This window comes from Mixophyes fleayi, chromosome 3 (genome assembly GCF_038048845.1).
Source record: "Mixophyes fleayi isolate aMixFle1 chromosome 3, aMixFle1.hap1, whole genome shotgun sequence".
In the NCBI taxonomy this organism is placed as follows: domain Eukaryota; kingdom Metazoa; phylum Chordata; class Amphibia; order Anura; family Limnodynastidae; genus Mixophyes; species Mixophyes fleayi.
The window spans coordinates 27,083,438-27,148,261 of record NC_134404.1 but is presented as its reverse complement, the minus strand read 5'-3'; the positions used below and the strand labels follow the sequence as shown (position 1 = coordinate 27,148,261).

Sequence of the window (64,824 nt, the reverse complement as noted above, 5' to 3'; positions counted from 1 at the left end):
AAGAGTAAAGCAGAAGGCAGTGTCAAGGGTGATGGCAAGGCAGCAGGCTTGGTAGACTGAGGAAATTATTGTGATATGGGTGTGATATGATGGAAAGTGGTGACTCTCTAAGGAGTTAATATAAATCTGTTTTGGACATGTTGAGCTCTAATTAACATTGGGACATCCAAGTTAAATACCTCCACCGGTATTTAGAGTTGTATTACAGTTACACTCTAATATATACAGATCTATCCTATGTGCCAGTTAGTTCTTGCAAGTCAAGGATAAATCTTGCACTAACTTTGTATAGGTGTAAAAACCCAAACTCACATTTAGATGTTATCCTAAGCCTAAAAAGAAAGAAACAGTTTTAATGCAAGTCATTTAAAAGTAAATTTATCTGAAAGAAAGTTATTGTGATTCTCATATTGTTATTGCCCAAATAACTTTTGTATGATAAATACCTGTACCCCCCTTCTGAACATATTTCATTACAAATAAACAAGTATATTATTATTATTATTATTATTATTATTATTATTATTATTATTATTCTGATTAATAGGTAAAGTGCCACATAATGTATGTTGTTCTAGCCAGATTGCAAGTGAAAAAACTATTTTATAGGGCTAAGTGATCCATTCACACAGTAATGTAGACCTGGGGGTCAGAGGGTTGCTTGTGCAAGAGAAAAGACAAGTCAGAGTAGCTTAGAAAGGTTAGGAGGGTAATTTGCAGAATTCAATAAGCTTGCCAGAAAATATGAGTTTTGGGCAGTGTTTTAAGGTTTAGAGGCTAGAATCAAGTCTTGTTCTGCGAGGGACAGTATTCCACAGTTTGGGTACAGCCAAAAATAGAATATAGCTAACAGTGGGAGCAAGTGAGTGTGTTTGAGAGACGAAGATATTTTGGGAGGTATTTTGTAACAAATGACGAGATTTGTGTTGGTGCAGTGTTGTTTGTGGTTTTGTAAGTTAGTAGAAGTATTTTATATATAAAATTATAAACAAGAGATAAGACATCCTTCACACCACTTTAAATACCTATATCCAGATCCTGAGAAGATTTCCTGAAACTGGACCTGAAGCAATATATTGATAAGTATCCTTTAGTTTTATTATACTTCCTGTTTTGCTACAAAGACTGAGCCAAACGTACATATTAGTTTAGTTAGTCAGGGACCAGGTGGGAAGTCCCAAAGATTAGTGACATATACGCTTGTTCTGGGACTGAGCTTCATTTTCAAGAATAAGTTTAGGGATAGTTAGTCAAACTTATGGACTGAGTCATATAGGAACTTAGTTATAAGAGTCCAGTATTGTTATGAAAATCACTCAAGAGATGCTGGATTTTTGCTACATGTGACAAGCATTGGAGAAATCTGTGTTTATTACTATTTTATTATTGCTTGCTGGAAGGATTTCTACCATAGTTGTATTGCAGTTACCAGTTTATTTCTACTGATAACTCATACAGTATTACTGAAAAGTAACAAACGGAGCCTGTAGACATAAATACCAACTGCACTTTATGATGTGTGCTACTTATTGATATATATTGGACAGTCATATTTATTTGTGAAAGTTATATTAGTTTCAACTGTCGTGTTTTTGCATGTCCCTGTTCAGTGTGAACTCCTCGCTAGAATAATGTTCAGATGCAGAGGTACCTCTGAAGGTAGTCTTTAGAGTATTAAGAACTGAGTGTTATTATGTGTTAAGCTATAGGATAATATGCTGTTTAGTTTACCTGTGAGCTGATAAACTGTTTTTAAAGGTGCACTCGTTATGCAAACTTAAAAAAAAGAAACCTGCTTGCGGAAGCACTCTAGAAATAAACGTGCCAATGTGGTTTCTAAAGCTAGCTACAGAGTGGTGTGTGTTTTCTGTATTCAAGCCTGGTGTTTAGATTAAGGGTGAGGAGGGTTCCTTGGTCTCCCTCTGGTGTCACTGAACAAAAGCATTATACCATGAATAGCTTACTGTCCGAAGACCATGGTGCAGGCAATGCACAGTCTGGTACTGAATTAATTTGTAGACCGCACACACAAATTGATATACACACCCTAACAGGGAAAAGGGTTGTTACAATTGTATATCTGGTCTCGCCTCTCTTTAAACTGGTAGGCAAGATTAACTTTATAAAAAGGACATTTCTACCATTCCCTTAGATTGTACGCTCCTCTGAGCAGGGCCATCTCTCCTCCTGTTTCCACCACTTCTAACTCTGCTCTCCAGCTACTTAGCCCTCCTCCTCGAGGGTCCTCCAACCCACGTCCACTCTCGCTCCCTCCTCCCCCCTGGGGGTCTCCCTGTCTTCCGCGCCCTCCTTCCTGGGCCCCGTCGTTTGCGGATCCTCCCTCCCCCTTCCCCGCCCTCTCTAGCTGTGCATTGAGCTTATTGAGTTGCTGTGTTTACTGTACTGTGCTGTCTCCCATTGTATTGTAATTTTGTTTGTCTCTGTACGGCGCTGCGGACGCCTTTGTGGCGCCTTATAAATAAATATTAATAATAATAACATTCGTCAACTAATTGTTCAAGAAATCCCCTATATACTTTCCCTGAATCTTTCATTTAAAAAAAAAAATTATATGAGCTCCTTTGTTCAGTAAAAGAACACTGAGATTACTATTTCAGTGACTTACTTTTTCTTTTGGACGTGTCACAACTGGTTATGGGGAACTGGAATTTAAATCTGGAGAGAGACAACCCTTCTAAAGTTTACATGGCTACCATTCTGGAAAAAATTGTTTCATTAAGGCATTTGATCCATCTAGTTATTCTAAAGATTATCAGGTCAAAACAGCAATGTTTATGTTGATCAGGGACAATTGTGGTCTTCTTTGTTTAGACTCCATTCGGTCTCTCTATTTACTTCCTTTTTGAGAATCCTGAAAACTTTAATTTCTGCACCAATCCAGAACTGCAAATATGGGGCAACGGTTGTTACCAATATTGTCTGATATTGTGACATGGGGCACACTCTCCTCCAGTGAATTGATTCAATTCTGGTATGACATTGCTTGGGTACTCAAATCAAGTCTTCCCAAGCCTCTTTCCTCTAAATAGACCCACATTCTTTCTTCATTATGGAAGGCTCTAGGCTAAGTACAGACAGAGATAACAATAATTTTCGCTCAGTGGAGGATGAATACTGGGCTTGTACTTGGTTTGCAGTCTTATGAATTCTGATATCTGCTAGGAAAATACTGGAAACACTGAAAGTATTGCATCATATTTATGATTTATCACAGAGGCTATAAAATGCATTGAAACAGCCTAGAAACATGTGGCAAATGTATTTAATTTGAGGTATTTTTCCATTAAATACGGACCCGGTAAACACTTAGATCTTTTAATAATTTTGAAATTCCAATTATTTTCTTTACAAGGAGCTAAGTCTTCTAAAATAAAGACAAAAAGTACGTATGGAGTGGTAAGGCATTTTAAATCCAGATATGCTTCAATTTAACTGATTAAATTGTTCAATGTGTGTAATCCAAAGTACAAACTGCATTATTAAAATATCTAGGATTTTTTTCATCACTATTTACCTGATTGGGATAAAAGGAACAAACTAGCAGACCTGCACAACCTTTATGAAGGACTTGGAGAAAGGCGACCCTCTTCAGTCTATCCTAAATGCTGCTGCCAGCCTTATATTTCTCTTAATCTGCTGTCCCTCTACACCCAATCACTACATTGACTCTTCATGGCCAGCAGAATTGAATTTAAGCTCATCACCCTTACCTACAAAGCATTAAACCAATCCTCTCCCTGACATCTCCAATCTCATCTTTACCCACACTTCTCTCTGCCCCCTCTGCTTTGTCAATGACCACCACCTCACTGCCATACTGATTTCCTGTTCTCACTCCATCTCCAGGATTTCACCATGGCTGTTCTCCAAAAGTGGGACATTCTCCCACACCTTACCAAGTTAGTTTTCACTCTCCAAGGCTTCAAGCATATCCTTAAAACTAATTTATTTATTCAAGTTTATCAACTCTCCTTCTAACTCCTTTGACTCAGCTATCAACTCAACTTCCTGACTCAGTGCCACGCTATTTGTGTCTTCCCCTTTCTTTTAAGATGTAAGATCTCATGAGCAGGGACCTCTTTCCTTGCATTCTCCTTGTACTATACCATCACCCTCTGAACCTCTGAACCTCTGCGCCTCCTTTGATAGCTCTATTTTCTTGAGTCCAGGCCTACTTTCAATTGGACATTACCAGGGGCGGGCTGGGCCGCGGGGCATCGCCCCCCCGGGCCACTCAGTCTAATTGCTGTTTGGGCCAGCTGGCACCCCCTTGGATGCAATATTACCAGCGGCGCAAAGACGACCACATCACATGACACATGATGCGGCCGCATCAGCGCACAGGCGGCTGCATCACATGACACGCGCTGTGGCCGCGTTATCAATGACGTGGCCGCACCAAGTGTCATGTGATGCGGCCGCCTGTGCACCCCCCAGACTGAAATTTGCCAGCCCACGCCTGGACATTACCACTCTTGGACATTATCACTCTCACTCACTGTCACATAACTAACTTGATATGCATTACCAAGATATCTAAGTATATTATTTTGTGTTTCATGTATTATGCAATGTGTTGTGGATTGTTGCAGTCTCTTTATTTCATACTACTGTAAATTTCATGTGCGGTGTTGCAAACCTTTTGTGGGGAATTATAAATAAAAGATAATAATAATCTTTTCTAATTAAAGGTCATATTTTTTCTGGTCAAATGGATCCTTGGGTTATCAACATAATTGGATAGTTTTGAACATTGGTCAATTTAAATAATTCCATAGCGAACTAATCCGAAGCGGTGTGATATCAGATCTGATAGGTAGGGATTACAGAATCATTAGAATGTTAAAAAGCTAGGTACGCTCCCACCCACCCACCATTCATCCATCCATCCCTCTCTACCACCTTTTTCTTTTCCTTTCTTAAGACACTTTTTGGTTTGTTCTTTTATATTGTTTCTATTTTATGTATGTAGTTAACCATGATTTGTTTACTTTCTTTTAAAAATAATAACTGAAAATTGGCATCTAGGAAAAAAAAGTTATATTTACTATAATTTAAATAAATATGTTAGTATTTCTTTTATATTATATTACTATTATATTATTAAAATCAATTTAATTTCAAAGCTTTAGTTAAAAGAACTTGACTGGGTAATTTAATTGTTATACTTGTAGCACTAAAATCATAGTGTTCCATCGATTTATTGATTACAAAAAAACAGATAAATTGGCACTCCTGCTAAAAGTGATACAAATCTTCTATGTATCAATTGTACAATGATAAAGTAGTATGCATCAAGATCCACAGACTGGCATTCACACTCACCAATTCAGAGTAGTACAAATCAGTCTTTATTCTTTTAGTGTTTTTTTTTATCTGATGAAAAATCAAAATCTTGCTCTCCAAGTTGACTACATAGAGTAGATAATAAAAGCATTTTCCATGTGAAACATTTTGTTGATACAAATCAAAACAATTATGACATTTTTTAGAAATCATCTTGGCTAAAAACATGCCTAGTTGCGAGGTATAGCGCAAATTTCATGAGGTAATGGTGCATTTGTGGCCCCTAATCCAGGGGTGAGGTCCAGTTTAGCTCCAGGTGGAGCCTGGAATGTGAAGTTCTGTAGCAGGGTCGTGAAGAACACAAACAGCTCCATCTTGGCTAGGTTCTCACCAGCACAACTTCTTTTGCCTAGTTAAAACATAAATAGGAAACATTAAAACTTACTGACTGCTAGTATATATGTGATTAAAAGCAACATCTAAGACATTTTTAATAAAGTATTAATTAGTAATGCTGAATGTGTTGTTTTTTTTTACCAGTTTGGGGCAAGTCAGACTAATAAATAAAATCCTGGTATCTTTGAGCTTCTTATTTTTCCCAGTTGGACATATGGGGGAGAGCAAATGAGATCATTATCATCATCATTTATTTACATAGCGCCAGCAAATTCCGTAGCGCTTTACAATTGGGAACAAACATTAATAAAACAATACTGGGTAATACATACAGACAGAGAGGTAAGAGAACCCTGCTCACAAGCTTACAATCTATGGGACAATGGGAGTTTGAAACACAAGGACATGTGCTACATCATATTGCACACTGGACCAGCTAGAACGCAAAGATGAACAATTACTGACATAAAGCATTTTTACTCATAGGCAGGGCCGCCGAGAGGGGGGGGAGCGGGTACAGTTTACCCGGGCCCGGCCATGCCAGGGGGCCCGGGCCGGGCCCTCGCTGCTAATTAAATTTATTTTTATTTTTTTATTATTTTTCTCTGTTGCGCTATTTTTTTTAAAACTTTTTTTATTTTTTTTTCCCGCGGGGGGGTGGGGGGTGGGGGGGGTGGGGGTTCATGGGAGCTGGAAGAAAAAAAAATAAAAATAAAAAATACTCACGTGATCGCGCGGCGCCGTGTCCCTCCTCTCCTCCATTCACAATGACTGCTGGGCGTGACGTCATCAAGTCACGCCTGTCAGTCAGTGAGGAGCGCCGCAGCCAGCAGGAAGAAAGAAGACAGAAGAGGAGACAGAAGAGCAGAAAAGAAAAGAAAGAAGTTGACAATAGGTAAGTAAAGAAACGGAGAGGCAAGGGGAGGAAAACAGGGAGGGACAGTACTATAAAGAAAGGGGACAGAGAAACAGAGGAGGAAAAAAAGGAGAGAGCCACAGAGTAATAAAAAAAAAAAGTGGGAGAGAGGAACAGAGGAGGAAAAAAAGGAGAGAGCCACAGGGGAATAAAAAAAAATTGGGGAGAGAGGAACAGAGGAGGGAAAAAAAGTGGGAGAGAGGAACAGAGGAGGAAAAAAAAGTGGGAGAGAGGAACAGAGGAGGAAAAAAAAGTGGGAGAGAGGAACAGAGGAGGAAAAAAAAGTGGGAGAGAGGAACAGAGGAGGAAAAAAAGGAGAGAGCCACAGGGGAATAAAAAAAAATTGGGGAGAGAGGAACAGAGGAGGGAAAAAAAGTGGGAGAGAGGAACAGAGGAGGAAAAAAAAGTGGGAGAGAGGAACAGAGGAGGAAAAAAAGGAGAGAGCCACAGGGGAATAAAAAAAAATTGGGGAGAGAGGAACAGAGGAGGGAAAAAAAGTGGGAGAGAGGAACAGAGGAGGAAAAAAAAGTGGGAGAGAGGAACAGAGGAGGAAAAAAAAGTGGGAGAGAGGAACAGAGGAGGAAAAGAAGGAGAGAGCCACAGGGGAATAAAAAAAAATTGGGGAGAGAGGAACAGAGGAGGGAAAAAAAGTGGGAGAGAGGAACAGAGGAGGAAAAAAAAGTGGGAGAGAGGAACAGAGGAGGAAAAAAAGGAGAGAGCCACAGGGGAATAAAAAAAAATTGGGGAGAGAGGAACAGAGGAGGGAAAAAAAGTGGGAGAGAGGAACAGAGGAGGAAAAAAAGGAAAGAGCCACAGAGGAATAAAAAAAATTGGGGAGAGAGGAACAGAGGAGGGAAAAAAAGTGGGAGAGAGGAACAGAGGAGGGAAAAAAAGTGGGAGAGAGGAACAGAGGAGGAAAAAAAAGTGGGAGAGAGGAACAGAGGAGGAAAAAAAAGTGGGAGAGAGGAACAGAGGAGGAAAAAAGTGGGAGAGAGGAACAGAGGAATAAAAAAAGTGGGAGAGAGGCACAAAGTAAAAAAGAAGGGGAAAAGCAGCATGGAGGTCGCAGTGTGAGCATAAGGGGGTACAGTGTAGTTGTGATGAAGGGGCACAGTATTGTGTGTGTGATGGCACAGGGGGCTTGTTGCAATGTAGTGTGTGTGAGGTAGGTGGCGGCTAATTAATGGGCGCTATTTTGTTTGTAGGGTGATGGTGAGGCAATTTAATAGTAGGGACTATTAATTTAAGATGGGGTGGTTTGGGGGCTATTGAATCTTGGGGTGAGTTTAGGGAGAATGAGGTCTATTTATTAAATGTGACTATGAATTATTTAATGGCAGTGATGGTTGCGGGAAATAGGTATTGCTGGGGCTGTTTGCAGGAAGTGAAATAGGTTTATTTATTAAATGTAAATAGTATTATTTTAATGTTGGGGCTGGAGGAAGGCCTAATTATTAATCGTGGGTGCTATTGATTTAACGCCGGGGCTGGCTGTAATTTTCTAAATGTAGCCATTTTTTTTTCAAAATAGGTCCTTCAACATTTCTGGATCCGGACAAGCCACAACTAAAGAAACCAGCAGCCACAGGTGGAGAAAGTGAGAAGAACAGGTAGGAGAGAGCAGCACAGTGTGTGAAATGTTGTGATTCTAGTAGGGACAATACCAATTTTTGGTGAATGTTGTGCCCAATGTAAGGTGTAGGCCAAGACTGAACTGTTTGTGTACACACTGCATTGTTTGTATACTACACTGTGGTGGTAGATGTCCTGAAAGTCAGGAGTGCTTGAACATATGTGACGCTCCGGCGAATTGAGAGCCTAGTGGTTTTTATGTTAGCCACGCCCCAATGGCACGTTTGCCACGCCCCAAAATGCATGACCACACCTCCCAAAATTTTTGCACCGCCGTTTGGCTAGCTACGCCCCTGAATGCATGACCATACCTCTAAATTTTTTTGCGCCGCCGTAAGGAGGCGCAAAAAAATTTTGGGGCTTATTTGACTATGAGGGGGGCCCCATGAATTTGTTGTACCCGGGCCCTGAATTCTTCTTGGCAGCCCTGCTCATAGGCCACATAAATATTGATCAGCTATATCCATGAAGTGTTTTGTGGTTTATTAACATGCAAACTTTGAACTGTTGAATGGTGAAGGAGCATGAACAATTATGCAAATATTTTTCATGTTCATACCTGCTCTATTCGGCTCCATCAGACATCAAACAGCCACACATACCTTGCAGTTCTCACCTCCAAACTGCAGGATTTAGTATCCAGTAGTGCGGAGGGTGAAAACTCAAACTGCCAGCAATTTGTGGTGGTTTGAAAAGTGCATTTGGCTTAGACAAAAGCATCAGAAAAAAGAGGTGGCAAGCTTATGAATATATTAATGGGGGCCAAATTAATGTAGGATTATATTGAGGGCAATATTAATTTATTAATATATTATGGGGTCCATTGTATTTTATAATTATATTATTGAAGCAGTACTTTATGATTGCTACCTGGAGAAATAATAATTTATTTATGATGGGATAACACTTACTATTTCATGATAAGGTCACCATTTACAGTGCATACTTTGTCAAGCTGCAGACTTGATAAATTCCACACATTGCGTACTGAACATGTTTAAAATCAGGAAGGTGATGTCTAATGGGGCAGTTTGAAAACCATCAGTCCTTAAGCAGTTTGTCCTTTTGTAAATCAGGTGTTTTGAAAGCCGCTAAAAATTGCCAGATGCCATTTTTTTGGGGTATTGAACCAGTCTACTTGAGAAAGCAGTAAATCAATTCACTATAACCTACTGACAGTATTAAATTTTACATTTATAAGTGCCTTATGGCCAGCAATCAGACCCTACTAAATTGTCACTTTTAAGAATATTGGTTCATGACACAAGATGGCAGATTCCACTGTGTGCTTGTAACAAGTGAATTTGCATAATTTATATTGTGTTGATGTTTTAGTATAATGATGCTTAAAACTGTAATGTTTATATCCATCCATGTTAAAAACAGATATAATTTATATTTTTGTACTCTTAAGAATGCAACTATAGCCACAGCAGGCACTAGGGCCATGTCCCATAGAAAAAAATATGTCTGAAAGTTCAAACTTAATATAATGAATGTTTCCATGCAGTTATATGATTTGGAATAAAATGAGGATCAAATGACTGCAAATTAAAAGTAATGGGACAGTTTCTTCTTCTCATTATTATTATCATTATTATTATTGTTTATTTATGAGGCGTCACAAAGGGTCCACAGCGCCGTACATAGAGCATGAGACAACAGTAAAGGGTAACAGTACATGGCATACAGGCAGAAGTGACTACCAGTGCACAGAGAGTGTGGATGGAGAAAGGAGGGGAGATAATAGGAGGCTGAACCTGGGCACCACTAACAGGGTCAGAGCAAAGTTGGAGATGCAGAGGCAAGGGAAAAGTGGAGAGACCACGGCAGGAGTCGAGTGGCATAGAAAAGAAAAGAAAGGGCGGAGCCGGGGGCAAAGGTAAATGGTAAATAGGTGGAAGAGGACATGAGGATAGAGGGTCCTGCTCAAGGGAGCTTACAATCTAAAGGTGAGGGGGAGACCGACAGGAGAACATGGAGAGGGTAGATAGGAAGAGGGGACAAGTACTCCGAGGGGAGAAATGAAGGGAGAAAAAAGGAGAGAAAAGAGAGTGAGGGGGAGTTAAAGTAAAGTGATTGAAGAAGGATGGCAACGAGGGTTAAAGGAGGGCAATTAATACTCTGCCCTATTGGATACAGAATGTGGATGGAGCAGACATCATAGTTGGTATGGGTTTATAATGGAGCATAGAGAGCACCATCACAATTCTGCTATAGGGCACAGACATTTGTAGTTACGTCTATGTACAGTCTCACATTTTTCTGCCCCTCAGGAAAGAATTGATAAATATACATATTATTCAACTTTAATGTTTATATTGATGTTAAAGTTATAGTATTTCCAAGATTATTCCACTTTCATACTTTAGACACAGTGTAAATATTATTTTTAATGAGCCGTAGTATTAGAAAAAGATGTTCAGAATGCATGTTACCTAATGAGAAAGGAATGAATGCTTCACTCTTCTTGAAATGTCCATCTGAGTCGAGGAAATGTTCTGGGTAGAACTCTTCTGGTTTCTCAAAGTATGTTTTATCTTTCAGTACAGAGGACAGTATTGGGAGAACGATGGTGCCCTCGGGAGAAATATAAAAGTATATGTAAAGATGGATTATCAGAGCAGTGCAGTAACACCCAAACTGGATATCCCAATGTGGGTCAACTACCCTTTGGACATAAAACAGCATGGGTAACGTTTTCACCCAGGTGCACATATCATCCTTTTAAGAAACTCCACTCACTTTGGGAATAAAATAGCCTCTGAACGTGACGTCTTGAGAAGTGGCATGTGGGACATTACCCGGTACAATATCACCAAATCGTTGAATTTCATGAATGACGGCGTCAGTGTACGGCATTTCTTTCCTATGCTCTGTTTGTGGTTGAGCTGATCCAATCACACTTTCAATTTCATTTTGCACTTTTTCTATAAGGTAAAAAGGAGATGTCTCTTGAATTATGACACATAAAGACATTGACACCAAATCATGATCATTCAGAAATAAATACATCACAGTACATAAAACTGACTAGCATAAAGATACTACAGACACAGTCAGCTATGAAGCCAAATGACATTTATAAAACATTTCATACTTATTTCTTACTTTGGATTTCAGGGTATTTCATCATTAGCAGGAGGCCCCATCGCAGAGTAGTCGATGTTGTCTCCATTCCAGCAACAAACAGATTGCTGACCAGCATGACTAGGTTGTCATTGTGGAAATACAAAGTAGATTCTTGATTTCCCTGTATAATATAAATGAGAAAATCTTTGTTACCAATACAATATTTTTGAGATGCATTAAGTGCAGGAGAAAGTAAAGTTTTTCTGACCAACCATTGTGTAACAGTTATTTTACAAGTCAGGTTATTGGTCCAAGCCACAGTGATTCATTAAGGAACATAAATGCTGATACTTACTGTATTTTGCTTTAAATTGCACTGTGCATGCCCAGAAATGATCTATACGACAGTGAACACAAGAACATTCAATTCATCTTTGAACATATAGGACACGGCCCATTCAGTTGCCTACAATTTCATTGGTGGAACGGGTAAGGGAAGGGGCTTATGCACGTAGTCGATGTACAGTAAGGACGTGCCAAGGTTGATTCAAGCTTTGAGCATCTCTAATGTATGAGTCTGATCATCATCATCATCATTTATTTATATGATCACTTGCAGCAGCTACAGGTTAGGTGTAAGTGGCAGGTGATAGTGATGACGGTCACGTATACATGCTAGAACATGTGCTTGCAATCAAGAGCAACTGTGAAAATGCATTTTATGTACAGAAGACATTAATAACCTGCTGAAAAATGTATTTCACGGGGGAAAAATTTAAACAAAAATCTTTTTTTTTGATGTAGGTGACATTAATTGTTTTTTTTTTCTCTGTGAGTTTTCCCAGGACTTTATATTACACATATTTATTGTACGTATCCTGCAGTGTGTTATATCTGTCTCAATATGGTAATCGCCGTATATGTAGGGTGTACTAAGACCCATATTAAACAAGAGATGTTTCTTCAGATCCGCTTGTAGTTGAATACAGACGTGTGTGCCCAATTTTCTTACCTTTATTTTTTTTTTAAACGCATAACAAATTCATTTTCATAGAAGCTTAATGAATAAGATACCCTGGTATCACAGAAGAAGAAAGCAATCAACATTTGTTTATAGCTCAGTAAAGAGATCAACAGTTCCTAAATTTTGGGACATTCCTTTTGCTAGAAGGAACCATACATGGGGCTAGATTTACTAAGCTGCAAGTATGAAAAAGTGGAGAGATGTTGCCTATAGCAACCAGTCAGATTCTAGCTGTCATTTTGTAGAATGTACTAAATAAATGAAAGCTAGAATCTGATTGGTTGCTATAGGCAACATTCCCACTTTTTCAAACCTGCAGCTTAGTAAATCTAGTCCTTATGGTCATGATTTGTCTTAGTGTCAGAATTACAGCAACTCTGCTGTTAGTAGATTGCGATTTAATTTTATAATCCATCAGGAAGTAACTGAATACTTCCTAACATCGTCAGAAATAAATTATAGCGGAAGTGTGAGATATATTTTTGGGGGATTTTAGTTATTTTTAAACAGATCAAGGGTTTTTTATTTTGATTAACCTTTCATCCCCACATGCCACGCATGCCCAGGTGGGTCTTGCTTTGGCACAGTTGAACAAATGAGGTCGAATATAATACACTAAGTAATTTTAAACATGCTTGGGAGAGATATAATGCTATACTAAAAAAAGGTAAGGATCAAATAAGGTTTGTAAATATCATGTATCTTGGGCAAAGAATTTACAAAACTTTTGTACCTATATCTCCCAATATTTGCATGAGAAGAGAGTATTATAAAAATGAGATGGGACACAGATATGGTGGATTTAGGGAAAAAATGGGGATATAATTTTAAGCATAATTGTATCATTTGTGTCATTTAAGACATAAATAAGGGTGAACTGTGAAGACTGCAAGTCCTGTTGGGTACTTTAAAATCACTTAGATTGTTGCAACCATAATGCAGTTTATTCCGTAGGTGACAATACAGACATGTGGATATACAATCAAGAGACAGATGTGATTCTTGATGATAAGACTTAACTCTGAGTGTCCTCCCCTATAGTGTTTGGGGACCGTTGGCTCCCTGTGGAGAAGGTGTTTTGAACTTGCCCTTAGAATATCCCTCATCCAAGATGGCCATGACTGATTCATGAAGATTCCATCTTGGATCTCATTTCCTGTTTGGGCCTATAAAAGACATTTCCTGACTGAAGTCTTTGCTTGTGTATTGTGTTTGAATCTGAACAAAAAACTTCCACAGAACCTCGCTCCCTTTTGTGATTTGGATTGCAATTGTCTGATGCTTTCAACGGCCCTTTCTCTGGCTTGGGATTATTCACATTACTTGTTAGATACTTTAGATATATATTAAAATAAACTATGTTTATAGTTGAACTACACGGCTATTGGACTTCGATCTGTTATACCAGAAGTGTGACAAAATGCACTAGCCCAAAATTGTGGAGTGCACCGGTACTGAACCAACTGCTTTACAGCAGCTTTCAGATCTGAGTTTCCACATGCATTCTACCTAAAGACATCTACAGGAATTTCACACAAAACTTCTAGGGCTTGTGACCAAGTTTATGGATAATTTTCAACTACAAAACCAAAAGGTAACCAAGTTGAAAATAAATGTTCATGAAATTAAATATTAGGCAACTTACAAAATGAAGTTATTGCAGAACTACAGACTCAGTTTCAACAAGTTCCTGCAGCAGTACCTTCAGCTACAGTACATCATCCTGCTCTCCCATTACCACCAGTTTGATTTTCAGGTCATCATAATAGATATAAAGGTTTTATTAATCATTGCAATATGCATTTTGACCTACATCCTACTTATTTTCTGACAGATGAACAAACGTTGTATTCTGGTACTGTTGAAAGATAATGCTTTGACATGGGCTTCTGCATTGATAAAAGGAAAATATTCCAATATTACAAGATCTTTCTAATTTCATGGATGCAATGAATCAGATATGTGATGATCCAAATAGAAGTGCTACTAACACCTCTGTTCTATTAACAGCAAAGACGTTCAGCAGCAGAAAACACGTCTGATTTTCTCACATGGATCTTGGACACAGATTGGAATCCTCCAGCCCAGCTATATGTTTATTGAAAGGGCTGAGTTTATTAAAGATCATCATCATCGTCATAATTTATTTATATAGCGCCAACATATTCCATACCGCTTTACAACTGGGGACAAACATAGTAAACTAATAAACAAACTGGGTAAAACAGATAAAGAGGTGAGAAGGCCCTGCTCGCAAGCTTACAATCTATGGGACAATGGGAGTTTGACATATGAGGTTAAGTCTACATTTTGCATTTCAGCCCAGCCAGTCTGCAAAGGTAAAAGTGACTCATAAGCTAAATGATCCTGTCACACAACAATGTTGGTCAGAGGGTAGTTGTCTTCTGTGAAATTGTGTAACGGGTGGTAATAGGGTAATGTAGTGAGGTTGAGAGGGTGGTTGAGGAATATTAAAATGGACAAAAATTGAGCGAAATAATTAAAAAGAATAGTTAAAAGGTGTGAATAGTGATTAAAATGCAAAAAAATTATTTTGCAAAGTCTCACCTTAATCCTATTATATATATATATGAGATAACAGGCTTGAATGGCACTAATTAACAGCTACGTAACACTTATTTTTATAAGCAAGGTAATGGGATTTGGCTAAATGTATTGTTATCCAAACACCTATGATGATAATGGTTAGGTAAGATTATTCTAACTATAATGTCACTCGATCTTGGGCTAAGGATAAACTTACAATAGCATCACAAATAAACTTCTCTTATGGAGCTTGTAGAAGGTAATCTTACAACTTAAGAGTCTGGTGCAGACTCATAGCTTGGAAGTCTGATAAAGACTCCTAGCGAAAGTCCCTCTCATACAGAAACTTATAGCGCTAAATTATGATAGATTTAGGCAGAGACATAGGAGGTGTCACGGGCACTAGGAGTCTTTACCCAGGGATCACCAGATGGTAGGCTTACCAGAGCAATGTAGATGGTAATAGGGTACTCTGGTAGCTGGGTGATCACGGAACATGAAATGATGACCGATGAGATGCTCAGGAAAGTCTATGACTAGCAACACTGGTAATAATGAGGTAATGATACACAAGGAACTGTATGGACAAGGACACGTGAAGGTAGTCAGTGGTCTGCGATAGCAAGTTGTACCACTGCTATAGTGAGGAGGAATGTCCAACAGAGACAAGGAGGTGATGAGAGTCAGCGGTCTGCGGGTAGCAAGTTGTACCGCTGTCTGAGTGAAGGAATGGAATCCAAGTGGAGGTATCAAGGTAGTCAGTGGTCTGCGGTAGCAAGTTGTACCACTGCTATGTGAGAGGATAATGGAACAGGTGATACCGGAAACAGGGATCAGTGGTCTGACATCAGCAAGTTGTACCACTGCATATATATATGTGAGGAGGTGCACGGGGGAAGACTGCAACACAGGATATACACAGGCACCTTATACACGATCCATAGTAATATGCACAATATAGGTATATATATATGTAAATGACTGATCAGGTCTGCAATCTAGAAAGTCTCTTGAAGTAGTCCAGCACAATGATAACACAGTCAATGATGGCAATAGACTCAGCGGATAGCAGACTCCAGAGAGAACCAAACACAGTCCAGCAAGATATGCAATACACAGCACAGTCAATGAGAAGTATGCATACCGTGGTTCAGCAGTAGCAGTCAGATGGGATTGCAGCGGTACCTGAGCGGCTGGAGACCGACTGGATAGGAAGTCCCTGGATAGGAGAAGCAGCGGTCTAGCAGGTGCAGCGCACAGGTGAGTAGACCGACAGGGACACGAATCCACAGGAGTCAGCAACACGTGGAACTGGACTCATAGGAAACCCGGGAGAATGGAGATGATCCAGCAGAGGGTAGTAGAAGAGATACAAATCCAATGCTGACAGGAGGGTAGAGGCCAGTGGAACACGTGAAGGCGTGGAGAGTGGATCAGCAGGAGATGGACGATAGCGCTGACCACAGCGGCAGGACTCAGCGGCACACGGCGGTAACCAGTAGCAACCACAGGAACCAACAGCGATGGGAAACAGGAGTGCAGCGCAGGGCAGGAGCTGTAGATCACGAAGTGTAGCAGATGGTAATGAAAAGCGGCAGTCTCGAGGAAGGCACAGCAAAGATGAGATGAGAGTGTAGTGCACGGAGGCAGCGGATAGTAATCAGCTGGCAGTCACGATGTTGAACACAGGCGAGTAGCAAGCAGGAGACTGTAGTGCACAGAGGCAGCGGATAGTAGTCAGCTGGCAGTCACGATGTTGAACACAGGCGAGTTGCAAGCAGGAGACTGTAGTGCACAGAGGCAGCGGATAGTAGTCAGCTGGCAGTCACGATGTTGAACACAGGCAAGTTGCAAGCAGGAGACTGTAGTGCACAGAGGCAACGGATAGTAGTCAGCTGGCAGTCACGATGTTGAACACAGGCAAGTTGCAAGCAGGAGACTGTAGTGCACAGAGGCAACGGATAGTAGTCAGCTGGCAGTCACGATGTTGAACACAGGCGAGTTGCAAGCAGGAGACTGTAGTGCACGGAGGCAGCGGATAGAAATCAGCAAACAGACTTGATGAGAAGCAGGTGAGTGAGGTAAAAGCTGGAGTGCACGGAGGCAGCGGATAGCAATGAGCAAACAGTCACATTGATATAAAATAACGTTGAAGTGGTGTAGAAGACTGTGGTGCACGGAGGCAGCAGATAGGAATCAGCAAACAGTCATGATGATACAGTTGATGGTAGAAGTGGTATGGAACCACAGTAGTAGAAGTGGTTTGGAAACCACAGGAATCAGCAGCACTGAATACACAAGTAATACAGGAACACCTTCAGAGACTCATGAGGAATGAGACTCCAAGATCAGGCAACGTGGTAGTGACCACAGGTGCTTAATATAGGGAGGTTGCCTGATCTGCCAATTAAGTTAAAGGGGTATACACTGAAGTATAGTAAAGGGCTGCGCATGCGCAGACCCTCAGGATGGTGGACGGCCACGGTTCCTAAATGTCCGGGAAGAGGCACTCACGGTCCGGTGAGTGACAGTACCCCCCCTTTTAAAGGTGGGCACAGAACGCCTGGAACCGGGCTTGTCCGGATTTTTGGAGTAAAACTTCTTCAAAAGGGCAGGAGCATTAAGATCTTCAGCTTTGATCCAAGAGCGCTCCTCAGGACCAAAGCCCTTCCAATGAACGAGGAAGTGGAGGACTCCTCGCGAAATTTTTGCATCTAGTACCTCGGTAATCTCAAAATCCTCCTCCTGATGGACTTGAACTGGCTGCGGAGCTGAGGGAGGAGTTGAAAAACGGTTGATAATAAGAGGTTTGAGCAAAGATACATGGAAGGCATTAGAAATCCGAAGACTCTTAGGAAGAAGGAGTTTCACACATACTGGATTGATAACTTGAATGATCCTATATGGACCAATAAAACGAGGGGCGAATTTCATGGATGGAACCTTCAAACGAATATTTTTTGTGGATAACCAGACACGATCTCCAATTTTTAGTGGTGGAATAGCCCGCCTCTTCTTATCAGCGAAAGATTTATATTTGACAGATGTCTTCTTTAAACAGGTTCTAACCTGAGACCAGATATTTTTAAAGGTCTGACAAACAGTCTCCACCGCAGGAACTTGGGTGGGCGGGAGGGCAGGAAATTCCGGAAAAGACGGATGGTGACCGTAGACCACAAAGAATGGAGTTTTGGATGATGACTCATGGTACATGTTGTTATGGGTGAACTCAGCCCAAGGGAGTAACTCTACCCAGTTGTCTTGATTGGCTGATGAAAATATCCTTATAAAAGTCTCAAGATCTTGATTGACACGTTCGGTTTGTCCATTGGATTGTGGATGGTAAGAAGATGAGAGTGCTAATCGTATGCCCAAGGTTTTACAAAGGGCTCGCCAGAATCTGGACACGAATTGTACTCCTCTATCAGACACAATCTCAGATGGACATCCATGGATACGGAAGATCTCTTTAATGAAATGTTCAGCCAGGATAGACGAGGAAGGCAAACCAGACAGAGGGATGAAATGAGCCATCTTCGAAAATCTGTCCACTACCACCCAAATAGTGTTATGGTTCTTACTAGGTGGTAAGTCAGTAACGAAATCCATACTAATATGGGTCCATGGTTTGGACGGAATGGGTAGTGGTCGCAGCAACCCTGCTGGGGTTCTGCGGGAGGATTTGAATTGCGAACATAATTCACAGGAAGCAATGAACTCTTTGACGTCTCTCCTCATTGAAGGCCACCAGTAACTTCGAGAGAGGATCTCAAAAGTCTTGTGTTCACCGGCGTGTCCAGAAAAACGAGAGGCATGGAACCACGAAAGGATTTTCCTCCTTAGAGTAGAAGGCACGAGGGTCTTCCCAAATGGTAGCGTTTTGGTGGATGAAGCAGCCAGTGAGATACATTTGGGGTCTAGAATGGTATGGTTGGAAACCTCTTCTATATCAGAGGACGTAGCAAAGGCTCTAGATAAGGCATCAGCTTTTTTGTTCTTGGCAGCTGGTTTGAAGGTAATTATTAATTCAAAACGGGAAAAGAAAAGAGACCATCTTGCTTGACGAGGGTTCAAGCATTGGGCAGACTGGAGATATGACAAGTTCTTATGATCCGTGAAGATCGTCACCGGATGGTGAGCTCCCTCCAACAAGTATCTCCATTCCTCTAATGCGGCTTTGATAGCCAGTAATTCCTTGTCTCCGATGGTATAATTCTTCTCTGCGGGTAGGAGACCCCGAGAATAGAAGGCACAAGGGTGGAATTTTTGCTGTTCCGAGCGTTGGGAGAGAATAGCTCCTAAGCCCACATTAGAGGCATCTACTTCTAGGAAAAAAGGGAGTGTCACATCAGGCTGACGAAGGATTGGAGCCGAAGAGAAGGACTCTTTTAATGTTTGAAAGGCTTGAATAGCCTCAGTAGACCATTGCTTAGGATTAGCCCCTTTACGAGTCAGGGCCACAATAGGAGATGCAATGGAAGAAAAATCTTGAATGAAGCGTCTATAGTAATTGGCAAAACCTAAAAAACGCTGGATGGCACGAAGAGTAGTTGGCTGGGGCCAATGTAGTACAGCATTTACTTTGTCAGGATCCATCTTCAGACCAACTCCGGAAACAATATACCCCAAGAATGGAATCTGGGGTAATTTGAATGAACATTTTTCTAATTTACAGAACAATGAATTTTTCCGTAGCCTGGAGAGGACTTCTGCCACATGTTGGTGGTGAGAAGGCAGGTCCTGTGAAAAAATCAATATGTCGTCCAGGTAGACGACGACACATACATATAATAAGTCCCGAAAAATCTCATTAATGAAGCCCTGAAAAACAGCGGGGGCATTACATAGCCCGAAAGGCATTACCAGATATTCGTAATGCCCGTCTCTGGTGTTAAACGCCGTCTTCCATTCGTCACCGGAACGAATTCTGATTAAATTGTAAGCACCACGAAGATCCAACTTAGTAAAAATACGGGCTCCCTTGATGCGGTCAAATAGCTCAGTGATCAACGGAATGGGATACCGGTTCTTGATAGTAATGGCATTGAGTCCACGAAAATCTATACAAGGGCGTAATGATCCATCCTTCTTTTTGACAAAGAAGAACCCAGCTCCAGCGGGCGAGGTGGAAGGTCGAATGAACCCACGCTGGAGGTTCTCCCGTATATATTCAGATGTAGCTTGAGTTTCAGGTAACGAGAGTGGATAGACCCGGCCCCTGGGAGGAGTCTTGCCAGGAAGAAGGTCAATCGGACAATCCCAAGAACGATGAGGAGGAAGACGTTCAGACTGAGCTTTATCAAAAACATCGGTAAATGAAGCATATTGAGGAGGGAGTCCCGGTGAAATAGCTGAAATGGAAGCTTGCTGTACCTTGAGAGGAATGACTTGGGAAAGGCAATGATGGTGACATTCAGGCCCCCAAGACGTGACTTGAGGGGTGCGCCAGTCAATCTGGGGAGAGTGACACTGAAGCCATGGAAGGCCTAGGACAATCGGACTTGTCGTAACAGGAAGAATTAAAAACGATATCTCTTCATGATGCAGAGCACCAATCTGAAGGGTTACTGGAGACGTACTCTGGGTGATGAGACCGTTGATGAGACGTGATCCATCGATAGCCGTCACAGTAATGGGAGTTTTTAAGGTAATCATTGGTAGAGACCATTGATTAACTAACGATTTGGAAATAAAATTTCCTGCTGCTCCGGAATCAATCAATGCCTGTGACTCAAAGGTCTTGGTAGCAAAGGAAATAGTCACATCAAAAGCGCAGACTTTAGATTTCATAGACGATGGAGAGGACTCCAGGGACCCTAACTTCACCTCTCCAGAACTAGTTAGGGCCTGGCATTTCCCGATCTCTTAGGGCAGGAGCTGAGGACATGAGTGGAATCAGCACAATAGATACAGAGTCTATTCTTGACTCTTCGTTTCCTCTCCTCAGAAGATAACTTGGAACGTCCAATCTCCATGGGAATCACAGCGGGTGACACTGGACGAAATTGAGGGTTAGAGCGAAAAGGTGCTTTAGCAGAAGTCGTTTTCTCAGCCTCTCTTTCACGAAATCTCATATCAACACGATGGCATAGAGAGATCAAATCTTCAAGTGACGAAGGAAGCTCTTGGGTAGTCAGTGCATCTTTAATTTTATCGGAAAGCCCCTGCCAGAAGGCGGCAACTAGGGCTTCAGTGTTCCACTGAAGTTCAGAGGCTAAGATCCTAAATTGAATGACGTACTGGCCTACAGTATGAGATCCTTGTCGCAGACGGAGGATGCTGGAAGCAGCGGAGGTCACACGACCTGGTTCATCGAACACACTTCGGAATGTAGAAATGAATTTGGCACTATCTTGTAATATTGGATCGTTCCTCTCCCACAGAGGGGAGGCCCAAGCCAGGGCTTGTCCTGAAAACAAAGAGATAAGATAGGCCACTCTGGAACGATGGGTAGAAAAATTTTGAGGTTGGAGCTCAAAATGGACTGAACATTGGTTAAGGAAACCCCTACAAGTTTTGGGGTCTCCATCGTACTTTGACGGAGTAGGCAGGTGAAGCGTGGAAGCTATAGACACCTGGGATGGCAATGGGGAAACGGAGGAAAGCACAGGAGCCTCAATAGTAGCTGTCACAGTCTGTCCAGATGTTCCTTGGGAGGTTAATGACTGATAACACTGAAGTAACAGCTGTTGGCGGGCATCCTGTTGCTCCACACGGCTAACCAGATGTTGCAGCATCTCTTTGGCGGTAGGTTCCACATCTGGGTCTGTCATGGCCTGATCTTACTGTCACGGGCACTAGGAGTCTTTACCCAGGGATCACCAGATGGTAGGCTTACCAGAGCAATGTAGATGGTAATAGGGTACTCTGGTAGCTGGGTGATCACGGAACATGAAATGATGACCGATGAGATGCTCAGGAAAGTCTATGACTAGCAACACTGGTAATAATGAGGTAATGATACACAAGGAACTGTATGGACAAGGACACGTGAAGGTAGTCAGTGGTCTGCGATAGCAAGTTGTACCACTGCTATAGTGAGGAGGAATGTCCAACAGAGACAAGGAGGTGATGAGAGTCAGCGGTCTGCGGGTAGCAAGTTGTACCGCTGTCTGAGTGAAGGAATGGAATCCAAGTGGAGGTATCAAGGTAGTCAGTGGTCTGCGGTAGCAAGTTGTACCACTGCTATGTGAGAGGATAATGGAACAGGTGATACCGGAAACAGGGATCAGTGGTCTGACATCAGCAAGTTGTACCACTGCATATATATGTGAGGAGGTGCACGGGGGAAGACTGCAACACAGGATATACACAGGCACCTTATACACGATCCATAGTAATATGCACAATATAGGTATATATATATGTAAATGACTGATCAGGTCTGCAATCTAGAAAGTCTCTTGAAGTAGTCCAGCACAATGATAACACAGTCAATGATGGCAATAGACTCAGCGGATAGCAGACTCCAGAGAGAACCAAACACAGTCCAGCAAGATATGCAATACACAGCACAGTCAATGAGAAGTATGCATACCGTGGTTCAGCAGTAGCAGTCAGATGGGATTGCAGCGGTACCTGAGCGGCTGGAGACCGACTGGATAGGAAGTCCCTGGATAGGAGAAGCAGCGGTCTAGCAGGTGCAGCGCACAGGTGAGTAGACCGACAGGGACACGAATCCACAGGAGTCAGCAACACGTGGAACTGGACTCATAGGAAACCCGGGAGAATGGAGATGATCCAGCAGAGGGTAGTAGAAGAGATACAAATCCAATGCTGACAGGAGGGTAGAGGCCAGTGGAACACGTGAAGGCGTGGAGAGTGGATCAGCAGGAGATGGACGATAGCGCTGACCACAGCGGCAGGACTCAGCGGCACACGGCGGTAACCAGTAGCAACCACAGGAACCAACAGCGATGGGAAACAGGAGTGCAGCGCAGGGCAGGAGCTGTAGATCACGAAGTGTAGCAGATGGTAATGAAAAGCGGCAGTCTCGAGGAAGGCACAGCAAAGATGAGATGAGAGTGTAGTGCACGGAGGCAGCGGATAGTAATCAGCTGGCAGTCACGATGTTGAACACAGGCGAGTAGCAAGCAGGAGACTGTAGTGCACAGAGGCAGCGGATAGTAGTCAGCTGGCAGTCACGATGTTGAACACAGGCGAGTTGCAAGCAGGAGACTGTAGTGCACAGAGGCAGCGGATAGTAGTCAGCTGGCAGTCACGATGTTGAACACAGGCAAGTTGCAAGCAGGAGACTGTAGTGCACAGAGGCAACGGATAGTAGTCAGCTGGCAGTCACGATGTTGAACACAGGCAAGTTGCAAGCAGGAGACTGTAGTGCACAGAGGCAACGGATAGTAGTCAGCTGGCAGTCACGATGTTGAACACAGGCGAGTTGCAAGCAGGAGACTGTAGTGCACGGAGGCAGCGGATAGAAATCAGCAAACAGACTTGATGAGAAGCAGGTGAGTGAGGTAAAAGCTGGAGTGCACGGAGGCAGCGGATAGCAATGAGCAAACAGTCACATTGATATAAAATAACGTTGAAGTGGTGTAGAAGACTGTGGTGCACGGAGGCAGCAGATAGGAATCAGCAAACAGTCATGATGATACAGTTGATGGTAGAAGTGGTATGGAACCACAGTAGTAGAAGTGGTTTGGAAACCACAGGAATCAGCAGCACTGAATACACAAGTAATACAGGAACACCTTCAGAGACTCATGAGGAATGAGACTCCAAGATCAGGCAACGTGGTAGTGACCACAGGTGCTTAATATAGGGAGGTTGCCTGATCTGCCAATTAAGTTAAAGGGGTATACACTGAAGTATAGTAAAGGGCTGCGCATGCGCAGACCCTCAGGATGGTGGACGGCCACGGTTCCTAAATGTCCGGGAAGAGGCACTCACGGTCCGGTGAGTGACAGGAGGTTAATGAAGCTAAGTACAGGATTCGCGGGATTTTGTGAAATTTCCCTACCTAAAATAAACTGGGAAGCGATCCTTAAGGTACATAGCATAAAATAAAGAAAGGTGAGACACAACGCCGACGCGCGTTTCGCTCACTGGCTTATTCTGCCTTGAAAAAGCCAGTGAGCGAAACGCGCGTCGGCGTTGTGTCTCACCTTTCTTTATTTTATGCTATGTACCTTAAGGATCGCTTCCCAGTTTATTTTAGGTAGGGAAATTTCACAAAATCCCGCGAATCCTGTACTTAGCTTCATTAACCTCCTATGTCTCTGCCTAAATCTATCATAATTTAGCGCTATAAGTTTCTGTATGAGAGGGACTTTCGCTAGGAGTCTTTATCAGACTTCCAAGCTATGAGTCTGCACCAGACTCTTAAGTTGTAAGATTACCTTCTACAAGCTCCATAAGAGAAGTTTATTTGTGATGCTATTGTAAGTTTATCCTTAGCCCAAGATCGAGTGACATTATAGTTAGAATAATCTTACCTAACCATTATCATCATAGGTGTTTGGATAACAATACATTTAGCCAAATCCCATTACCTTGCTTATAAAAATAAGTGTTACGTAGCTGTTAATTAGTGCCATTCAAGCCTGTTATCTCATATATATATATAATAGGATTAAGGTGAGACTTTGCAAAATAATTTTTTTGCATTTTAATCACTATTCACACCTTTTAACTATTCTTTTTAATTATTTCGCTCAATTTTTGTCCATTTTAATCAATCTAATAAAAGTTAAATATTAATGAGCATCCACGGAGTGCCTCAATTTACACTGTCTTTTCTTTCTCTGTAATAAACTAAATATATCAGTGTCTGGGTGCACCCCCCGGTTTGAATTTTTCTTCTCGGGCTAATCAGGATTTATCATACTTTATGCTCGCAATACATTACCTTGTGCGGTTCTTCCATCTCAGTTCTATGGTTGAGGAATATTATAAGCTTGTCTAAAGAGGTGGGTTTTCAGAGAAAGTTTGAAAGTTTGTAGACCATAGGAGAGTCTTATTGTGCGAGGGAGAGAATTCCATAGAGTGGGTGCAGTCCAAAAAAAGTCCTGTAACCGGGAATGGTAGGAAGTAATGAGGGTGGATGAGAGACGCAGATCTTTTGCAGAACAGAGTTGCCGTGTTGGGAGATATTTTGAGAAAAGAGAGGAGATGTATGTTGGTGCAGCTTTGTTGATGGCCTTGTAGTTTAGTAAAAGTATTTTATATTGGATTCGGGTGAAAACAGGCAACCAGTGTAGAGACATACAGAGTGATTCAACAAAGGAATAACGATTTGCATGGAAAATCAATCTTGCCGCAGTATGCAAAATAGATTGTAGGGGTTTGACTCTGTTTTGGGGAAGACCAGTAAGGAGGGAATTGCAATTGTCAATGCGGGAGATGATAAGTGCATGAATTAAGGTTTTTGAAGCGTCTTATTTGAGATATGTGCGAATTCTGGAAATATTTTTTAAATGTATGTAACATGATTTAAATATAGAGTCAATGTGGGGAACAAAGGATAGGTGTGAGTCAAGGATTACACCTAGGCAGTGAGCTTGTGGGGTGGGAGATATGGTCATGTTATCAACAGAGATAGAAATGTCAGGTATGCTCTTGTTGGTGGGTGGGAATATTATTAACTCTGTTTTAGAAAGATTAAGTTTCAGTTGGCGAGAGGACATCCAAGATGAAATAACAAAAAGACAGTCAGTTACACGGGACAACACAGAGGTCGAGAGATCAGGAGAGGATAGATACATTTGGGTATCATCCGCATAGAGATGATACTGAAATCCAAAGGAACTTATTAGATTTCCAAGAGAAGCGGTATAGATAGAGAACAGCGGAGGACCTAGCACTGAGCCTTGCGGTACTCCAACTGATAAAGGAAGCGGAGCAGAGGTGGCCCCATAGAAATTAACAATGAAAGAGAGATGGGATGGTCATTTGAGAGAGAGTTTAGGTTGGAATCTTGCTTTTTTCGAATAGGAGTAATCACTGTGTGCTTGTATAGTGACGGAAAGATGCCAGTAGAGAGAATACAGATTTTAGTTAAAGGTGAAATGAGCACCGGAGACAGGGATCTACCAATTTGCGAGGGAATAGGATCAAGAGGACAGGAGATAGAGTAGGAAGATAAGAAGAGAGCAGAAATTTCCTCTTCATTTGTGGTGTCAAATGAAGAGAGGGTGTCAGAGGGTGATGGGAAGGAATTGAGCTGATTGATTGTCGAGGAAGAGGATACCATTTAAGTCTGATCTTATCAATCTTGTCCTTGAAGTAGGAAGCAAGATCCTGGGCACTTATAATAGACAGAGGGTTTGGGGTGGAAGGATTGAGAAGAGATTTAAATGTATTGAAAAGGCGTTTGGGGTTAGAAGCCTGAGCATAGATAAGAGATTGGAAGTATGTTTGTTTTGCAGTGTCCAGAGCATTTCAATAGGAGCGGTAGATAGAAGTATATGTGAAGAAGTCATCGAAGTCGACGTGTAGTAGGTATTGTTGCTGGAGCCACTTGATCAAGGGCTGTTGCTAAGGTTTGGTAAAAATGAGGCACTGCCATCTCAGGGGAGGAGAATGTAGAGATACTGGAGAAAAGGTGTTGGAGAGAGGTGGAAAATTGTTGAAGATTAATAGAATTAAGATTTCTGCTGTTATGAGGAGTCTTGGTAGAGTTAGACAGTAGAGAGGTTAGAGCAGTGGGGATGAGTGTGTAGCTGATAAGGTCATGTTTCGAAAGGGGGAAGGGTGTGTTAAGAAAATTAGAAACAGCATAGTCTAGAGAAAACAAGATCAAGGCAATGGCCATCCTGATGAATAGATGATTCAATCCACTGGGAGAGATCAAGTGAGGAGGCTAAGGAGAGTAGTTTGGAAGCAGTTTTGGAAGGTGGGATATCAATGGGGATGTTGAAATCACCCAGGATAAGGGAGCTATGCAGAGAAATCCTACATAAATTGTTGGTGTGCTCCAGGGGGACGATAGATCACAGCAACACGTAGAGAGAATGGATTAAAAATGCGAATAGCATGTACTTCAAAAGATATGAACGCGAGTAATGGGACATTTGGTAGAACTGTGAATGTGCACTGTGGGGAGAGAAGTAGTCCAACCCCACCTCCTTGTCTGCCTTCAGATCTGGGAGTGTGGGTGAGATAGAGGCCACCATGTGAAAGTGCTGCAGGTGAGGCAGTGTCTGATTGCATGAGCCATGTTTCTGTTATTGCCAGAAGGTTGATGTTTTTTGAGAGGAAGAGATCATGAATGTTACAGTAAGTTTGTTACAAAGGGAGCGTGCATTCCAAATAGCACATTTAAAGAACTTTGGAAGATAGGGGAAACAGGTGATGTGTTTGAGGTTTGCTATAGAGCGGTACTGTTCTGATGTATGTGTGTGTGAGGAGTGTGGGTTAGGTGATATATCACCGGCTATAGAAGCAGAGAGAGAGAAAGATAGATAAGGAGATTGTAAGATGTGTGGCCCTTTATTTTCTGACGACAGGTGGAGGCTGTACTTGTTAGAGATAATAAATAGGACAACAGTTCATGGGTGTTAACTAGAGGTGAGTGGAGTAATGCAGGTGCAATGTGGACAAATGTTTGTGCTGGTGGAAGGGTGAAAGATGATACAGTCCTAAAGATAATGCCATGAAAAGAGACCAAGAAAAGCAATTTATAAATATTTTGATAAAAGAGTAAAAGAAAAAAAGTTAGGGGATTTTAAAGAATTACCTTTTTGCAGTGTTCTGTATAGTTAGGCAAGTATTGCAGAAGAGGGCTGTGGCCGATGTAGCTTGTTCCTGAAAGTAATCAAATGTTGTCCACCTGTGTTGTCTAACTATGCATTTTCATACACTTTGTGAGAAAACCCACTTAATGCAGAAAACACACACATACGTCTCACCCCACATATGTCACCCCTTAGACTGAAGCTAATATGTAGTCAGGCTAATTTAGGAATACACTACAGCTGTGCTAATTGGTCAACTAATCAAAGGAAAAGAAAACATTTGTTGAATAGGCTAGAGGAGGCCAGATACCTATCATAAATTAGGCATCAATAAAACACTCTGGCCAACCTAAGTTAAAACAGATAACAAATTCCTATAACATACTTTTTAAAAACCCAGTTGCAGAGAGGAGATACACAAATTAATGTAGTTCAGAGTAGTAGAGGCTCAGGGGCGCAAGCAGGATTTTTAAGGGGGGGGGGTTTCCCTCGCACCAGAAAAAAAAAATTGAGAGCTGCTGCGCATGCGCCCGCATCCGTTTCGGCAGCACTGTACTATACAGCAGCCGCGGCTGCTGTATAGTACAGTGTATTATGTAGGGGCACTTTTTTAGCGGAGGGGAGGGGTTTATGGAGACCCAGAAACCCACCTTGCATCTATGTCCTGCCCATGAGGCAGGACATACTTTTTAAACACACAGTTGCAGAGATAAGATACACAAATTATTGTAGTTCAGAGTAGTAGAGGCTGGACATACTTTTTAAACACACAGCTGCAGAGATGAGAAACACAAATGAATGTAGTTCAGAGTAGTAGAGGCTGAACATACTTTTTAAACACACAGTTGCAGAGATGAGATACACAAATTAATGTAGTTCAGAGTAGTAGAGACTGGACATACCTGGTGATGAAAAGAGAAAGGAAGGATGGTTAGTTGTTGTGTTGCTGTTGTCTAACTGTGTATTTTCATACACTTTGTGAGAAAACCCACTTAGTGCAGAAAACACACACATACGTCTCACCCCACATACATCACCCCTTAGATGAATTAACTAAAGCTGATGCACACACTGATTTTGACGCTTTCATTAAAAATTGTATTCGTACTGATGCTCGTCAAATGGAGTGGAAACAAGATAGATGGGGCTCCATGTGGACTCGTTCCAATTATCTGGAACCAACAATATTGAATTACTCTGGGACTCCTACAGCACAACCAACTGAGACGCCCGAGCCAATGCATATAGATATCATTCACAAACAGATTTCTATAGAAAGAAGAGATTAACAACAAGAGAATCTCTGTTTTTAATAGAGATGGGAGGGCTCAGTTACCTGAGAACTGAACCCGCCCGAACTTGAGGTATCCGAGTACCGAGCCGAGCAGGCTCGATACTCTGCCACCGATTCGGAATCAAAATCGAGGCAAAACGTCATTGTGACGTCGTCGGATCTCGGAGCTTGGTTCTTGCGATGTTTCAAATGCATAAATATCCACCTCCACAGCAATCCAGCACCATTTGACAGAGGGAGAGAGAAGGGTTAGATCGCAGCATTAGAGCAGGGAGAGAACAGTTATTACAGCAGGAAAAGAGGAGGTTAGAGGAGGCATTTTTGCAAATATTACCAACTGTTTGGGGTGTCATATTCCCTCCTCAACAAACAAACAATTTTTTTGCCTGCAGAAATAGTAATATACCAGCAGTATATATTTTGGAATTTGCTATACAAGTGCTTGGGGTGTGACATATTGCCCAGTTCCAAAAAGTCTTTTTTCTGGTGCTGAAATGATAAGATACCAGCACTATATTATTCTGAATTTGCACTACAAGTGTTTGGGGTGTCAAATATTCCCCAGTTCTAAAAAAGCCATTTTCTGTTGCTGAAATTACTATATACTAGCAGTATATATTTCTGAATTTGCACTACAAGTGTTTGGGGTGTCAGATATTCCCCAGTTTGAAAAAAAGCTATTTTTCTGGTGCTGAAATTATTAGATACCAGCAATATATTTTTCTGAATTTGCACTACAAGTGCTTTGGGTCTCATTACAATGGATTCACCGCAGTCCACATATGAGCAGGATCAGCAAGCAGCTGCTGGCTCCAGTCCTGATGGTAGTGTTCCCTGTACGTCATCTGGTAAAGCCTATGTAAAAGTATATAGTCTTTGTAAGTCAGGGAAAAAAACACACAAAAAAAAAAACCTTTTACCGTGTTGAAGAGAAAAAAAGGTGTAACTGATTAAAAGTTAACTGCCGAGAAAAAAAAATTGCCAATATGCCATTCTACATACGCAGTGGCAAAGAAAGAATGAGGCCTTCGCCTTTCTCTATTAGTGCGAGATCTAAAAATGTTACAGAGCCTTCTTCTTGTAAGGTCACTTTTGACCAAGCAAGACCAAGTAATTTGGAGTCCAAAGTGGTGCACAACTACTGTTACTTGTGAAAGCCAAGCTGCAAGAAAACAGTAAGGCATTAGAGGAAAATGTATGCTCAGAATCAGAAATGACACCAATTCCTGAGGAGTGTCCATCCACGAGTGGTTTGTGTAATCGTGACCATTCTGATAGTGTACCCATAAAGAAGGGCCCTTTCAGCATTTCCGCTGATGTGTGCCTGAACAGCCCGAGTGTAGCCAGTGATACACCAAGTGAGGATGATACTTTGGAATTAGAAGATGATGAGAGGGAGATTTGTGTAGCCGACGAGGGCGCTGATGAGAATGTGGTTGATTGTGTAAGTCCTGCACCAGTGGCAGCAGTTCTGGCACGTGAGGTTCTGGCACCAAAATGCACTTTCTGAACAGAAGCAGGGATGACGTAGGTGGGCTCCACAACAGTTTGACATCTGGACTAGTTTAAAAGATTTTACCAAAAAATGTGTGATCTTGCCCATAACTCCAACCAATCCTACTATTAACATGTAAAGGATGGTGGAGGGCCTAGCAGTGATTAAACTGTATTTTTTCGAATATGCACTAATAAGGTTTGGGTGTAATATACACCCAAAGACTAGTGCTCAATTGCTAAGAGTCATTGATGAAGAGGAAGACAAGCAGGCTTGTCTGTAGAATTTGCAGGCAAATTCTACAGCGTTATATAGGTAACACCCAAAGAGAAGAGCTCCATTGCTTCATTGCTAATTGTAATTTCTGAAATAGAAATTATAGGCCTGCCTGGCTTGGTCTAAATCTGCACTTACATTTTATTGTACCTTAGTTCACCCAGAAACAGGAGAGGTGGCAGGGTTCAGTGCTAATCTTCCTCAAACAATACTAATTCATCCCACCATCAAGTCTGTGTACTATGATGTAATTGTCGATAATGGCCTTCTGAATGGAATTAATAGTTCATTTTAGGGCAGAGCTGTCACGATTTTTGGCCAATTCTTTTACAGCAGAGCAAATATCAAAATGTTGTGCGGACTCATCTGCATCACCACTGGTGTGTCTTGGGAAAGCTACTTTTTTTCGGACAAGCAGTTGCCAGAGAAACTGAAGGAGAAGACATCATTACAAGATGTTGATAGCTCTTGGATCCTGGTGAAGCAAATTAAGTAGTTAATCTATAATTAAAATATAGTCGGCACATTACTTTGTTTTATTTCATCCGTTAAATTTCTGTAGCTCCTTCTCAAAATATATCATTAAGGCAATCATTTTACTCAAGCTAACTGTGTCTGCACTCTCTTCACAGGTGACTACTTCGCTGGACTAAAGTACATTCCCCTCAAATGCTAGTCTTCTTGCAGCTGCTGCATTCTCCTACATACAGAATCCCAAAAATGACCCTAAATTTTTCAGGACACAAACAGCATCTCCTGCATGTCATTGTCATTTTTTAAACGTTCTGTAACACCAAGTTGATTATGTGAGCAAAACAGGAAATGTGATGGACGCTGCAATTCTTGTACAATATTGGTGTTGTTATCAGAAATGACATATCCTCTGGAGAGTCCAAGCAGGATTAGCCATGTTGCAATGACATCCCTTACTTTTTGTAACAGATTATCAGCTGTATGACTCTTACTGAGGCCGCTGATACACAGAGTAGCCTACTTCTGAAAAATGTGACGCACTTGGGTACATGCTGCTGCTGTTCTTGCTGGTGAAGGCGAATCACCAACCCAGTGGGCTGTCACAGTCATATAATCTTTAGCTTGCCCAGTTCCACTTGTCCACATATCTTTGGTTAAGTGTACAGTGTACAGTGGGTAGAATGGCATTTTGTATCCCAATAATACATTTTTAGGAACCTTCTGGTAGAGGTGAGGAATAGCTTTTCTAGTTAAATGGTGTCGAGATGGAAAAATTTGGCAACGGGGACAGAAGAACTCAACTGTCTAAAACCAGCTGCATTAATAGTGGACATTGGACGCGGATCTAATACTAGCATAGTCCCCATGGCATCTGTGATCCGCTTTGTGACTGGGTGACAGCTTTCATACTTGCTTCCTGTTGCAAACGATTGTTTAACAGTCAATTGTTGCTTCTGGGGATATTGATGATAAAGGTGTTGGGGGTGTAGATTGCAGGTGCTGGGATGTAGATGAGAGAAGGGAGGTAGATGATGCTGGACTGCTTGTTTCTGATTTTCCCAACAGCTTTCCATGAAATCGCTTCAAATGCCATAACATGGATGAGGATCCTACATGGTTAAGGTCCCTACCTCTACTGAGTGTGACTTTAAAAACGCTACAAATGGCTAGACTACAGTTGTCAGGATTTGTGTAAAAATAATTCCACACCTAAGAGGTGGATTTTTGGTCTTATGCCCAGGCATGACAATGGCCTTTTTCTTATCACTGGCAAGAACTGCTGCAATCTTTGTTTGAAAGTGTATGAAAGTATTATTGTGACCTATGAGGTGGTCAAAATTGAATGGAAATGATTGGAAATCAGTGTTAGTGAGGTTAATAATAATGTAGGTACAAAATAATACCTAAATTAAGTTATTTTAGCCAAAAAAATTTAATTTTTAAAAAAAATAGCAAAACAAAACCAAAACCAAAGCACGCAAGGGCGGTTTTGGCAAAACCAAAACCAAAACACGAAGGTAATCCAGATCCACAACCAAAACACGGGGGTCAGTGAGCTTCTCTAGTTTTTAATGTGGCAAGTCTGGACTTTATGCATCTAATTGTTGCCCTATTTTGCATTTGACCCCAAAATGTTGTAGACTTCACCTGGGGAATTGGGCCTGAACTGTTCCTAATCCAAACCTTACCCAACCATACAGCAAAATGAATTGATGCCCAGTATCTCAGCTCTATTCATAATCTACAAATTCAGCAAAATGTAAATTTATAAATACACTGCAGAGTTTTGCCACAATTTTGCTCATCGCTAGAGCAAATACAAAAAAAACAAACCTACTACATATAGGATATAAGGAGATAAAAAGTTAAGTACATACCTCTTGTTGCTTTGCAAGGAATGATTCAATGAGATTTCTCTGATCATTTATGTCCAATTCTCTCTCTTCTTTTATAAATGTCTCTGTAATAAATTCCTTCATCTTGCTGATGTTTTCAAAAACTTTTCTGTGACTCCCAGGTAGCCAGCCTATCACTGATGGATATTTATTATACAACTTAAAATGAAAAAAAAAAAAAAAAATATTGTTTTAAAACATATAATATTTCATGAAATATAAAATTTCAAGATTTTGAGATAACAAGTCAGTACAATACAGTAAACAAATAACACTACAACTCTCAATACAGCTACTGGGTGTAAGGGTAATATTCAGCACAAGCTGAAACCTGTGCCCCTTAGCGTGGGCACAGCTAACAGATTTAGAGGCACTGAAAGAAGTGTGAAGACAATGGAAGAGTGGAGTCAATGGGCAGAGAGCCCTAGGAGGAGGTGCGTAATGTAGCTGGTGAGCAAACTTTTATACGTAATGAGAAGAGGAGTGAAGAGGAACCTACTCACTAGAGTTTACAATCTTAAAGGAAAGGGGCAGACAAACGGTTGACACATGGTGGTGAGCCAATGTGAGGGTAACTGAGGGCAAGAAACAAGAGTGGGAGAGATGAAGGATAATAAAGGGTGAGGTATACTACATGGTGAAATAGTTAGGAGGAGGACTGGTATGTTTTTCTAAAAAGATGGGTTTTCAATGACCGTTTGAAGCTATATAGGCTAGGGGATAGTCTGATAGAATAAGGGACATCGTTCCAGTGGTGGGGGCAGCACGGAAGATATCTTGGATAAAGGGAGTGAGATGTGGTTACACCACCACTTCTCCTGGTATTGTAGATGACAATTGCATAATAAACGGATTATGTAAATGGTATGGGATACAGGCATGATGAACTTAAAGAAAAAAGGGAATATAATTTAATGCATAATTTTACACTTGTAATAAATAGATCTTGCTTAGGATACTGTACGTGAATTTGGCATGAAACGTTAAGACACTAGCAAGGGTCGCCATCCTGGGACTGTGGACTGAGCATTTCCGAAGCTGGGGTAGTAGACATGTTATCTCCTAAGCAAATACACCAACTTAAAAGGGATGTACACAAAAGCTTTCCAGTCCATTAGCTATACAGTATAATTAAACTTGTCTAAACGTGTTTCTTATGTCATTGCTGCACTCTGCAAACAATTAACCCTTGGTCATGCAGAGATGCTGATAAATTTAACTGTTTATTAGCTGTAAAGCAGCTGTAATAAATAAAGATGTTTGCTGATCATATTATTAACTTGAGGAAACTGAATTTAAGAAAATTACAGTAAACAACTTTAAAATCCACCTGACAGAGTGAAAATACTTACCCTGACCATAGGGCCACCCACGATCTTGATATTGTCATTAATTATACTCATGAGCCTCAGTATGTTTGGATCCCCATATTCAAATCTATGACCGAGTAGTATGGACACAATGATATTGGCGACAGCAGCATTGATGATGGTCAAATTATTAAAAGGTTTTCCTGAATATAGAGCAAAGATACATTGTTGAATTTAATATGAACAATATTAATAGCGAGGAAAAGTAAAAATGCATGTATAAGAATACAAAGTATCATTATAATACATGAATACTTTTATAAACAGCTGTAAAAGATATCCTTATATTTATCAACTAGACAACATTGTAATTACATTGTCCATGACATTCATACCATATAGTAACAAAGATAAACTGTTTCACATTTGTTCACATAGGTTGTATTCAATTCCATATTTCCACACCGGTGTCAATATACCAAGAGCAACCCCATTACCTGAGTCATTTAATTGTTTTCACTAGTGTATGTATATATAGACTGATCTATATCTATCTATCTATCTATCTATCTACCTTTATCTACCTTTATCTATCATATATATATATATATATATATAAAAATATATACACTGATCATCTTCCACATTAAACCCATAAGCTTCCATATTAATTTGAGGCTTTGGCAATCTTGGGTGATGGTGTAGTCAGAACCTTGATAGGAACATTGGGATGAACACACATCTCTAGGGGCTTGGGCAGAGCACCTCTGACCTGAGATGGCCCGGACTGGGCAGATGACTTGTAAGAAGGCCAGGACTGGGCACAGGACTTGGAGGAAGGTACGGACTGGGCACACAACCTGGAGGAAGGCCCGGACTGGGCACACGACCTGGAAGAAGGCCCGAACTGGGCACACGACTTGGAGGTAGGCCTGGACTGGACATCCTCTGCAGGAGACGACCCAGACTGGGAGCACTCATTAGGAGATGGCCCGGACTGAGCACCCTCGTCAGGAGATGGCCCAGAAAGAAAATGCGACTTGGGAAATTCAGATAGAGAACATTACTTGGACTGGACAGCACTGTGAGAAGCCACAGGCTGGACAACACTAGCACTGTGAGAAGCCTCGGACCAGACAGCACTGTGAGAAGCCTCAGACTGGACAGTGCTGTGAAAAGCCTGGGACTGAACAGCATTGTGAGAAGCCTCGGACCGGACAGCACTGAGTGTAAACTCAGGCTGAACTGTATTAAGTGGCAACTCAGGCTGATCCGTATTAAGTGGCATATCAGGCTAAGCCGTATTAAGTGGCAACTCAGGCTGAACCAAATTAGGTGGCAACTCAGGCTGAACCATATTAGGTGGCTGAATTCTAGAGCAGATTGGGGGACAGGGTTCTCTAAGGAGCAGGCTGAAAGGGCAAGGTCTCCTCTGGAGCAGGCTGTAAGGGCAGCAGCCCCTCCTGCGCAGGCTGTTTGGGCAGCGCCGCCTCTGGAGCGGGCTGTATGGGCAGTGCCCCCTCTGGAACTGGCAATGTCTCTGGAGTGGAGCCAGAGGCTGGCAGCTTGGAACAGGAAGCAGAGGCTGGCACCTCGGAGCTGGCGACAAAGGCTAGAACCTCGGAACAGGAGACAGAAGCTGGCTCCTTGGAACAGGAGACAGAGGCTGGCATTTGGAGCAGGCAACTGGAACGGGCATCTCAGGAAAGGCAGCTGGAGCTGGAGCTGGCACCTCAAGACTGGTGGCTAGAGCTGGCTCCTCAAGACATGTGGTTGGAACTGGCACTTCAGGACAGATGAGTGGAGCCTGCACCTCAGGATAGACGACTGGAAATAGTACCCTCAACCTAGAGAACAGTACAGGTTGAAATGTAGAAACAGCGATGTGTAAACAAATCCGGAATGAGGAGGAGTGTAAACTGAGAACAGTTCTGTAGGCTATCGTGGTCTGCGGAGTGGACAGTTTTGTAAGTAGTGTACATTACTTGCACAGTAGAGATATAATTTATTGGCCCTTCTGCACCATCGCTCCTTTTCAGTCAGGTGGGGGCGTGGAGTTTGTTACACAATAGTTCTTGGTTAACTGCAATTTTGAAGTAGCATTATTAAGAGGTGCTGCTTGGACAGATTCAGATGCTGACAAGGTTGATTTAGGTTAATCAACAGTGTCTGAACACGGAGAACTGGGAGAAACAAAATCTGACAATTTCTTCAGTGGATCCATTTCTGGCCAAGCATATCTTGATTATTCTTTCTCACAAGGTACAGTCTCTGGAAGATATACTGCAATAATGATGTTCTCCCTGGGAAAAGGATTTGACACTACGGAGCTGGTACTGGAGCAAGAAATGCTTGGAACGGAGATGGGAAGTTGCTTAAGCAACTTTATTAACAAAGTAGAGACTTAAGAAATTTGAGGCAAAGGATGAACCATGGGTGACTGTCCTCCAGGTTATACAGGAGGCACGAGGCATCGGATGAGTCACGAGTGTCAGAACTCCAGGCTACTAAAGAGACAGGAGGCACCGGATAATCAGCAGGCAGAGAAAGTGTAGTGGTCTGCTGTGCGGAGTACTCAGGGGTCCAGGTAGACAGACAGCCAGGAGACTGGATCAGTCACAGAGGTGCAACAAATTGTAGACACAGGAGCTGGATAGCTGGAGATGCCACAGACTATAGGTGCTGGATTGCTATAGGACCAATAAACTGCAGACACTGTATACAGGAGGGTCAAACATGCCAGGAGTCAAAGCCAGAAGGTCCACCACAATACCAGTGAGAAAGCAGTAGCGAAGTCACAACAATGCTGGATAGGGGTCATAAGAAGAGGTGCCAAAACATAGGGACAAGCAGATGTCAATAACAGGAAATTAATCAGGAATCATATGCAGGAATACCAGCAGTAGTTAAGACAACAGATTAACTGGCAAAGACTGCTGGGAGAGGCAATCTTTTAAAGGCCAGAAACAGGTGCTAAGCATCCTAGAGGTAGGAGAACAATCCAAGTACTACAGTGACCCCTTTGGTGGAACAGCAGTACTGCAGGCTGGAAACACATATGACAGAGTCCGGACATATTTTGTGCAGGCAAGATCAGGAGAAGGCAGGGCAGTATCTAGATGCAGGGTTGCAGCCAGAGGCAGATCATGACAGTAACACCCAAGACAGGGTTGGATGACCCCCTACTGCCGATGTCAACTCGCGGAACCCAACCCTCTTTTACAGGAGATCCATGGATCCGGGGATTACACATATAATTAACTTTCACAGCAATAATCTAAAGTAAAGGTGGATTTATTCAAATGAATTACAATAGCACAAGTTTATCATATTATATACATTAATAGTTAGACCACTTCTTGGGCTAAAATGTTTGGCTCGTGTCTACAAGATGGATTTAGCAGAAAATTACAGGTTTAAAGGTGGGCAATCTTATTAATTAAGGGAACTGAGAACTTAAAAAAAAAAGACTGCAAAAAGGCATGCCATAGATGTGACCTAATTAGTATGTAGAAAAATATAAAAAAACTAATGAGCATTTTTTACCCAAAACTGTGCAGATGGCAAGGCACTATGATTGGGAAAAAATAGATTTCTCGTCAGTATTAAACAGATTTTTACCGTTTCATTTTCATGCTATGGTCTTTGTTTATATATAATTAAATGCAAATATATTATTGCTATCAAAATGGTAATAGTGGTATTTGAGAACATGATAGAGAGTTCAATAGCAAACACTCACCTTTATACGATCTAAATGTCTGCATTAAACTTTTACATTCATCATTGATCTTGATTTCTATGCTTTTTTTCCCCATTCCATAATCTCGCAATGTTGAAAGAGCAAATCGTCTCATCACTTTCCAGTTCTCGCCATGAGCAGAGATAACACCTAAATCGAATTAGTACACATCACTGCGTTACACTTATTTGTACTACATTTATAAAGAAAAATATTGATGGTGAGATATGAGCCAAATTAGCATTTACCCCAAACAACTAATTACCACAATTTCCCATCAACTTACTGCCATGTCCTAGTCCATAAATAACCACCTTCTATTCTCATTTCTCCTGAATATCTTTTATCAATGTATGTCTGTTTTATAGCTGTAGTTACTGTACATGTAGTTGTTAAACCCATCTTGAAAATAAATCCGTCACGAAACTATAACATGCAAATGACATCTGTATCTGTCTAAAATGCAGGTTTGTTATGTATAGATCGGCCTGGAGTCACTCCAATGACATCCAACAATAAAATGTGGCAAGCACAGTGACATATATAGTATACTGGACTAGCATGAGCAGTAGAGACTCTCAACTGCAGGACCCTACTTTTCCGTGGAACCTCTGACCTCTGCAGTGTCTGTAGTCAGAGGGCATCTTAAGGAACTGCTGTGTGAATTAGGACATGTAAAGCATTTAGAGCCTCTGAAAAACATGCACGTTAGTAGACATCCTAACTCTCCAAAATTAAATTCTGCTAAGATTGGAAGGGAACTCTTGTGTTCCTTTCCTGACTGTGCAATAAATGAAGCTCAGAGCAGCAAGCAGAGGAGGAAAAGGTAGAGCCCAGCTGTTTAACTGTGGAGAGGTCAGGGGTGTCCCTCCCTCGAAACATTGGGTACCCCATCACAATTTTGCTATGTGGCCCCTGAATTTTTCTAATTATGCTTTCCGGCAGAAATCTTCACCTACCATAATCTATTTCATGCATTACAGTATCACTGAACAGAATGTGGCATGCACCTGTGTGGACATAAACCAGTTGACTTTAGAACTAAATTATAACTTACAGAGATGTTTAAAAAGGTTTTACCTCAATAATTTGGCACTGAATGCCCACTATCGATATCAAATCCCTATTACTTGCTAGCTAAAGAAGGGAATGTAAGTAAATGCAATGGTCAGATGATGTTTGAATAAGGAGAAAGTCACAACTGACAATCCTAATGCACTCTAGCAGTTGTCTGTTACCCAGAGCAATCCAACTTATAAAAGATTACTCTACAGATAGCAAGGCAGTGATTTATTTTCTAAACTAAATCAGTAAAGGTGAATATATATATATATGTGTGTCAGATTCATAGATGTAATAGAAGCCACTTGTCTAAAAGTGGACATGTTATTTCAGGGGTCTAAGAAGACATTTTTGGGCACCATAGCAAAATTTTGCAGGGACCAACAACGTTTCTAGGGTGAGAGATACTCAAACCCCCTCTCCTCTCATTTACCATACCAGGCTGCCAAAATGCCTCCTCTTACCAGCTGGTGCTCTGTTGCACTCCACTCTGCACTTCCTACTCAGAAAGGAAGGTTAACTTGTTCACACTCCCATTCTGTGCTTTCAAATGCTTTTGGTGTAGGTGATAAAACAGCAGGAGATCTTTAAGCTCCTTGCTGAATGTGGACAATACACAATACTCACACTCAGAGAAGATAGCAGAGGGGATCAGGACCAGGAGCAGCATGTATGGCAACGGCACAAGGTTACCTTAGCTGCTGGGACCTGTGCTAATGTTTTCAGGCACATTTCCCAATGGTGCCAATATCTATTATTATGTATAGTATGGTTTTGTGTCAATAGTATCTGTGTTTTGCCATGTTTGAAATGCATATGAGCGGGGACAAAAAATTTTCATTCATTGAGCAGGGTTCATTTTACTTTGATGCACTTTTACAGAGTTTAATATATGTATTCAGCTCTGAACTTTTTGTATATATTTTTTGACTTTCAACTCAAAATAGTTACCAAATCCTTTTGATGTTTTAGAAATGATTGGTGAAACAGGTCGGTCAGAAAATGCATCTGCATGGTTGATTAGAGCATCTTTTACAGTGTCATAACCACACAGGACGACCATCTGTTCTCCTAAATTGACACTAAATACTGAGCCATACTTCTTCGCCAGCTGTAAAAACAGTAAAGAATAGAATTAACAAACCATTCAAAGAATAATTCTAAAATATGTTAAGCTATGAAATTGGCTCTCATTCCCCACAATCCACCTACCCATGATTTCTCTCTCACAAATGTTGATGACTGGCCCCATCCACTGTGGAATGGTCCATCTCATATGTGAGGCTTGAGTTGTTCTTGTCAAGTATTCAGTCAAACATCACATGCCAGCTGGACACTTCCCAAATGGATGGGGAGAGACAGCTCAAACAAAGTGGAGCTGATTCATCTCAACGCGATGTGTCATCGACAACACCACAGTGTCCGGCTGAGCAGCATCATCGATTTTACTATGCACCTCGAAGAGATGTGGGGGATAATCTGCAATATTGCATTGTAGCGGAGTGCCTTGGCGCCTTTTCCGGAGAAACCCTGCTTAGCATTGCATTTCATTGAATCGGCCCCTATGAGTTTTGATAGTATAAATAGAGTATATATTTATAAAAGTGGCCATGAGTGAAATTCATAAACATCTCTTCCTGAAAAGTCTAAATAATCTTGTTAATATGGTAATGTGATATTCATTATTCATTCCTAGTGGAATGATATTTATTTTTATTTAATCAATATTTATAAATAATTGTAAAGGATTAATTGCTCATGTAGGAATTATTTTTTAATAGTTTTGAAGTTTTAATGCAGTATCAAAATGTGTTAATTTTGAATGGAAATAAAGACATGTACACAAAACATTTGTCATGGATATCTGTAATTTGGGCAAGAAAATTTGAAGAAAAAATGATTTAAACATATTTGTATGTGCTAGAGATGAGCGGGCTCGGATTTCGCAAATCCGAGCCCACCTGAACAGTGCGGATCCGACGGGATCCGAGCACTGTTCGGGAACTTCCGGCCGCCAAATGCATCCACAACGAGGCTATGACATCCAAGTCTTGCGTCGGATCTCGCAAGACTCGGATCCCATAAATGCCCCGCTCGTGGCCGCCATCTTCCTTCTCCCTGTGGTTACTGAAGAGGGAGGTTGATGTGCTCTGTCCTGCTGATAACTTTACAAAAGTGGTGCTTTGTCCTTGTCACGGTTACAAACAGGAGTACAGCTAGGAGTCACGAATATGGTGAAAACACTCTGTGTTTATTTGCAGACCAGTAGAAATAACAGGTAGTCAGGAGTAGTGGTAATTACCAGGTGCAGGCTGATGCAGGAAACAATATAAATGTCCAGAAACAAGCAGGTACATAGCTAATGCAGGGATGCAGGGGTATGAACAGATTCCAGGCAGCATAAACCAGAGGAGCAATGCAGGAGGAAGAATCCACAGGTAACACAGGATATGACATCAGAATAGGACAACAACAACCAGCCATGTGTGCTGGGAGTGACAGGTATATAAAGGGAAAACCACACCCAGGTGCATGGGATAATTGGTGAACATGAATGTTAACCCCTAATGCACACAATAAGGCACAATAGCAGCACCTCTGGTGAATGGAGGTATTGCCAATACAAATATCATAATAATAAGGACAAAAAGGCAGGAGCTGCCATGCAAAGCAGCATGTAATGCATAAGCTGTAGGCAGATTGTGACAGTACCCCCTCCCTTAAGGGCGGATTCCAGAAGCCCAATTACCAAAAATGTCTGAATTCATCGGAATCATAGTCCAGAACTCGGGGCCCGGCAGAAAAGTCCTCGTCCGTGGGTGGATGGGCAAAGGAGACTATACCAGCTGCCAGTTCAAGCTCCGTAGACCTTTCTCTCTTCTTTCGCTTTTTCTTCTTGCGAGAATTCCCTGGAACAGCAGTTTGAACCAATTGGGTGGAGCACAAAGGAATCTCTAGGCCAGGTGAGATGGGTGGAACTGCTGACAATACGGAGGCCCTGTAAGATGGCATAGCGGGAGGTGTTGGTGAAAACTTGTTGATCACTGCCTCGACAAATAGTTGTAAGTCAGATAGAATGGGGTGATCAGACTCAACAAAAGGGTTTGCCCATTCCATAGCCTCTCCTCTAAAATGTGTTAACAAAAACAAAACTTGCCTCTTTGGGTCACTGGCAAGGCTAGGTACTGAGGGGAAATAAGAAGCACAAAACCTCAGTAGAGCACTCAATTGAGAAAGGTGCCCCTCAAAGGTAGATGACAGCTCACACTTGGCACCCTTGGCAACGGATGGTTCGGACTTGGCAGCAGGCTTAACAGAAGGCCCGGACTGGGTGGCTGGCTTGGCAGCAGGCCCGGACTGGGCGGAAGGCTTGGCAGCAGGCCCGGACTGGGCGGAAGGCTTGGCAGCAGGCCCGGACTGGGCGGAAGGCTTGGCAGCAGGCCCGGACTGGGCGGCAGGCTTGGCAGCAGGCCCGGACTGGGCGGCAGGCTTGGCAGCAGGCCCGGACTGGGCGGCAGGCTTGGCAGCAGGCCCGGACTGGGCGGAAGGCTTGGCAGCAGGCCCGGACTGGGCGGCAGGCTTGGCAGCAGGCCCGGACTGGGCGGCAGGCTTGCCAGCAGGCCCGGACTGGGCAGAAGGCTTGCCAGCAGGCCCGGACTGGGCGGCAGGCCTGGCAGGGACAGCACTTTGAGAAGCCTGAGGGCAGACAGCACTTCGAGAAGCCTGAGGGCAGACAGCACTTCGAGAAGCCTGAGGGCAGACAGCACTTCGAGAAGCCTGAGGGCAGACAGCACTTTGAGAAGCCTGAGGGCAGACAGCACTTTGAGAAGCCTGAGGGCAGACAGCACTTTGAGAAGCCTGAGGGCAGACAGCACTTTGAGAAGCCTGAGGGCAGACAGCACTTTGAGAAGCCTCGGAGCAGACAGCACCAAGTGGGAACTCGGGCTGGACCGCATGGACTGGCAACTCGGGCTGGACCGCATGGACTGGCAACTCGGGCTGGACCGCATGGACTGGCAACTCTGGAGCGGACTGGAAGGGCAGCGCCCCCTCTGGAGCGGACTGGAAGGGCAGCGCCCCCTCTGGAGCGGACTGGAAGGGCAGCGCCCCCTCTGGAGCGGACTGGAAGGGCAGCGCCCCCTCTGGAGCGGACTGGAAGGGCAGCGCCCCCTCTGGAGCGGACTGGAAGGGCAGCGCCCCCTCTGGAATAACCTGTAGCTCAGGAACAGAAACAGCGGCTGAAGACTCAGAACTGGACACGGCGGCAGGAGACTCGAAACTGGACACGGCGGCAGGAGACTCGAAACTGGACACGGCGGCAGGAGACTCGAAACTGGACACGGCGGCAGGAGACTCGAAACTGGACACGGCGGCAGGAGACTCGAAACTGGACACGGCGGCAGGAGACTCGAAACTGGACACGGCGGCAGGAGACTCGAAACTGGACACGGCGGCAGGAGACTCGAAACTGGACACGGCGGCAGGAGACTCGAAACTGGACACGGCGGCAGGAGACTCGAAACTGGACACGGCGGCAGGAGACTCGAAACTGGACACGGCGGCAGGAGACTCGAAACTGGACACGGCGGCAGGAGACTCGAAACTGGACACGGCGGCAGGAGACTCGAAACTGGACACGGCGGCAGGAGACTCGAAACTGGACACGGCGGCAGGAGACTCGGAACTGGACACGGTGGCAGCAGGCTCCAAGCTGGAGGCAGATGGTGTGACCTCAGAGCTGGAGGCAGATGATGTGACCTCAGAGCTGGAGGCAGATGATGTGACCTCAGAGCTGGAGGCAGAGGCTGGCACCTCGGCACAGGAGACAGAGGCTGGCACCTCGGCACAGGAGACAGAGGCTGGCACCTCGGCACAGGAGACAGAGGCTGGCACCTCGGCACAGGAGACAGAGGCTGGCACCTCGGCACAGGAGACAGAGGCTGGCACCTCGGCACAGGAGACAGAGGCTGGCACCTCGGCACAGGAGACAGAGGCTGGCACCTCGGCACAGGAGACAGAGGCTGTTGGTGCCTCAGGACAGGTGGCTGGAGCTGGCGCCTCAGGACAGGCGGCTGGAGCAGGCAGATTGGGTCTCTTCGCAGAGAACAGGAATGCTGGAGCATAAACAGATTTGGAGTGCAGAAAGGAAACAACAGGAGATGGTTCAGTAAGCTGACGTGGTCTACGGACAGGACAGTCCTGCAAGAAATGTGCATTGCTGGCACAGTAGAGACACAACTTGTATGTTATCCTGCGCCGCCGTTCCTCTTCGGTCAGATGGGGGCGTGGACCACCTGTGTACTGGGAATTTGTTACCCCATACTTCATAGAAAACAGCAAATTTGTAGAAGTACTTTTAAGAGGTGCTGTTTGCACAGGTTCATCAGCAGAGAAGGTGGAATTAGACAGATCAGCAGCTTCTGAATTAGGAGAGACAGAATCTGACAGTCTCCTGAGCGGGTCCAAAAGCAAAGTGGAAAATTTAGCCAGCTGGGAACGTAGCAATATAATGTCCATCTGTAAAGTCTGTAGCAGTGGCAATTCCAAGACTGGTAAAACAGACATGTTGCAAACACAAATGAAAGCTTGATTGCAGAAAAGGGTCCCAGAAATAAACAAAACTTTCACCTGACTCCAAAGCTGTTTTTGTGGCTGGTTATACTGTCACGGTTACAAACAGGAGTACAGCTAGGAGTCACGAATATGGTGAAAACACTCTGTGTTTATTTGCAGACCAGTAGAAATAACAGGTAGTCAGGAGTAGTGGCAATTACCAGGTGCAGGCTGATGCAGGAAACAATATAAATGTCCAGAAACAAGCAGGTACATAGCTAATGCAGGGATGCAGGGGTATGAACAGATTCCAGGCAGCATAAACCAGAGGAGCAAGGCAGGAGGAAGAATCCACAGGTAACACAGGATATGACATCAGAATAGGACAACAACAACCAGCCATGTGTGCTGGGAGTGACAGGTATATAAAGGGAAAACCACACCCAGGTGCATGGGATAATTGGTGAACATGAATGTTAACCCCTAATGCACACAATAAGGCACAATAGCAGCACCTCTGGTGAATGGAGGTATTGCCAATACAAATATCATAATAATAAGGACAAAAAGGCAGGAGCTGCCATGCAAAGCAGCATGTAATGCATAAGCTGTAGGCAGATCGTGACAGTCCTGCTGAGTGAATTAGTAGTTTGTCCAGTGCTCTGTCCTGCTGATTTATTTAGTCTAGTGGTGCTTTGTCCTGCTGACTGCAGTAGCACTTTTCCCAGTGCTCTGTCCTGCTGATTCCAGTGGTGCTTTGGCCAGTGTCTGTGCTGCTGAGTCCAGTGGTGCTTTTGTCCTGTATTTGATAAGTCCATATCAATTTGTTAATTAGCCAAAAATCTTTTAAAAAATTTAAAAAAAAATCTCCAAAAAAAATTAAATAAAAAAATAATTGAAAAACTATAAAAAATATTATAGAGCAATATATTCTTGCAGTCCCAAAATAGAGGACCTGCCATTTCTATTACTACGTTCATTATTTCTGTAGTTCCAAAAAATAGGAACTGCCAGTTCTATTACTACGGTCATTCTTTAAGCAGTTCCAGAGAATAGGTACTGCAATCTATATTACATTTAATACATTCAATTTTTAAGCAGTTCCAGAGAATAGGTACTGCAATCTATATTACATTTAATACGTTAAATTTTTAAGCAGTGCAAGATAATAGGTACTTCAATCTATATTACATTTACAACATTCATTCTTTAAGCAGTTCCAGAGAATAGGTACTGCAATCTATATTACATTTAATACGTTCATTCTTTAAGCAGTTCCAGATAATAGGTACTGCAATCTATATTACATTTAATACGTTCAATTTTTAAGCAGTTCCAGAGAATAGGTACTGCAATCTATATTACATCTACTATGTTCATTCTTTAAGCAGTGCAAGAGAATAGGTACTGCAATCTATATTACATTTACTACGTTCAATTTTTAAGCATTTCCAAAGTGTGTGTGGTTGAGGGGTACACTCATTAGTGCTGCATATATTGGAGTACAAAAATTTGGAGGATAAAGTAGGGAAAGAGCAAGACCTACTTCCTCCTAATGCTGAAGCTGCTGCCACTAGTCATGACATAGATGATGAAATGCCATCAACGTCGTCTGCCAAGGCCGATGCCCAATCTCCTAGTAGAGGGCATGTAAAATCCAAAAACCCAAAGTTCCCAAAAATTTGCAAAAAAAGAAAATTAAAATCATCTGAGGAGAAACGTAAACTTGCCAATATGCCATTTACCACACAGAGTGGCAAGGAACGGCTTAGGCCCTGGCCCGTGTTCATGACTAGTGGTTCAGCTTCACCCATGGATCTAAGCACTTCTCCTCCCCCCCTCTAACAAATTTAAGAGACTTAAGCTGTCATCAACAACTAGTCCAAGTCCAGCGAGTCCAAGGGTTTTTGTGGTTGCGAAGCCTGACCTTCCCATCACTGTACGGGAAGAGGTGGCTCCTTCAACCATTTGCAGCACGCCCTCTGCATATGCTGGAAGGATCACCCACAGTCCAGTTACAGATTTGGCTAATGAAGGTGTGAATGTTGTACACCGGGGGGAGGATATTGATGTAGCTGGCGCTGAGGAGGAACTTGACGAGGAGGATGCTGATGTGGTTATCATAAATGAGCCACCAGGGGGGGGAAACAGTTTTTGTCCATGGGATGAAAAAGCCCATCATCATGCCTGGTCAGAAGACCAAAAAATCCACCTCTTCTGTCTGGAGTTATTTTTATCCGAATCCGGACAACAAATGTATGGCCATATGTAGCTTATGTAAAGCTCAAATAAGCAGGGGTAAGGATCTTGGCCACCTAGGGACAACCTCACTTATACGTCACCTGAAGAACCTTCATAATTCAGTGTTTAGTTCAGGACCTGTGGCTAGGACCGTCAGCAGTCCAGGGACAACTAAATCCCTTGGTCCTGTTTGATACATACCACCAACACCCTCCTCGTCAACTTCCTCCACGATCTCCATCAGATTTAGTCCTACAGGCCATGTCACCAGCCAGACTGGGGATTTGTGGTGTCAGACAATGCCAGTAACATTGTGCGGGCATTACATATGGGCAATTTCCTTTGTGGCTCCATTATCCCAATTAAAAGGATTTTTACCTGTTGGTGTAATGATGTTATAAACACTACACTTGAAAGCTTGAGCCTTTAAATGAAAAAGTCACTCTTCATTGCACGAAGATTTGCAACAGGGACAGTTTTTTTGTTCCCAAAGTCAACAAATAACACTTCGATGCTGTCTGTCTTTGACATACTTGATGGGATGTCAATGATGAATGCTCTGTACCATGGTCGTCGAAAACAAGAGGAAGTGACGCGCTTGAACTACACCCTCAGTCTATATGCTGCAGAGGATGTAGGAGCAGCCATGTGTGCAGTGGAATTTAGACCAGTTGGAGGAGATATTGTGGCCCCGGTAACAAATTGGGTACCGGGGCCACTCCACTACGCAGTCCAGATAGATGCATATCAGATATTAAACTACATTCAGTGTTGGGGCCAAATCCAAAATTAATGAAAATGACCTGTCATCGTCAAAAACAAGAGGTTTTGACGCGCTCGAACTACACCCTGTATATGCTGCAGAGGATGTAGGAGCAGGCAGCTGTGCAGTGGAATTGAGACCATTTGAAGGCGGAGGTATTGTGGCCCCGGTACCAATTTGGGTACCGGGCCCACTCCACTACGCAGTCCAGAAAGCTACCTCGGTGCAACGTTTTGGACTAAAAACAATATTGTGAGGTGTGAGGTGTTCAGAATAGACTGGAAATTAGTGGAAATGATTGTTATTGAATGTTATTGAGGTTAATAATAGCGTAGGAGTGGAAAAAAAACAAAAAAATGGATTTTAGTGCTTTTTATGCTTTTTTAAATATAAATCAGAACCCAAAACCCGAAATCAGAACCAAAAGCTTTCGTCAGGTGTTTTGGCAAAACAAATCAGAACCGAAAACCTCAAGCTAATCAGAACCCAAAACCCAAAACACTAAAAGTGCCCGGTGCACACCCTTAGTATGTGCGTAATAGCATACTGATTTGTTTGTTAATTCCACTCAATATTTATTAGCATTGGTAAATGGTGAAAATCTGCGCTCATGACATTGTACCTGATTAGATATGTACGTTTATTGTCTTAAACTAGACAGACAAAATCTAGTTGCTGATTGGCTGCTGTCGTTCAGTACAGAATTGCACCTTTCACTAATGTTATCATTAAATGTTTGAAACAGTACTTTATTTTACTTTGTGTTGTGGTATTTCACATTTAAATGAATGTATGCGAGTATAAATCCCACATTTCAATGTAAAATTCTGGAAGAGCTGATATTTTATTCTTCAATAATATTTCTGAAATTATTGTTGTAGACAAGAGAATGAACAGATACATTTATTTCTTATATCCCTTCCTCTCTTAGACTAGCAGAAGCATCAGATCCACTCCTGGCAGCTATAGAGTTCCCCAATACAGCCCCACCCAAACTCTGAGGAATAATTTTGGCTATGTAAGTTTTAAAATACTCTATAACTGCACCTAAGTTTCATGGTGCCACTTGAGATCTCTCCTTTTATGTATTCAAGATGGACTGAACTTGGTATACTTGGCACAAGTTATTGCTAAACGCTGTGTATATGACACAAAGCATGGCTCAGCAGATTATACTTTGTACTAGATTGTTTAGTTTTGTATATCTGGCACCAAATATAGTCCTTCGTATAAAACATGGCACTAGATTTGGCTCAGAATATGGCAGTGTCAATTATTACATTTTGCTTCTGTCCTATCACATTTAGGGCTAGATTTACTAAGCTGCGGGTTTGAAAAAGTGGGGATGTTGCCTATAGCAACCAATCAGATTCTAGCTTTCATTTATTTAGTACTTTCTACAAAATGACAGCTAGAATCTGATTGGTTGCTAAAGGCAACATCCCCACTTTTTCAAACCCGCAGCTTAGTAAATCTAGCCCTTAGTCTTTCTCATTACCAATTAATAGTTTTGAAAAAGTCAGAACAATTGTACCCTTTGATTCTTTTTCTTTCTGTCTCTCTGTCTCAGAACTGGAGGTAAATGTATCACAGTGTGATTTTGCGTTTAAAGTGATTTTCTCGGGTAGTTTGAAGTTGACAGTTGACGAAGTATGACAGCGTGTTCAGAAAGTAAATCACAAGTTAAGTGAGTTTTACAAAAAAAGCATCACACAAATTGCTGTCCCAATATTTTGCCACTTTAACAATACAAGTCCCCCTGTCATAATGATAGCCAGCCCCAGGTTAGTCAGCACAGGACTAAACTCCATAGAGGCACCCAGCCAGTGCTGTAAGCACTTGGGCTTGTCCCACACCCCTGGGCAGTGGGAGTGGGATAATTTAATAGTGTTCGAAAAACACTATTTTGAGTTAAGCACTGCAGGTCCAAGCAAGCCCAGGCTGCCATAACAGACTGGGCATGCTGGTGCTTGTTGTACTACAATTTGGTGTCTGGTCTATTTACATTTTGTCTTGGCACTTGTAATTTCCCAAGTGTCTGCATCCACAGTCCCAGAGGCTGCCAGTGGATGCAGACACTTGGGAAACCACAAGTGCAAAGACAAAATGTAAATAGACCAGACACCAAATTTTATTTACATATAATAAACAACCGTTCATATTCTGCAACCTCTGTGTTCTTTGAAGTAATGACAGCCGACAGGTCTATTAATAAGCTGAGGTTTTTACCACACTGTCAAAAACTTCAGCTCATATATAGGCCCGCCGGCTGTCATTTCTTCATTGAGATGGGTGCTCTTGCATATAAGAACTAATTTGAGTGTCTTCATATTTTCTTTATTTTGCCAAGCATGCTCTGGCGGATTACTTTGGTTTATAAAGCAGGAAGAAAAGAAGACAATTTTTTTTCTTCATACTTGGAATATTTTTTGGGTTTATTCTTTTTAGTGCCATTTAAATTAAAAGTGTACAAGAAATGAAACAGACAGATGAACAACAGAGGTTGCCGAGTATGAATGTTTTTTTTTATTTGTAAATACAATTTTGCGGTTGAAAAGAGGTGTCTGGATTATTTACAAGGAGCACTACAGGTCCCAGCAACTGTTCATGGCAGCCTGAACTAGCTGGGACCTGTAGTGCACCAAATTAAAAAAGTGTCTTTCGAACATTAACCATTTTATTACCCCACACCCTCTGTGGTTTTTGCGCACCCCAACTCCCTAGTGATTCCAACCCTGTGCTAACCAGCTGGTGGCTGGTTGTCATTATGGCAAGGGGACCCCACACTGTGTGTTCCCCTGCTATAGTGTCACTAGCCCCGGCTGGTGTTGCATTGCATTGCATTGAAATTGGGGGGACCCCACACTTTTTGCCCCCCCTCCCCAATATTGCTGCTACCAGCACTAGGCCAGCAGCAGTAGGAAAATGTCGGAAATATGACACCCCCCCATACAGAGCAGCATGTTGATTCTGGTGATTTTCAAGACAAACTGGGGGGTTTCAATTATATTATTTTGGTGGGGGTCTCTTTACTCTATTTGAAATCCTGCTGCAGCAACAAGGGTGATCTGCAGAGATTCCAACTTCATGTGCGTGCAAGGACCCTACTAAATATACTAAATGGTGGGATGCACTCATCAAAGTTGTTGAGAAGGAAGAGGATTTTGTATTGATGTTAAATAAAGTGGAAACACCCTTTAAATCATTTAGTGTAATTACGTAGAAGTACTGTATTACCTCTATAAATGTATTATGAGGTTTTGATAAGTCTATATTATGCATATTTCCAATGATCGGCAAAGGCGTTGGTCCAGGGGGGAAATTTTTGCCATTGTCTTGTTTCCGATTGTTAAAAACATTGGCCAAAAATAGGATGACAACAACAGACAGAAGAATTGTGACGGGGTCGATGGTAATCATGTCTTCTGTAAAAATCTAGAGAGGGAAGACAAAAGATAGTTATTTTAGAAGGAAGCAAATTCTTTATAATCCAAATACTGAACAAGCCATTGTCAATGAAAATATCTCTCCCATCGTTCTATGGTTCTGGCTATCAGAGAGAAACAGAGGGATCTGCAAAATTGGCCCATGTGGATGACACAAAAAATAAAGCTAGTTTATAGTATTATTATTATTATTATTATTATTATTATTATTATTATTATTATCCTTTATTTATAAGGCACAACAAGACTTCTTCAGCACCATAAAGTACACAAACATTAAATTATACCAGACAAGGTATCATCATCATCATCATCATTTATTTATATAGCGCCAACATATTCCGTAGCGCTTTACAATTGGGGACAAACGTAATAAACTAATAAACAAACTGGGTAAAACAGACAAAGAGGTGAGAAGGCCCTGCTCGCAAGCTTACAATCTATGAGACAATGGGAGATTGACACATGAGGTTAAGTATACATTTTGCATCTTGGCCCAGCCAGACTGCAAAGGTAGGGTGACTCATAAGCTAAATGATCCTGTCACACAACAATGTTGGTCCGGGGGTAGTTGTCTTGTGTGAAATTGTGTAACAGGCTAAAGGTAGTGAGGTTAAGATGGTGGTTGAGGAATATTATAAGCTTGTCTGAATAGGTAGGTTTTCAGAGAACGCTTGAAAGTTTGTAGAACAGAGGAGAGTCTTATTGTGCGAGGGAGAGAGTTCCATAGAGTGGGTGCAGCCCGAAAAAAGTCCTGTAACCGGGAATGGGAGGATGTAATGAGGGTGGATGAGAGACGCAGATCTTTTGCAGAACGGAGTTGCCGAGTTGGGAGATATTTTGAGACAAGAGAGGAGATGTATGTTGGTGCAGCTTTGTTGATGGCCTTGTAGGTTAGTAAAAGTATTTTATATTGGATTCGGTAGAAGACAGGCAGCCAGTGTAGAGACATACAGAGTGATTCAACAGAGGAATAGCTATTTGCAAGGAAAATCAGTCTTGCCGAAGCATGCAAAATAGATTTTAGGGGTTTGAGTCTGTTTTTGGGAAGACCAGTAAGGAGGGAATTGCAATAGTCAATGCGGGAGATGATTAGTGCATGAATTAAGGTTTTAGCAGTGTCTTGTGTGAGATATGTGCGGATTCTGGAAATGTTCTTTAGATGTATGTAACATGATTTAGATATAGAGTCAATGTGGGGAACAAAGGATAGGCGTGAATCAAGGATTACACCTAGGCAGCGAGCTTGTGGGGTGGGATTTATGGTCATGTTATCAACAGAGATAGAAATGTCAGGTATGCTCTTGTTGGCGGGTGGGAATATTATTAACTCTGTTTTAGAAAGATTAAGTTTGAGTTGACGAGAGGACATCCAAGATGAAATGGCAGAAAGACAGTCAGTTACACGGGACAACACAGATGTCAAGATATCAGGAGAGGATAGATAGATTTGGGTATCATCCGCATAGAGATGATACTGAAAGCCAAAGGAACTTATTAGATTTCCAAGAGAAGCGATATAGATAGAGAACAGCAGAGGACCTAGCACCGAGCCTTGTGGTACTCCAACTGATAGGGGAAGCGGAGCAGATGTGGCTCCAGAGAAATTAACAGTGAAAGAGCGATTAGAGAGGTAAGATGAGAACCAGGATAGAACTGTGTCTTGAAGACCTAGGGATTGCAGCGTTTGTATGAGAAGAGAGTGGTCAACGGTGTCAAATGCAGCCGAGAGATCCAGGAGAATTAGGAGAGAGTAATGGCGTTCAGTCTTAGCAGTGATCAGATCATTAACAACCTTGGTCAGCGCAGTCTCTGTGGAGTGTTGAGAACGAAAGCCAGACTGAAGAGGATCCAACAGGTTGTTTGCGGAAAGAAAGCGTGTGAGGCGAGTGTAGGCAAGTCTCTCTAGAAGCTTGGAGGGGCAAGGGAGCTGAGAGATGGGACGGTAATTTGAGAGAGAGTTTGGGTCAGAGTTTTGTTTTTTTAGAATAGGAGTAATCACTGCATGCTTGTATAGTGATGGAAAGATGCCAGTAGAGAGTGAGAGATTACAGATTTGAGTTAGAGGTGAAATGAGCACAGAAGACAGGGATCTACCAATTTGCGAGGGAATAGGATCAAGAGGACAGGAGGTAGAGTAGGAAGATAAGAAGAGCGTAGAAATTTCCTCTTCATTTGTGGGGTCAAATGAAGAAAGGGTGTCAGAGGGTAGTGGGAAGGAAATGAGCTGATGGCTTGTTGAGGAGGAGGATACCATTTCTAGTCTGATCTTATCAATCTTGTCCTTGAAGTAGGTAGCAAGATCCTGAGCACTGATAGTAGATGGAGGGTTCGGGGTGGGAGGATTGAGAAGATGATTAAATGTATTGAAAAGGCGTTTTGGGTTAGAAGCCTGAGCATAGATAAGAGATTGAAAGTATGTTTGTTTTGCAGTGTCCAGAGCATTTCGATAGGAGTGGTAGACAGAAGTATATGTGAAGAAGTCATTAGAGCTTCGAGATTTACGCCAGTGACGTTCTGCTTTACGGGACAGTTTTTGAAGATTTCGTGTTGCTTTGGTGTGCCACGGTTGACATCGAAGTCGTCGTGTAGTATGAAGTGTCGCTGGAGCCACTTGATCAAGGGCCGTTGCTAAGGTTAGGTGAAAATGAGGTACTGCCATCTCAGGGGATGAGAATGTAGAGATAGGGGAGAGAAGGTGTTGGAGAGAGGTGGAAAATTGTTGAAGATTAATAGAATTAAGATTTCTACGAGTATGAGGAGGCTTGGTAGAGTTAGACAGTAGAGAGGTTAGAGCAGTGGGGGTGAGAGTGTAGCTGATAAGGTGATGATCCGAGAGGGGGAAGGGTGTATTAATAAAATTAGAAACTGAGCATAGTCTAGAGAAAACAAGATCAAGGCAGTGGCCATCCTTATGAGTAGATGATTCAATCCACTGGGAGAGGTCAAGTGAGGATGTTAGAGAGAGTAGTTTGGAAGCAGCTTTGGAAGGTGGGTTATGAATGGGGATGTTGAAGTCACCCATGATGATGGTGGGGATGTCTGAAGATAAGAAGTGAGGGAGCCATGCAGAGAAATCCTCAATAAATTGTTGGTGTGCTCCAGGGGGACGATAGATCACCGCAACACGTAGGGAGAATGGATTAAAAATGCGAATAGCATGTACTTCAAAAGATGTGAACGTGAGTGATGGGACATTTGGTAGAACTGTGTATGTGCACTGTGGGGAGAGAAGTAGTCCAACCCCACCTCCTTGTCTGCCTTCAGGTCTGGAGGTGTGGGTGAGATGGAGGCCACCATGTGAAAGTGCTGCAGGTGAGGCAGTGTCTGATTGCATGAGCCATGTTTCTGTTATTGCCAGAAGGTTGAGGTTTTTTGAGAGGAATAGATCATGAACGGAGGTAAGTTTGTTACAAACAGATCGTGCATTCCAAAGGGCACATTTAAAGGACTTGGGAAGAGAGGGTAGACAGGTGATGTGTTTGAGGTTTGCTATAGAACGGTAGTGTTCCGATGTATGTGTGTGTGAGGAGTGTGGGGGACCTGGATTAGGTGATATATCACCAGCTAATAGAAGCAGAGTGAGCGAAAGATAGGCAAGGGGATTGTAAGATGTGTGGCCTTTTATTTTCTGGCGACAGGTGGAGGCTGTACTTGTTAGAGATAATAAATAGGACAACAGTTCATGGGTGTTAAATAGAGGTGAGTGGAGTAATGCAGGTGCAATATGAACAAATTTGTGTGTTGGTGGAGGGGTGAAAGATGACACAGTCCTAAAGATCATGCCATGAAATGAGACTAAGAAAAGCAATTTGTGAAACATTGTGATAAAAGGGGTAAAAGCAAAAAGCAAGGGTATTTTAAGAATTACCTCTTAGCAGTATTCCATATAAATAGACAAGTAGTGCAGAAATAGGCTGTGGCAGATGTTGCTTATTGATGGGAGTAAAAGCAAGTCAAATGTAGTCCAATGTTTGTCCAACTGTGTTGTCTAACTGTGCATTTTCGTCCACTTTGTGTAGAAATCACACACGTCTAACCCCACATACGTCTCCCCATAGAATGAAGCTAAGATGTAGTCAGTCTAATTTAGGAATACACTACAGATGTGCTAATTGGTCAGCTAATCAAAGGAAAAGAAAACATTTGTGGGAAAGGATAGAGGCCAGATACCTATCATAAATTAGGCAGCAATAAAAGACTGTGCCAACCTAAGTTTAAACAGATAACAGTTTCCTATAACATACTTAAACACAGATTGCAGGGATGAAATTCACAGAATAATGATCAGAGTAGTAGTAGTAGCAGCATGGATGAACATACTTAAACACAGATTGCAGGGATGAAATTCACAGAATAATGATCAGAGTAGTAGTAGTAGCAGCATGGATGAACATACTTAAACACAGATTGCAGGGATGAAATTCACAGAATAATGATCAGAGTAGTAGTAGTAGCAGCATGGATGAACATACTTAAACACAGATTGCAGGGATGAAATTCACAGAATAATGATCAGAGTAGTAGTAGTAGCAGCATGGATGAACATACTTAAACACAGATTGCAGGGATGAAATTCACAGAATAATGATCAGAGTAGTAGTAGTAGCAGCATGGATGAACATACTTAAACACAGATTGCAGGGATGAAATTCACAGAATAATGATCAGAGTAGTAGTAGTAGCAGCATGGATGAACATACTTAAACACAGATTGCAGGGATGAAATTCACAGAATAATGATCAGAGTAGTAGTAGTAGCAGCATGGATGAACATACTTAAACACAGATTGCAGGGATGAAATTCACAGAATAATGATCAGAGTAGTAGTAGTAGCAGCATGGATGAACATACCTGAAGATGAAAAGAGAAGAGAAAGATGAGGATTAGTTGCTGTGTTGTCTAACTGTGCATTTTCGTCCACTTTGTGAGAAAATCCCACTTAGTGTAGAAATCACACACGTCTAACCCCACATACGTCTCCCCATAGAACACAGATTGCAGGGATGACATCAAAAAAACAACAAACAAATACTAATAAGACTCCACAAGCTTCTAGCAAGCCAGTGCAATGTAATTGGAGCAGAAGTACTAAGTATTAAGAAGGGAGGGAAGAGGGCCATGCTCGTAACAGCTTTTAACCTAATGAGAGGGCTTCTCTTCCAAACCTTGGGGTACCTATAGCTTACATGCAGCCCTCCCATATCCACTTTTTCAACATACAAGTAATTTACCAAATTTCCCCTCTTGTGTTACAGTAATCTACAGTTCATACCACTTACTGCGCATCAGCAGATACATTTTCTTAAATCAAAATGAGAACCTATTAAAGAATAATTCCAGTGAAAGTCAAACTAAAAAAAATTAAATGTTATTTTTTCATTTGTCAACCAAAATCCATGTAACTCTCATTTATCTCCTTATTCCCAGTTCATGTATTTAAGTTCCATATTGAAAGATTCCTTAGGAGTAGATTTAGGATACATTCTGAAAAGGAAAATGCGACGTGTTGCCCAAGGCAACCAGATTAAATTAATCATTTGTCTAGTATATTCTAGAAAGTGTAAGCTACAATCTGATTTAAAATGTTTTATATTATACTATACAGTGTTAAAAAGCATATAACATAAATTTGACACTATCAAATATCCCCGGCAGCTATCTTCGAATTTCCATACTAGCACTTCAAAATCCCCACTTCAACCACTTGTCTAATACATATAAAGTTGGTGTTGCCCTGTCACTCACCGGACCGTGAGTGCCTCTACGCTGGTGCGTGGCTCCCTAGCCTTCCTGCCGGCACCTGTCCTGAACCGCGGCCGTCCACCATCCTGATGAACTGCACATGCGCAGCACCCAAGAACTCTTGTGACCTTTGCTTTTAATCTAATTGGTTGATCAGGCAACTCTCCCTATTTAAGGCACCTGTGCTTATTACCTCGTTGCCTGATCTTGAGTCTCATTCCATGGGAGTCTCTGAAGGTGTCTCCTGTGTTCTACTAGTGTCTTCAGTTTCCTGCTGATTCCCTGTGTTACTCATCGCTGGTTTCCATACCCGCTACAGTCTCCTGTGTTCTACTAGTGTCTTCAGTTTCCTGTGGATTCCCTGTGCTACTCATCACTGGTTTCCATACCCGCTACAGTCTCCTGTGTTCTACTAGTGTCTTCAGTCTCCTGTGGATTCCCTGTGCTACTCATCGCTGGCTTCCATACCTGCCACAGTCTCCTGCTTCCTGCCTGTGTCCTCAGCTGGTCTCTGATTACCGCTTCTACTCACCTGTGGTTCCTATACCAGTTGCTGCCGTTCAGCGTCTCTGCAGTCCCTGCATCTTCCTGTGGACAGACTGTTCTACTGAATAGTGGTATGCCTATTTGTTATTGACTTTCCACGTTTACTATGCATATCCGCTACGACTAGCTTCTCCTCTCGGCAGCGGTATCCATACCCGCTATAGACTGTTATTGTTACGCTGTATATCTGTGCTGAGCAAGTCTCTCTACCCAGCAGCGCCACACATACCGTTATAGACTTTGCTGGATATGCTGCATATCTGTTGGGATCAAGTTCCTCTCAGTGTCTTCATCCTATTACCCTTTGTATGCCTCCACTCATCGGCACCTGTACACATCCTCACCTATTAAGCAGTGGTACAACTTGCTGTACGCAGACCACTGACTTCCCCGCTACCTACCTGCACCTGGACAAGTCTTCTCACCATAAGCAGTGGTACAGCTTGCTGTACGCAGACCACTGACTTCCCCGCTACCTACCTGCACCTGGACAAGTCTTCTCACCATAAGCAATGGTACAACTTGCTGTACGCAGACCACTGACTTCCCCGCTACCTACCTGCACCTGGACAAGTCTTCTCACCCTAAGCAGTGGTACAACTTGCTGTACGCAGACCACTGACTTCCCTGCTACCATCCTGCATCTGCTCACATCCATCCTGATCTCCGTGTTCAAATCTGCCTTTCTACAACAGCAGCTAGTCGCTGACTCATTGACCAAGATAGCTGCAAGTCACTGACTTTCCTATTCTCTATTGGCATCCTCTCTCCATTTGCTGTGATATATGTTCCGCTAGTCACCCTGCTACCAGAGGACCGTTGTGTTAACTTCACCTCTCTGGTAAGCCCAGTCATCTGGTGAATTCCTGGGCAAGACTCCTAGTGCCCGTGACATGCCCATATACAAACATTGCCCCCCTTGTTCCTCTCACATTGCCCTCTTATGTCTCACTCATAGTTGTTCCCCCTCCATATTGTGGTGTGAGTCGGGGCTGCCACCCAGGGGCAGGGCCAAGCCTTTTACAGGTGCTAGACCACCCTCTATCCCTGTGCTATGCTCTCCTACCTGTTCTTGCATCTGCTACTGGTTTCTTCAGGTCAGTTGCTGCTTGGCCAGACCCTGGAATATTAGGGTTCTGTTTGGAATGAGAGTTATTATTCACCTCCTAGAGAGCAGAGCAATGACTAAACACTAGACCACCCTAACCCACTGAACATTATCATCATCAGCTGTTTATATAGCGCTACTAATTCTGCAGCGCTGTACAGAGAACTCACTAACATCAGTCCCTGCCCCATTGAAGCTTACAGTCTAAATTCCCTAGCATACACACACATGGACAGACAGACACTGACTAGGGTCAATTTGATAGCAGCCAATTAACCTATTAGTATGTTTTTGGATTGTGGGAGGAAACTGGAGCACCCGGAGGAAACCCACACAAACATCGGGAGAACATACAAACTCCACACAAATAAGGCCATGGTCGGGAATCAAACTCATAACCCCAGTGCTGTGAGGCAGAAGTGCCAACCACTAAGCCAGCATGCTGCTCATTAAATTAATAACAACCACGTTTAACAATCAAGCCCTTTTCACCCCAAAATTAAATCGTACTTAGGTTTAATAAATGAGCTTCCTTCCCCCAAACCAGTCGCAATATTATAATCATTGACTTTTAATATGTGCATGTATTAAACACCCCCTCACACAAGCCCTGACATTCAATTCATAGGATTCACATTTAATATGTAGACCCCCCCACACACACCAGCCCTGACATTATTAGCATAAATAAAATAAAATATTTCTCCCAACCAGTCCCATATTTTTATACAGACTGGGCACCATAAATATAATGTCAACCCCTCTATTTTTTTTTTTATAGCTTAAGTTCTAAAATAGTCTCATCAACCCCATCTTCTATAGATTTTTATAGATTTAAAGTCATGTTAAGCCTATTTTTTTTAAAGATTGGGAGTCAGAATAGGCATTATAATCCCCCCCTAAATTATTGATACAGTAGGAGGCAGAATAGTCTTGTCAACCACCCTCCCACCTCCACTATATTATTTATAGATTTGGTTCCTTTTTTTTTAAGACAGCCCACACCCCACCCCCCTTGATGGGATTTTACTGATTTTTTGTTCTAAAGAGAAAACTAAAAATATGAAATATATAGTTTACTTATACACTTCTCTCTCATTTTTCTTACTCCTCGGCTTTTCTTCTTTTTCGTCTTCTTCTTCTCTGCTTGCAGTTCCTGGGCAGATGCACCAGTTGTACCACCATCTGTGTGGCACTGTGTCAGGGTACCACCAGAGAGAGTGACTCTGATTACACCCCCCCCCCCCCCCCCCCCTTGAACAGGAACAGGAATCACAGAGTCTGGGTAATCTGACTGATTGTATAAGCTCATCACATGGTGTTAGGGGGTGCCGAGGCGGTATAGAGAGTGCAGGCATCGTGCCACCTGCATTGTTGGCACCGAGTAGCATTGTTTGGAGGTCCCGGATGGAAGTCCCTGCACCCTATGGTAATTGGCGGAGCACTCAGTTGTTGGGGCCCACTGGGGATCTCCCCGGTTCCCTGCAGGGCCAGTCCAGCCCTGCTGATGTCACTAGTTATGAACAGTGAGTTCTAAATTCATCCTTTCATTGTTTCCTGGGGATTACTTCTTTATATTATTACACATATTCATAGTCAAAACAAATTCCCATGACCTGTATATGGGGTCTGTTTATGACCCTTCTTTTTTTTACTTGATACTTTTCAATCCTTATCTCCTTGATAAGGATTGAAAAGTAACGGCTATGTATTAAAAAACTTCTCAGGGACAGCAGTGCCGATAACCTGCTGTCCCTAAGAAGTGACTCACCTGTTCATTGCAGTCTCTTCTCAATTTTCAAGGCTGCGATGTTCTTCTCCTTTTTTTTTTTTTCTTTTTTTTTCTTTTTTGTTAATGCACATGCACCGACCGAAAAGTTGGTGCATGCGCAGTAACATCCTGGACGGCAAACTGCAGGATGATTGACAGGGAGGGATCACATGATCCCTCCACACATGCGCTGTCCAGCTCTGCTCTTCAGAGTAGAGCTGGACAGCGCAAAAGTTTTCAGATATGTTAATGTGCGCCAGCTTCAGATGGCGCCAGCTTCAGATGGCGTACATTAACATGTCAGAAAAGAGAAAAATTTCTCTAGTTAAACTTTCATACATAGCGGTTCTGAGCACTTCCCATACACTGTTGTTTTCGGGGGTTTACCACAGGAAAAATGCTTGGTAAATAGACCCCTTAAAGCCCTAATACTTGTACCTTTAGATGGACATGAACCTCCCTGGTGGCTGTTAATATCCTGATTTACCATGCAAGAAATTTCATAACATTAATCCTGTCATTTGTTTTAATTTATAAAAACAATTGCATGTCCTCAATTTTTGATACTAAATGACCTAAATCATTAATGCAACTCATCCTTTCAAAATGACAACAAGGAAATTGCAGAGATTAACATATGATCATTTGCACTTTTGCTGTATATTATTATACACAAATGGAATGCATATGCTTATGTTTACATGCACATGATATGAGGTAAGTAGTCCAACTAAGTGATATGGAGAAGAGGGTGGATGACTAATCATATGACATTTACAGATTTAAGCTGAATGATAACACAGATACAGTTTTCTACACTACACTTCAGTATTACAAAATTTGAGCTATATTGATAGAAATCAGAAGAGGGAAAATCAGGAACGAGAGAGAGGTACAAAGCTCTAGCAAAACAAACAGATTGTAGGTAAATTAGTATATTAGAGCCCAATAATATATTTGTTTTCCAATTACATCATAGTTTCATAGAAAAGTTGTCAGCTCTTTTATAAAAGGACTAAGGCTTTAGTTTCTTACTTTGAGCAGTATACAGTGTAGAGAGTATACAGTGAGCTGGTCTGGTCTCTCCTCCTCTGTCCTCCTGTAGATAATCATTTGCTTTTAAAAAGTGGGAGAATATTTAAACCTTTTGTTGACCTCACCTACTGATATTTGTTGGCTGCTAACATTCCATCTGCAATTCTCTTTATGACCCCTCTTACAATAAACACAGGATGTACCTTGTCCGATCGAGTGATAACCTATTGCTATGGAAACTTAGCATGTCTTCCTGTTTTGCAACTAAAAGTAAGAAATTTATTCTGGGTTCCACAAAAAGCATGATGGAGTACAGTAACTCAGTTATCAGGAGCATTGACTGTAAAATAATTTGACAAGACAATATAACTGGAGACTCTGGTTCAAACGCTGTTAATGTATGTACTCAGTTTTGGACTGGGGCTTGAAGGGTCCACTGCAGAAATGCAATGGTGGGGGATCATGAAATAGTATGTGTGCGCCATTGTGAAGTGGTGGTATGCCACTGAAGGGGCATGACCAGTTGTCAGAGGGATTGTGACCAGGTGCCAAAGAACTATGGCCCACCACTACAATATAAACATTAAGATGAAATGTGTAACAAACAATAAACAACTTTCTTTACACAGATCAGCACGTACATGGATGAATACAAAAATACATATTTATAGTTATAAATAGCAGAAAATGAAAACTGTTTTAAAAAGATAAAATGGGGCTGCATTGAGATTGCATCCACTTAGCGTTCCATATGACTAAAAATGTTTACATACCTGTGTTATTCAGACGAATAGTTGTCTCACATATATAGTGTAGTGTATACATATGGATTGTATTTGGTTCACTCTTTTCTCTCGCCCTCTGCAATTAATTTAGTTTCTTATATTGGGCCTGAATGACCCCCAAATCATTTCAGAAAGTGTGTGGTGAGAAGGCCTGACTGGGAGAGGTAGATCCCTCTACAGCACTGCGCAGAGTCATGCACATTATATAAGGTACCTTTGTAAATAATGTCAATTAACAAATACTGTTTCATGTGTTGTTTTTCGACAACCAGATATACTGATACAGTCCTTCCGAGAAGGATAACAGTCCCTAGCTGGTGTGGAACTACAAGTCCCAGCATTATAATTCTGAAATAGTGGTTGCCTAGGTCTGTCCTGCTAAAAATATACACCTCCACTTCTAAAGTTTCTAAAGTTTAAAAATATATTTTTATTATAGTACTTTTTTACCATGTTATATGTTGCTAATTTTGGATAAGCATATCCCATTAAAGTATTTTTTCGTTATGCATTGAACTCTTTGTACATATAGGTTGTACTTAACAGTGCTATAAACACTCTGTGGTGACACTAATGTTGTAAATAAAAAAATCTCTCTACCTTTTCTCTAATAACAACTCTGGATTCACCTTTACCCTGTCTGTAGCAATTATGTAATATTATCTCAAGAACTCGCTTCACCTGCTTCAAATTTCTCTTATCTATAACACAGTTTGTAAATTTTTATGCTGATTTCTTTATTATTTTAGCGCCCACAAGCTGGATACAGTAAATGTTACAACATAGTGTTCCTGATTCATTAACAAATGCAAATGCTGTCAGTATTGCTGTTGGGATGTTGCGTATAGGCTCTAGGTCCATCTGCTTAACGCACACGGTGTACATGATGACACAGACCACCTCAGCTTCAGATATCCCAAAGAGGCTGACACGTGGCCTGAAGACACGCTCCTTGGGTCGGCAGCGGTATACAGTTGCTGGTTTCGGAGGGGATAACACTTGTCATCCTACAGATTCCAGGCTTCAACCATGCCCATGTCTGGCTACATGAGAGAAATATGGATTATCTAAAGCCTTGCACATTTTGAAGTCTCCTTTTACATTATAGACATACTATTAGGATGGATCGATTTATGTTAATCACAAAGCCTCTGTAAAATAACCCAAAAAAATAAAAAGCATGACATAAAATTTTGAAGCATGACAATTTCTTTAGAAAACACAAAAATTAAGCATTGCATTATAAATGTATGCTACTATATAGGCATACATAGTACATGATATGGACACACACCTGCAATGCAAAGTTATGTAACTGTGTAGAAACTTGACAGCACACATATAACATTTCCCTTTATAGAACAGCATTGCTAATGTGTGAAATTACTATTTTGCAAATATATGAAAATGATTTGAAAGTTGGAGACAATTTCACACATTTGCAGATGCTTAACATATGCATTGCCTTTTAGATATTAAGGAATGTACCTTTCACTTTAGTAAATGAATTTGAATTAAAATTGACAATCGGAATTTACCAAATGGCAAAAAAAGTAATTTCCCTCTGTCGGTCTTATATAGTGTTCTGTCTTCAACTGATCATCTATGGATGCCAATGCTATTGTCTCAAGAGGACTGAGGTCCAAGGAAGCCATAGAACCACCGCCAGTGCCCCTAGCATGTCTATGGTGGCCACTCAGCTTGACCTTGAGGTGACGGTTAAAGGCATGCCACTTGTGTGACATTTTCAAAATTAAGAATGCTGCAAAGTATACTGTCCAAAATATTTTCAAAATACATGTGCAGAAGTACATACAGATAGAAATGTATTGGGTCTGTAGGTCACATAATAATAACAAAGAGCTACCCAGGCAAAAACTTTTTTTTAAGACAAAAATGGTTGCAATGTAAGATTGATAATGTCAAATTTTTTATATTTATGAAAGGTGTTGGTCTTCCATGCCTTGGAGAAAGTTTTTCTTTTTTGACAAATATTAGAATAAGTGTACTAGGTATGCAGAGCACGATTAGAAGAGAGTCCCTATAGATGAACGCAATTAAGTAGTGACAGTGTTGCATTCGAGCTTACACTTAGCTTGAAGGCCAATAAATGTCTTGTGGGAGGGTCTTGGGTTTCTTTATAGGTCCTCTCATTTCCTGGTTGCCTCACTCTTCTTTGCAAGATCCATGGGAAGAACCTGTTGGAGAAATTATTTATATTTTACAATTTCCTTCTGCTGTGTTTTCTCTTTGTATATATGCCCCTTTTTTTTTTACTTTTCTGTGCAATGCAGTCCTTCCTTTATTTTTTTCTTTCTTTCTACTTTTCTTGTTTTCTCTACTTTTTCTAATTTCCCCCTTTTTACCCCTTTTATTCTACCCCCTCCCCCCTTTTTTCCATTCAGCTGCTAGATATCTCAGAGTTTTTGCAGCAGCCTTATTACTGTAATCTAGTGCTGCCATGTGTCCCTGTCCCCCCTTCTCTGCCCTGTTTACCACTTCTGTTTCCCTTCGTTTCGGTCCGGTGAGTTATCCCTCTCATCCCCTCTCTCTTTTCCTTGCATGCATTATTATTATTATTATTATCTTTAATTTATAAGGTGCCATAAACGGTCCGCAGCACGGTACATGACACAACATGATACAGAAAGAACAAAACAAGAATAAAAATATATACACGGACACAGGTAACATGG

The 64,824-nt window shown here is 42.0% G+C and overlaps 1 protein-coding gene across 1 annotated transcript; it reads right to left on the bottom strand.

The window, feature by feature from the left end:
• Positions 1–5,255: 5,255 nt before the first annotated feature.
• LOC142143091 (cytochrome P450 2K1-like) lies at positions 5,256–50,780 on the bottom strand. The gene is made up of 11 exons (XM_075200805.1): positions 50,725–50,780; positions 43,395–43,818; positions 40,086–40,245; positions 38,073–38,222; positions 34,373–34,533; positions 33,003–33,179; positions 11,679–11,720; positions 11,363–11,504; positions 10,997–11,181; positions 10,690–10,831; positions 5,256–5,716 (listed from the first exon to the last, which is right to left on the bottom strand). The coding sequence occupies exons 1-11, from the start codon at positions 50,778–50,780 to the stop codon at positions 5,538–5,540; spliced, it is 1,818 nt and encodes a 605-aa protein (XP_075056906.1). The 3' UTR covers positions 5,256–5,537.
• Positions 50,781–64,824: the final 14,044 nt, after the last annotated feature.

What these genes read in the sequence shown, in the direction of transcription:
- LOC142143091 (XM_075200805.1), bottom strand. Translation starts at nt 50,780, where the DNA reads ATGAAGTTGGAATCTCTGCAGATCACCCTTGTTGCTGCAGCAGGATTT. An exon ending in TAAAACATCAAAAGGATTTG is followed by an intron (nt 38,223 to 40,085) that starts GTAACTATTTTG and finishes AATTCGATTTAG; the next exon opens with GTGTTATCTCTGCTCATGGC. An exon ending in GACATTTAGATCGTATAAAG is followed by an intron (nt 34,534 to 38,072) that starts GTGAGTGTTTGC and finishes CTCTATATTCAG; the next exon opens with GAAAACCTTTTAATAATTTG.